Raw genomic sequence first — 60,948 nt, forward strand, 5'->3', positions numbered from 1 at the left:
AGTGGCTGCTTCCTGTTCACAGACTGGAATATTTTCCACTGAGATAATAATACTGATGCAATACAGAGCCAGTTCAGTTCAATTCAGTTTTATTTATACAGCGCCAAATCACAAAAACATTCACCTCAAGGTACTTTATATTGTAAGGTAGACCCTACAATAATACATAAAGAGAAAAACCCAACAATCATATGACCCCCTATGAGCAAGCACTTTGGCCACAGTGGGAAGGAAAAACTCCCTTTTAACAGGAAGAAACCTCCAACAGAACCAGGCTCAGGGAGGGGCGGGGCCATCTGCTGTGATTGGTTGAGGAGGAGAACAGGATAAAGACAAGCTGTGTAAGAGAGACAGAGATTAATAACAAGTATGGTTCAGTGCAGAGAGATCTATTAACACATAGTGAGTGAAGAAGAAACACCCAGTGCACCATGGGAATCCCCCAGCAGTCTACAACCAACACTGAATCCTCCCTTAGCTGTAATAGGTGTAGTTGTGGCTGTCCTCTTTAGCATCTACATGGATGTTAAAATCACCCACAATAATGATTTTGTCTGAGCTCAGAACTAAATCACATATAAAGTCTGAGAAATCAGACAGAAACTCTGTGTAAGGCCCAGGTGGACGATAGATGATAACAAGTAAGACTGGTTTCTGAGTTTTACAGCTGGGGTCGACAAGGCTATGTATCAGGCTTACAAAGAATTAAAAGTCTGTCTGGGTCTTTGGTTGATTGATAACCAAAGACCACTGAGTCCACAGATGTCAAGCTCAGAAGGAGAGAGTTCCAGAGTCTGGGGGCAACTGTGGCAAAAACTCTGGGTCCCAATACAGGATCTTGTGGTACACCATAGCTCTCACGTCTGTGTAAACAAAGTCTTGTAAAAAGGTGAGTGAACTGAGTTTTCTTTTGGATCCTTACCTCGCATGTGTAATGTTCAAACTCTTATTTTGAAATTACCTGAGTACACAGGTACGCCGGCTGTATGTGCGTGTGCTAGCTTAGCAGTTGACAGTTACGTGGATGCGCTGATCCTTATGTACTGAATAAAGTAATCTGTATGACAACTCCGAGGCGATTTCTCCATAAGTATTGAAGCCAAAACAGCATGAACCTCGGGACTCGGGACCTTCACAGAAGGTCCTGAGTCTCTATTTCTGATCGTAGATCATTTTTAAGCAATGAGATGAAGTAATGCTGGGAATTTGTTTGCCTGAAGCTCATCTAATCAGTGTGTCATGAATCTGTCCTCTCACAAACTAACTGCAGATTGTTAAAGTTAACCTAACTTGTGAGTTAAAAGTGTCGCCAATAAACTGCCTTCTTGTGAGTAAATGCTTCGAGCGGCTGGTCTTGAAGAACATCACGAACAGTCTCCCAACAGACCCTTCAGTTCACATACAGAACCAACCGATCTACAGAGGATGCTATCTCCACCATAGTCCACGTTATGCTGCCACACCTGGAGAGGAAAAACACCTATGTCAGAAGTCTTTTCATCAACTTTAGCTCAGCTTTTAACACGATCATTGGTTGAAAAGCTGATGCTATTAGGTGTGGAACCGGCAACCTGCAACTGGGTTTTCAGCTTCTTGACAAAGCGGCAACAGACAGTCAAGGTGGGCAGCCAAACATTAAAGACCGTCTTAGAGAGCACAGGCTCTCCTCAGGGGTGTGTCCTGAGCCCGCTGCTGTTCAGCCTGCTTACACATGACTGTACGGCCACATTCAACACTAACCACATTGTGAAGTTTGCCAACGACACAACTGTGATTGGTCTCATCACTGACAACGACGAGTCTGCCTATAGAATGGACGTGGAGCAGCTTGGAGTGTGGTGCAGATCCCACAATCTCATCATCAACGTGGACAAAATAAAAGAGATGGTGATCGATTTCAGGAAGGCTGGCAGAGATCACCACCAAGACCTCACCATAGATGATGCTGCTGTGAAGAGGGTCAGCAGTGTTACGTTCCTGGGTGTACACCTTGCTGATGACCTGTCCTTCTCCATTAACACCACAGCAGTTATCAAAAAAGCACAAAAGCGTCTCCACTCCCTCAGGAGACTCAGAAAAACAGGACTCTCCACACTTCACCTCACAAATTTCTACAGAGGCACCATTGAAAACATCCCGACACAAAGTTTTACAGCATGGTTTGGCAGCTGCAAGTCCTACAAGAAGTGTCAACTTAATAGGATTGTTAAGACTGCCAGGAGGATTGCTGGTGCCCCTCTCTCATCACTGGAGGAGATCTACAAACAGCACTGCATACGCAGAGCTATCTCCATCATCAGAGACCCCCACCACCCCTCTCATGACCTGTTCTCACTCCTGCCGTCTTACAGGTGGTACAGGAGCATCAGCTGCAGAACCTCCAGGATGCTGGTTCTTTGTGAGACTGATAAATGGACTGTGCCCCCTCTCCACCTACACAGCCATTCACACAGCTACACTGTATAATCAACAAGCGGACTTTGTTGCCCCTATCTAGACACACACACACACACACATACAATACACTCCACACTACCTAATTTAACCATCCCCTTCCGTGACAGGACTGGTGCTATCTACCCGAATGAATGTGACATGAGTTCGTTTTAGAACTTAAATTTTATGCTATTTATTTATCCATAACTATTGTTGCAATTCATTACTGCCTCTTTTACTGCTCTTTTTAAACCTTTTCTGTTTAAACTTATTCTTTTTAAACTGTATTGCTTTTTGCACTGTAGAGGCTGGTGAGAAACAGTATTTTGTTTCAGGTGGGGTAACACTATACAAAAGCCAAAGACTTCTTGAGTCTAAAGTGTGAGAGTAAAAGCACTGTGTCGCTGTGGTGGCAGCTGTAGCAACCTGTTTAAAATAGAAACTGCTGCACGCACAACGTCTGAACACAAACTGATAAGATGCTATGCTTCTTAGAATTCGAGCATCAGGGCTGTCAGAGATGCAGATGCTGATTATGGAAACCGCATAATAACCAACACATGCGAACATGTTTCCGCTTCACTGGCTCTGCAGCCTCAGCTCTGCTCCTCAGGCCTAAAACTTTCTGTATTTATTTGCTCCTATTAGCTCTCCACAGTCTGGACTCTCTGCTCAGTTCAGCTTTTCTTTTTTTTTTTTTAGATTAGATGATGTAGGTTTAATTTAACAGTTACATGTAGTAACTGTTAGTAACACATATGTGAGAATGCTGTTTGTGGACTTCAGCCCTGCCTTCAATACAGTCCAACCCCACAAAATGATTACAAAACTAAGCAGTATAGGACTCAGCAGCTCACTGTGCACCTGGATACCGGACTTCCTGAGAGACAAAACCTCAGGATGGGAGAGCACACCTCCTCCACCCTCTTTCTGAACATAGGCGTCCCACAGGGAACAAGGCGATCTGAGCGCTCCACCCTCTGCATTGATGGAGAGGAGGTAGAAAGCTTTAAGTTTCTCAGAGTCGCAACCTCGGCCGACCTTACCTGGTCCACAAACATTTCCCACCAGGTAGGAAAAGCATAAGAGAGGATGTACTTCCTCAGGAAGCTGCTTCAATTACTCCCAGAGACTGCTAATGAACTTCTACCGCTCCACCATCGAGAGCCTTCTGACCTACTGCTGCTACTCTGGTTCAACTGCTGCACTGTGGAGGAGAAGAGGAAACTGCAGCAGGTGGTGAGGGCAGCAGAGCGGTTATTGGCACCTCACTAGCCCCCCTCAGAGACATTTATACTGGCAGACTTCTGCAGAAAGCCAGCATCATCATCAAGGACCCCTCCAACCTGGACACTCACTTTCCCCCTCCCCTCTGGTAAACACTACAGGTCCATCAGGTCAAAGACAAACAGACTCAACAGAAGCTTCTACCTACAGGCTGTCAAACACGCCCCACCTCCACCCTGACTAAAGGTTAACTGTGCTGCTAACACTCATGGGCACTATACTTATCTACAAACAGTTTTCATTACAGTATTTATTTATAAACAGTACTCATTACAATATAATACAAGTAGCGTTCCTGCCTGTTACTCAGTGTGCAATACCACCAATCACACCTTATACTGCACTGATCCTACTCCTTACACTGTTCCTGTGGATATATTTATATATTTTCTTTCTGTATATAACGTGTGCATTACCTCTTAAACTTCTTTTTATCTTTATTGATCTCATTCTCCTTTCCGAAGAATGTTGAATGTAAAAATCTACAGCTACTAACAGAGACATACCAAACTGTGTTTCATTGTTCTGGTAACAGTGACAATAAAGATCTATCTTATCTTATTTGATATGATTTTTAAGTGTTTTCTAGTGTTAAGGAGTGTGTCAGGGTGCTGGGTCTGAGTTTATAGTCTTTTTGCGATTTCTTTGTGTTTGGAATGTTTTAGTTTTCTGTTAGTTTTAAGTTATTCTTTGCTTTGGCTGTACGTTTAGTTATATTTGCTCCCATGTTGTCTGATCCAGGTGTCTCGTGTCCCCTTCCTGTTTACATGTCTCCCCTGTCTGTCACATATGTCCATGTATGTTTCTTCAGTCCGTCACGTCTCATTCCCTCTCTTTCGTGACCCCTGTGATTAAGTTTCCCTCTCTCTCACCCCCTCTCTCTGTCTCTTGTGTCAAACTCGCACATCCCAGTTTACGTCGCTCCATGTTTCCTGTTTTATGTTGAAGGTCTTGTGTTCCATGTTCAGTGTGTTTAGTTTTGCTTCCCCTGTGGCGTCATGTTCATCTGCATCAGCCCATGTGTTTCCACTTCCCCTGATCAGCTCCTGTCTGTCTGTGAGTTTTCATTCATTCTTTGTCAGGTCATCCGTCATGTTCACGCCATGTTTCAAGTGTGTCACGCTTCCAGGTATTGTGTTGTTGCCAGGTTTCCATGTTTAGGATTTTCATGCTTACCTTCCAGTTTCCCCATTTTAGGTTTATGTTTGGTGTCATTTACCTAGGGCACATTTCCGTTTTTCATGGTTTGTCTGCCAGCGCAGGCCGTGACAAAGGGAACAGAAGGTCCAACAGAAACAGCAAGCATCCTTTAATTACAGATTAAATCAGACGGAGCGAGGGAAAATGAGTAATGGATGCTGGGGATCCAGAACAGGAAATATACACACCAGCAATAACAAGTAACAATGAAAATCAACCAAACTGGTATAAAAACAGAAAAAAGTGGTTAACTTTCCTTTCTTATTTCAACAAGGCAGCTGGATGGCTGGTCAGAACAAATTATAGCATTTATAATAAATGCTATAAATGAATGAATTCATGTTATATGGCACTTTCACATTTTAGATAGCCAGGCTCATCTTGTAACAGTAATTCTGTATCAAAAACATTTTCAACTCTTGAAGTTAAACCCTGTCACAGACTGAGCAAAGACTCATTCTGATTCTCCTACTTGGTGTCTGACCTTCTTTCCTGTTCATCTTTGCTGATTTGGTGAAGGCTTATTAGGATAACCTCATGTTTAAAGAGCTTTCTGAATGTGTGTGTGTTCCTTTTCTTTCCCTTCTGGCTTAGAGGGAACGTTTTCTGCCCAGTGTTGTAGGGTCCTGATTACTCCACGTCTGTGTGGTGGTGGGAGTCACAGAGGTACTGGTCTGTGTGTGTGAGCTTCCTGTCACAAGGCTGGCATGAGAGATGGTCCCAAATGCAGATACCACATAGAGACAATGATCAGATTCACAGGTTTTATTTAGTCACAGGCTGAGTACTGTGATCTTAACAAGAATAACGTGGGAAGCACAGGGATTAGGGAAACGCTGGAGGCAGGTTACTGGTGAGGGGAAAAAACTACACTGGGCTCAGAACATAGATTCACTGGGGCAACTGCTCTGCAGAGAGATTAGTGGACAGGAAAGGGAACTGAACCTAGGATGGTGGAATATGGGCTGAGTTACAGTTACAGGTTCGAGGTGGGTGAGAGCTGGAAGAATAAGCAGCCGACTGGTGAGCAATGGTCAGTGTTTTTTCAACCTGAGGTGGTGGGACTCCTGAACAGGCGGCGGGCAGGGGGGACAGGCCGGTGGGACAATGGATATTCAGATTCCTTTGGTGAGATGGCGAGGCGAGGACACAGTGGTGAAGAACCCAGCACGAGACTGTAAACTGCTGGTGAGTTGAACGATGAGAAAAAGCATAGGTAGCTGACGAACTGGTGAAAGAGAGATGGCCAAACCGGGCATAAATGTAGCCTTGTTGATTACTGCCAATGACAGACAGGGGAGTGGAAGTGGCCAGGGCTCTGTCATGTTGTGCTGCATGGCAGGAGATTGGAACCAAATACAGGACACAGAGGGATGAACGTAAAACGTCATCAGAAGGAAACTTGGCCAAAACAAAACCTCGAACATGGAACAAGAAAACCCAACTGGACTCAAGAAACTAAAAACTGAGAAACACGAACCAGGAAAACACACCAGGAACTATGAACTAGAATTTTGCCAGGAACACGAAGGGAGAAAACGCAGCACGGAGAGGGTACAACACGACATAAAGCAAGGAAAACACAGGGCTTAAATACACACTGGAGTAATCAGGGAATGGGAGACAGGAGGGAAACAAAGCTGGGAATAATTAGGCATAACAAGACAAGGGGACGCAAAACTAGACACACTGACATAACACATGAGACTATCAAAGTAAAACAGGAAATACGACACACACACACATACTTCACACAGGCTAAACACTACGACATAACAGACTCAGTAAAAGAGGCAACACAGAGACAAGGGTCACTAGGCATGAGACATGGGACCAGGACAGGAACAGAGACTGAACACAGGCTAAGAAAAATACAAAGGGAGGAAAAATGAAGATCACTAGGCAACAACAAAACCAGGAATAGCACTTCCTTCCACTTCCTGCATGTAAAGGTTGGCTACAATAGGTAAAATGCAAACTACACAATGGAAGGCCCCAACCAGGTGATGGAGTCAAAGTGAGGACCTGTAAGGCAACCGTCCGAATCACTGCACCGCCATCCTGCATCTTGACAAAACAATGAAACGAGGGGGGGACCCTTCAGGGCGACAATGATCCCCAACACACAGCCAAGGAAACTCGTAGTTCGTTTCCAAGAAAGAAAATAAAGCTGCTAGAGTCAGCCAGTCACCTGAATCCTTATGAAACCCTAAAGGTCAGAGGTCATAGATGGGGTCCACAGAACCTTCAGGGTTTGAAGAAGGGACCAAAATCCCACCTGAGCACTGCATGAGACTCATTTCTCCATACAGGAGGCGTCTTGAAGCTGTCATCACCAACACAGGTTTTTTTACGAAGTATTAAAAACATTAGTAAGTAAGTAAGTAAAGTTTATTTATTAAGCGCTTTTCATAGACAGGTAGTCACAAAGCGCTGCACACAGAGATTAAAATAAACAGTACGATAAATAGCAAAATGCACAATATACACAATATAGAAGTTAAATGTAAATTAAAAATGTAAAAAGCGTTGGTCAACCGAAGGCTTGTTTAAACAGTAAAGTTTTTAACTGCTTTTTAGAGGATTCAACAGAGTCAACCAAACGTAGTTGTAGAGGTAGACTGGTCCACAGCCTTGGTGCCACAGACTGAAAGGCTCCGCCCCCTTTCATCTTCAGTCGCGTTCGGGGAAAAACCAACAAACTCTGAGTCTGTGAGCGGAGACAACGAGCAGCAGAGTATTTTGTGAGAAGCTTGGATAAATAATCTGGGGCCATTTAGTGCTCTATATGTTAAAACAATAATTTTAAAATGAATTCTAAACTCTATTGGGAGCCAATGTAAAGAACATAAAATAGGAGTGATGTGAGCTCGCTTGCTAGAGCGAGTTAGTCTGGCTGCTGCGTTTTGTATAGCTTGGAGGTGAGAGAGAGATGATTTATCCAAGCTGGTAAACAGGGAATTACAATAATCTAAACGTGATGACACAAATGCATGGACAATTTTTTCCAGTTCAGCTGAGGAGACCATATGTCGCAGTTTAGATATTTTCCTTAAATGATAGAAACATGAACGAGACAGAGATTTTACGTGTGAGTCAAGGCCCAAAGATGAGTCAAATATATAAAAAAAAAAAACACCCAGCACGCCCCTGCGGGCGGTTTATCCTTCAAGCTCGGGTCCTCTACCAGAGGCCTGGGAGCTTGAGGGTCCTGCGCAGTATCTTAGCTGTTCCCAGGACTGCGCTCTTCTGGACAGAGATCTCCGATGTTATTCCCGGGACCTGCTGGAGCCACTCGCCTAGCTTGGGAGTCACCGCACCTAGTGCTCCGATTACCACGGGGACCACCGTTACCTTCACCTTCCACATCCTCTCGAGCTCTTCTCTGAGCCCTTGGTATTTCTCCAGCTTCTCGTGTTCCTTCTTCCTGATATTGCTGTCATTCGGAACCGCTACATCGATCACTACGGCCGTCTTCTTCTGTTTGTCTACCACCACTATGTCCGGTTGGTTAGCCACCACCATTTTGTCCGTCTGTATCTGGAAGTCCCACAGGATCTTAGCTCGGTCATTCTCCACCACCCTTGGGGGCATCTCCCATTTTGACCTCGGGACTTCCAGGTTATACTCGGCACAGATGTTCCTGTACATCTTTACACAGCATATATATATATATATATATATATATATATATATATATATATATATAGAGAGAGAGAGAGAGAGAGAGAGAGATCAGGAGGAGCTATGATCATGGTCTCTGTCTTGTTCATGTTTAAAACAAGGTAATTGCTAGAAAGCCAATCAGAAACCTGGGTTAAGAACTGGTCTAGGGTGGACAGCCTATCCAGCTGATGAGGAGAAAAATAAGTAAATGACCCGGGACAACAAGGGGCATCTTCATAAGGGGAGATCTTCTCGAGAGCAGTGATGTTTTGGGGCTGTCGCCGAGCAACACGGACTTTCAACTCCCGCCACAGATTTTCTATGGGGTTGAGGTCTGGAGACTGGCTAGGCCACTCCAGGGCTTTCAAATGCTTCTTACGGAGCCACTCCTTTGTTGCCCGGGCAATGTGTTTTGGATCATTGTCATGTTGGAAGACCCAGCCTCGTTTCATCTTCAAAGTTCTCACTGATGGAAGGAGGTTTTGGCTCAAAATCTCACGATACATGGCCCCACGGGGCGATCATGGCTCAAGAGTTGGGAGTTCGCCTTGTAATCGGAAGGTTGCCGGTTCGAGCCCCGGCTCGGACAGTCTCGGTCGTTGTGTCCTTGGGCAAGACACTTCACCCGTTGCCTACTGGTGGTGGTCAGAGGGCCCGGTGGCGCCAGTGTCTGGCAGCCTCGCCTCTGTCAGTGCGCCCCAGGGTGGCTGTGGCTACAATGTAGCTTGCCATCACCAGTGTGTGAATGTGTGTGTGACTGGGTGGATGACTGGATATGTAAAGCGCTTTGGGGTCCTTAGGGACTAGTAAAAGCGCTATATAAATACAGGCCATTTACAGGCCATTACCATTCATTCTGTCCTTAACACGGATCAGTCGTCCTGTCCCCTTGGCAGAAAAACAGCCCCATAGCATGATGTTTCCACCCCCATGCTTCACAGTAGGTATGGTGTTCTTGGGATGCAACTCAGTATTCTTCTTCCTCCAAACACGACGAGTTGAGTTTATACCAAAAAGTTCTACTTTGGTTTCATCTGACCACATGACATTCTCCCAATCCTCTGCTGTATCATCCATGTGCTCTCTGGCAAACTTCAGACGGGCCTGGACATGCACTGGCTTCAGCAGCGGAACACGTCTGGCACTGCGGGATTTGATTCCCTGCCGTTGTAGTGTGTTACTGATGGTGACCTTTGTTACTTTGGTCCCAGCTCTCTGCAGGTCATTCACCAGGTCCCCCCGTGTGGTTCTGGGATCTTTGCTCACCGTTCTCATGATCATTTTGACCCCACGGGATGAGATCTTGCGTGGAGCCCCAGATCGAGGGAGATTATCAGTGGGTCTTGTATGTCTTCCATTTTCTGATGATTGCTCCCACAGTTGATTTTTTCACACCAAGCTGCTTGCCTATTGTAGAGTCACTCTTCCCAGTCTGGTGCAGGTCTACAATACTTTTCCTGGTGTCCTTCGAAAGCTCTTTGGTCTTGGCCATGGCGGAGTTTGGAGTCTGACTGTTTGAGGCTGTGGACAGGTGTCTTTTATACAGATGATGAGTTCAAACAGGTGCCATTCATACAGGTAACGAGTGGGGGACAGAAAAGCTTCTTACAGAAGACGTTACAGGTCTGTGAGAGCCAGAGATTTTCCTTGTTTGAGGTGACCAAATACTTATTTTCCACCCTAATTTACGAATAAATTCTTTACAAATCCTACCATGTGAATTCATGGATTTTCTTTTTCACATTCTGTCTCTCACAGTTGAAGTGTACCTCTGGTGCAAATTACTGACCTCTGTCATCATTTTAAGTGGGGGAACTTGCACAATCGGTGGCTGACTAAATACTTTTTTGCCCCACTGTATACCCAGACGATTTGACGTTCTTTTTGCAATCTTGATATTTAACTCTGGAATCACCACTGCTACACTAGTTGCTTCAGTCTTAGGATCTTTTGACCCACCTGTATACAACCGTAAAAAGTCACTGTATTTGCTCTCCAATCTGTTATAAATTTTTTGACAAGTATCTGTGGTCAATTTCCTCTCCTTAGTATATGTTAATGATCTGTCTACTTTAATGCATTTCAATGTCCATATGGGTCGTAAAGGCCACAACACTGTCTGACTGAAGTCTTTGTCATACACTTTAAAAGCTCTCGCTCTATCATCCCCAATCCTTTTTTTTTTTTTTTGCCTGTCCCATTTCGTTCTTTAGCCATCAGAATTGTTGTCTGAAGACCAACAACGATACCCAATGGATTTATTTTGCCAAATGGATCATCGTGGCATTGCCGTATTGGTCTATTTGATTGACCTTTGTTTTTATTTTTTATTTTATTTTATTTTCAGTTGTTACAGACGGGACAGACATGAGTGAGGGATATGAAAGGGAGAAAGAAAGAGGAAGGAAAAGAAAAACAGAAGGGGAGAGGGACAGTGAGAAAGGGGGAAAAAAAAAAAAAAATAAAATAAATCTTCTCGATCACCTGTTTAGCGCGAAAGAATAGAAAACAAGCAAAAAAAAAACAAAGTAACATACTAAACAACACCATCGCATTAATCTAGCTAAGTGTAAACAGCAGTAAATACTAAATATTCAATGTTGTTGTGCAGCACGCAGGACAGACATCGCACAATGTGCTTTGAAGTAGCAGCCAAGAAAGGTGTAATTTAAGTCTACGAGCAGTGAACACGCGTGTGCACACCTGTGTGGATCAGCGCGCTTGTATTCAAATGGTTTCCACATGTAATGGTCTGCAAGAGGATGTAGAGAGCCATAGCCCCGTCCCCCAGGACATGAAGCAGGCATGGAGGAGATCCAGGCCCCAGACATCCAGAGGCCCCAGAGTGCGAGAGCCCAAGGAGGACCACCGGAGGGGCATCCGTGCCACCTTCATGGGAAGGGCTGAGGATCCCCAGACGAGGCGTCACCCAGTAGACACCGAGCAGAAGCTAGAGGGGGCTGCACTGGCGTGCCCGCCGGCTCTGCCGGCAGCCAGCTGTGCCAGAGTGAACCAAGCCGCAGGCCCAGAGGCCGGAGGCCTGAGGGCCCCCCACACCCCGGAGGAGGCCTGACCGAGCAACAGGCGCCAGGCCCCGCCAAGTAGCCACCGGGAGTGAGCTGGTACATACCTGAGCACCCAGCCCCGGACACCAAGAACCACCAATGCACCGACCCCTGAGGGCATCAGTCACCGGCAGGGAGTGTGGTGAGGGGAGATAGGCCTCCACACTTTGGAGGGCCTGGGAGTTCCCAGAGAGGTGGAGTCTAAGACCCGACCTGACATATAAACACAGACAAACAGGCACACACAGACACAAACATGCATTCCCACCCTCATGCACACATATACAAACACTCAGCACTCACCCAACGTAAGGATTGACATAAATGGACATGTACACACAATCACACTCCCCAAACATACTCTATACCCCGGGTCCAGGTACCCTCGCCCCCAGAGGGGGAAACAGCACCCAGACCCAAGAGATGTTACCCTTCCCCCCGGGGTGGAGGCAAGCAGACCGTCCCAGGCTACGCAGCAGCAGGGAGGCCAATCGGACAGCCAACATCTCCTCCCAGCCCCCCCGCCCCGATGGCTAGCAGAGAATGGGGGTGTGTGAAGACCCCATACCTCCCTCCTCCCGCTCATGTGTAGTGTTGCTGCGTGTTGTTCTAAAGTGCATTTAAAACAAGGGAGAGCATGGTGCTGCTGCCAGAGAGCATCAGGTGTTAGCACGGCCCCTCCCGAGAACCTTCAATGTCTACATGTATTTAAAATTGAGAGGTGGGCACCGGCGCCAGAGGTAGGTTTACACAGACCGTCCACTGGACGCCGTTAACGTGCCCACCCTCAAGGCCCTATATATATGTGTGTGTTATGAGAGTGTAAGTAATGTGGATGTCTAAGTTGTGAGATAAAATTGAAGCACAGGTGGCCAGAAGGGGACAGAGGGGGGGAATGTCTCCCCTGCACCCTGGTGACACACCCGCACCCCAAGGCCCTACCAGTGTGGGTGAGTGTGGTGGAGCGGGAAGAGGGAGGTAGCCGGGGATGGGGAGGAAAAGGAGGGAGGGGAAGATGCCCCTCCCTAGGGCCAGCTCCCCCGCTGACCCCAGTAGGCACCCCCGTCCTCTGGTACCTACCAAGGCAAGGGAGCTCAGGTCCATCCAGACCGGGGCCTACGGCAGCAGCACTACCAAGCCCCACAGGACCCAGGGCAGCCCACCCTACCCCACCGCAGAGGAAACTGTACCCACCCACTGTATCATCCCCAATCCACCCAAAACTATTTTTTAAAACTTTTCCTCTTTCCCAACAATTCCCTAACACTTTTGATGGATGGTTTTCGTCATGAGCTTTCAAATTTATCCAATAATTAACCATCAGCTGTTGCCTTCTAATATACAGTGGCATTTCTCCTGATTCCACTTGTAGAGCACATATTGGTGTTGTTTTAACTGCCCCTAGGCAAAGTCTCAGTGCTCGAGCTTGGAATACGTCCAGCTTCTTTAAGGAAGTTTTAGCCGCTGATCCATATACCACACACCCATAATCTAATCGTGATTGAATTAACGTGAGATAAATACTTTTAAGTGCATCAAAATTAGCTAAACACCTCAACACATTAAGAACCTTTTTACTTTTCCCCACAACATGCTCTATGTGATTTTTCCAAGTTAATCTCTTGTCAAAAACCACACCCAAAAAACGAAAACAATCCACCCTGTCTAACTCTTTCCCATACAAGTATAACCATTTATTTCCCCCAATTTTCTTATTTGTGAAAAACATTACTTTAGTTTTCTCAACAGAAAATTTAAAACCCCATTCTCCACCCCACTTTTCTACTTTACCTACAGTGGGGCAAAACAGTATTTAGTCAGCCACCGATTGTGCAAGTTCCCCCACTTAAAATGATGACAGAGGTCAGTAATTTGCACCAGAGGTACACTTCAACTGTGAGAGACAGAATGTGAAAAAAAAATCCATGAATCCACATGGTAGGATTTGTAAAGAATTTATTCGTAAATCAGGGTGGAAAATAAGTATTTGGTCAATAACAAAAATACAACTCAGTACTTTGTAACATAACCTTTGTTGGCAATAACAGAGGTCAAACGTTTACTATAGGTCTTTACCAGGTTTGCACACACAGTAGCTGGTATTTTGGCCCATTCCTCCATGCAGATCTTCTCGAGAGCAGTGATGTTTTGGGGCTGTCGCCGAGCAACACGGACTTTCAACTCCCGCCACAGATTTTCTATGGGGTTGAGGTCTGGAGACTGGCTAGGCCACTCCAGGACTTTCAAATGCTTCTTACGGAGCCACTCCTTTGTTGCCCGGGCGGTGTGTTTTGGATCATTGTCATGTTGGAAGACCCAGCCTCGTTTCATCTTCAAAGTTCTCACTGATGGAAGGAGGTTTTGGCTCAAAATCTCACGATACATGGCCCCATTCATTCTGTCCTTAACACGGATCAGTCGTCCTGTCCCCTTGGCAGAAAAACAGCCCCATAGCATGATGTTTCCACCCCCATGCTTCACAGTAGGTATGGTGTTCTTGGGATGCAACTCAGTATTCTTCTTCCTCCAAACACGACGAGTTGAGTTTATACCAAAAAGTTCTACTTTGGTTTCATCTGACCACATGACATTCTCCCAATCCTCTGCTGTATCATCCATGTGCTCTCTGGCAAACTTCAGACGGGCCTGGACATGCACTGGCTTCAGCAGCGGAACACGTCTGACAGTGCGGGATTTGATTCCCTGCCGTTGTAGTGTGTTACTGATGGTGACCTTTGTTACTTTGGTCCCAGCTCTCTGCAGGTCATTCACCAGGTCCCCCCGTGTGGTTCTGGGATCTTTGCTCACCGTTCTCATGATCATTTTGACCCCACGGGATGAGATCTTGCGTGGAGCCCCAGATCGAGGGAGATTATCAGTGGTCTTGTATGTCTTCCATTTTCTGATGATTGCTCCCACAGTTGATTTTTTCACACCAAGCTGCTTGCCTATTGTAGATTCACTCTTCCCAGTCTGGTGCAGGTCTACAATACTTTTCCTGGTGTCCTTCGAAAGCTCTTTGGTCTTGGCCATGGCGGAGTTTGGAGTCTGACTGTTTGAGGCTGTGGACAGGTGTCTTTTATACAGATGATGAGTTCAAACAGGTGCCATTCATACAGGTAACGAGTGGGGGACAGAAAAGCTTCTTACAGAAGACGTTACAGGTCTGTGAGAGCCAAAGATTTTCCTTGTTTGAGGTGACCAAATACTTATTTTCCACCCTAATTTACGAATAAATTCTTTACAAATCCTACCATGTGAATTCATGGATTTTCTTTTTCACATTCTGTCTCTCACAGTTGAAGTGTACCTCTGGTGCAAATTACTGACCTCTGTCATCATTTTAGGTGGGGGAACTTGCACAATCGGTGGCTGACTAAATACTTTTTTGCCCCACTGTATCCCCTCTTGAAGATTCTTGACAAGATGGTCAACATTCATCTCCCTCACCCATAATGCTCCATCGTCAGCAAAAAGTGATTTACCACAACTATCAGACACACCTTTAAAAAGGTCATTGATCATAAGTGAGAAAACCGTTGGGCTAACCACACTTCCCTGAGGAGTTCCATTTTCATTTTCCATTTTCTGTTCCACACGGCTCAGAAACATGTGACCCTATTTTAACTTGAATTGTTCTGTCACATAAAAAGTCCAATACCCAATTAAACATACTTCCTCCTATCCCCGCTTCATGTAACTTAATCAGTAGACCCTCTCTCCAAAGCATATCATATGCCTTTTTTAGATCAAAGAAGACAGCAACTACCACCTCTTTATTAACTTGCGCTTTCCTGATATCATCTTCCAAACATAAGACAGGATCCATCATCCCTCTTCCTCTATGAAAACCACTCTGATAGAGTGCTAATATATTTCTTGACTCTAAAAATTGTACCAATCTCTCATTCACTATCCTTTCCATTGGTTTACACATATTGGAAGTCAGAGCAATGGGCCTATAATTTCCAGGATCACTGTGGTCTTTCCCTGGTTTCTTTATTGGTATAATTAGCGCTTCTTTCTATCGATGTGGGAGATGCCCTACTTTCCAGACCTTATTAAACAATATTAGCAATTTAGTCAACGCTTCATCACTTATATGTTTCAACATAACATAACATAGTCAAAGGAGCTTGTAAAGAAAAGCGTCTGGACTTCTTTAAGTTGCTTGAAGACGTTTCACCTCTCATCCGAGAAGCTTCTTCAGTTCTAAGGTCAAATGGTGGAGAGTCCCAGATATAAACCTAGTGGGAGTAACCCCCCACAGAGGGACAAAAGGACCCCCTGATGATCCTCTAATCCCCTGAGCCAAGGCGTGAAACTGGGTGTGGGTCCCAATCAGCCAGAGTTTCGGGTGAGTTCATTGTGAAACCTGGCCCCACCTTATCATGCGAATTCCTGAGATCAGATGGCCCAGGATCTGAGTGGGCGCTAAAGCGTCTGGGAAGGGAACTCAAAACTGGATTATAGATGGCAGAGAGTTGGTGTCGTAAACCCCCGCCTCTGTTCAAAGATGGTCGCTCACAGTGGACATAGATGCTTCTTTCACTCCTCTTTCAAACCATCTGTCCTCTCTGTCCAAAATGTGAACATTGGCATCCTCGAAAGAGTGTCCTTTATCCTTAAGATGCAGATGGACAGCTGAGTCTTGTCCTGTGGAGGTGGTTCTTCTTCACTCACTATGTATTAACAGACCTCTCTGCATTGAATCATATCTGTTATTAATCTCTGTCTCTCTTTCACAGCATGTCTTTTATCCTGTCTTCCTTCTCTCACCCCAACCGGTCGCAGCAGATGGCCGCCCCTCCCTGAGCCTGGTTCTGCCGGAGGTTTCTTCCTGTTAAAAAGGAGTTTTTCCTTCCCACTGTTGCCAAAGTGCTTGCTCATAAGGGGTCATATGATTGTTGGGTTTTTCTCTGTATCTATGAAGCGCCTTGAGGCGACTTATGTTGTGATTTGGCGCTATATAAATAAAATAAAATTGAATTGAATTATGTTGTGCCATGCACTTGTGAAGTGGCTGTTTGGTCTCCAATGTAGAGGTCTGAGCATTCCTCGCTGCACTGTACAGCATACACCACATTGTTAAGTCTGTGTTTTGGCGTTTTGTCTTTCGGGTGAACCAGTTTTGTGTCTGAGCGTGTTGCTGGGTCTGAAATGCACCGGGATGTCATGCTTGGAGAAAACTCTCCTTAGTTTTTCTGATACACCGGCTACATAGGGGATGACAATGTTGTTGCGTCTGTCTTTCTTATCCTCCCTCGCTGGTGTCTGGTCTTCTTTTCTGTGCCTCTTTGCTGACTTTAAGAACGCCCATTTAGGATAGCCGCACGTTTTGAGTGCTTCCTTTACACACCCGATCAGATTTGCACACTGTTAGACCTCTGCCTCACCACTACATATTTCAAATACAACAAAGACTTTTACAGACAAAAACATGGCTGTGCCATGGGCTCCCCCGTGTCACCTATTGTAGCCAGCCTATACATGGAGGAAGTGGAAAGGAAGGCTCTTGGCTCTCAACACCGAGAATGGCAACCTCAACATCGAAGTTTACTGGAAGCCCACACACACGGACCAGTACCTCCTCTTTGACTCCCATCACCCTCTGGAACACAAACTTGGAGTAATCAGGACCCTACACCACCGGGCAGAACATGTTCCCTCTAAGCCTGAAGGAAAAAAGAAGGAACACACACATGTAAAGGAAGCACTCAAAACGTGCGGCTATCCTAAATGGGCGTTCTGAAAGTCAGCAAAGAGGCACAGAAAAGAAGACCAGACACCAGCGAGGGAGGATAAGAAAGACAGACGCAACAACATTGTCATCCCCTATGTAGCCGGTGTATCAGAAAAACTCAGGAGAGTTTTCTCCAAGCATGACATCCCGGTACATTTCAGACCCAGCAACACGCTCAGACACAAACTGGTTCACCTGAAAGACAAAACGCCAAAACACAGACTTAACAATGTGGTGTATGCTGTACAGTGCAGCGAGGAATGCTCAGACCTCTACATTGGAGAGACCAAACAACCACTTCACAAGCGCATGGCACAACACAGAAGAGCCACCTCCACAGGACAAGACTCAGCAGTCCATCTGCATCTTAAGGATAAAGGTCACTCTTTCGAGGATGCCAATGTTCACATTTTGGACAGAGAGGACAGATGGTTTGAAAGAGGAGTGAAAGAAGCCATCTATGTCCACTGTGAGCGACCATCTTTGAACAGAGGCGGGGGTTTACGACACCAACTCTCTGCCATCTATAATCCAGTTTTGAGATCCCTCCCCAGACGCCTTAATGCCCACTCACATCCTGGGCCATCTGACCTCAGGAATTCGCATGATAAGGTGGGGCCAGCTTTCACAATGAACTCACCCGAAACTCTGGCTGATTGGGACCCACACCCAGTTTCACACCTTGGCTCAGGCGATTAGAGGATCATCAGGGGGTCCTTTGTCCCTCTGTGGGGGTTTACTCCCACTAGGTTTATATCTGAGACTCTCCACCATTTGACCTTAGAACTGAAGAAGCTTCTCGGATGAGAGGTGAAACGTCTTCAAGCAACTTAAAGAAGTCCAGACGCTTTTCTTTACAAGCTCGTTTGACTACGATGACCTGGATGACTGAGAACCTTCACAGACATATAAATGGTAAATGGCCTGTATTTATATAGCGCTTTACTAGTCCCTAAGAACCCCAAAGCGCTTTACATATCCAGTCATCCACCCATTCACACACACATTCACACACTGGTGATGGCAAGCTACATTGTAGCCACAGCCACCCTGGGGCGCACTGACAGAGGCGAGGCTGCTGGACACTGGCGCCACCGGGCCCTCTGACCACCACCAGTAGGCAACGGGTGAAGTGTCTTGCCCATAGACACAACGACCGAGACTGTTCAAGCCGGGGCTCGAACCGGCAACCTTCCGATTACAAGGCGAACGTACAACATAACATATCTCATCCTTCCCTGGAGCACTATTACTGGTCCTGCCCAGAGCTCTTTTCAGTTCTCCAATAGATAAGGGACAACTCATTACATCTGCAGTACTGTCCTTCCTCCCTAAAGCTTCAAGATTTCTTTCTTTAGTCCTCTCTCTTCCTCGTTTACTTTCATCTGACAAATTTCTCCCACTATGTATATCCACAAAAGTACTTGCCAATAAATCTGCTTTTTCCCCATCAGTTACAGCTGCTCGATTATTCTTATCAAGAACTGGATAACTCTCCAAGTCTCTTCTTTCTCCCTGATCATCCCCCACACTTCCCCTTTTTGAGTATTACTACCAATTGTATTACATAAATCTCTCCAGTATGTTCTCTTTGTTCTTCTGATTGTACTCCTGACTTTTGCCTGCGCTTTTTTGTAGTCAATTAAGTGTTGAAAATTATGAGACCATTTAACCAACTTAAATGCTCTAATTTTTTTCTCTAACTACTAACTGACATTCGTCATTCCACCATGGGACTGCTCTCCTCATACCTTTCCCTGTTGTCTTTGGAATAGCCTCATCAGCAGAGCTTAGAATACTTTGACTGATTTCTTGAGTCATACTTTCAACACTCACATTATCTTGAACTTGTAAAAACTTCCCCTCACAAACCCTACTAAGCTTCCCCCATTCCGCCTTCCCAAACACCCACTTCCCTCCTAATGTTTCAGGTACCTGTATTTGACCAACCATTATTTCACTCACAACCAGATAATGATCACTACCAAATGACTTACCAGAGCTAATATCAAACCGTGTCGTCTTCCCAGTATTCAAACATACCAGATTTTCATTGTCAAGAAATTCCTCTAACACTTCCCCATTGTAGTCTGTTTTCTCACTCCCCCATAACAAATAGTGTGCATTAAAATCCCCACACCAGATAATATTTCCTTTCATGTCCATTTCCCCCAGTTTATTCAACTCTAACTTTTTTACAAGGATTATAAAAATTAACAACCATGATCACCTTCCCTCCTATCCAAACCTTAATCACTACATACTCCAAATCCCCTTCCCTCTCACCTATCTTCAATGGAATACCTTCCTTAATCAACGCAAGGCACCCACCACCATTTCCTTCTTCCCTATCATATCTAACAGCAACATATCCATACACTCTAAAATCCAAAAAAGCTTCAACCATGTTTCCTGAATACAAATTATGTCAGGTTTTTCTGTCTGCTCGTATAGAAACTGTTTAAAATCTTGACCATTTGACAAGAGACTCCTGGCATTCCACTGTAAGATTAATATGGTTATAAGAACTAACCACCACATTATCCCTCTTGACTCGCCTGACTGCTTGTTCCACCTCTTATGTCCTCCCACCTGATATTCTTCATGTCTAAACTATGACATGCTGCCTTCACAATAATCTGGATTCTCTCCGTCTTGGACTTCACATCTGAGGTTGCATTTATTACTCCCGCAATGAATGTCACCATCTTCTTCTTCTCTTCTTCTATTTTCCTTTCAACTATTTCCATAACCTTCACCATTACTTTTTTCTCCTCTACCCGGTGTTTCCCAATCTGTCTGTCTTGCTCCACCATTTTACACGCCTCTGCATATGTCACTCTCTGCAGTACTCTTGTTTTTTGAATAACTGTCTGCTGCCTCAACACTTCACATCCCCAAAAAACAACACTGTGCTCCCCTCCACAATTACAGCACTTAGGTTTTACTCCCACACCACACTTCCCATACTCATGATCCTCAGAACATTGAACATCTTCTCTTCCCTTTACACACTTTGGCAATATGTCCAAATTCTTGGCACCTGAAACACCTCATTGGTTTAGGCACAAACTCCCTCACACTGAATCTTATTAATCCAAAGAAGATCTCTTGTGGTACCTCTTTTGTGTCAAATTCCACCACCACAGTTTCTGTTTCTACTCTCTCTGGACCTCTTGTCATTCTCCTTGCTCCTTTAACTTCTCCAGTTCTTAGTTTTAAATTCTCCACCAGTTCTTTCATATTTACATTTAACGGCAGCCCACAATAACTCCTTTAGTTCCACTAGTGCTCCTTTCCCCTACTCTTGCAGTATTCGTCACTTTGACTTTGCACACCTCCACAAGTTTCCTTGCTTTTTCCACCTGTACCTCTGTGTTACAACCCACCAGTAAATTTCCATCTCTGAGTATCTTAGCATACTTGATTTCCCCAACTTGTACCTTAAGTGCTCTTGTTAGCTCAAGTGGATCTAGTTTCTTTACACCCTCTTCCTCACACCTGACAATTACATTCATACTCGAACTCGTTCCCTCTTCATTACCTTCACTATCAGTCCCTCCCGTTCCGTCCCCTTTCCAACCTTTTCCCACTCATTCTCTTCACCCTGACCGCCAATCTCTTCATCTTCACTACCATCCATACTATTCCACTCACTCCTTCTGCCCTCCATCAGTGCCAACCCTGGTCTATGAGAAGAAGTCTGCAGGAGACCGTTACCGGACCTGTACAGGCCTTCGGCCGACTCGCCTACTTACCTCACTCACACACCAAACCACCAACCAAACACACCTTATACAAAAATCCACACTAACTATAACAGCAACGCTGCACAATTCCACTCTCACAAACCGGAGCCTGACTCTAGCTCGTAACCCGTTGCCCTCCAAACTTGTCACTTTTCATTGTTACACATCATTTAATTTATAGACATGGTTTGATGTCTTTGCACGCATGCTTGGATGGGTTGTTACCAACGTCTGGTGAGCATTTCACATCAGTAGCACCTTATACTTTTACCTCATCAGTGGTCTTTTCCCCTAAACCTGTGGAGCCCAAACAGAACGAGACTGTACCTTTGTACCAGCAGAACAGTCATATGCAGTACCAAATGCTGCAGTCTTTCCTCGGGAAACTGAAATATATTTACTTTAAAAATTGGTGACGTATTAAAGATTTATTTTACACACTGTGTTTATTTTAATGAATTCTATTCTATTTGTTATTTTCATGGAAAAGGTGGACCTCTTCTGGCTCCCTCCCTGAGCTTTTCCTGGTTTCTGTGTTGTAGGCTCCTCTAAGCATCATCGCTGTTTCAAGCCTGCAGTTTCAGATGATTCGGATTCATTAACCTACACACAGCGCTAAGAACAAAACTGATTATGTGTATAATTCTGTGTGCACTTTAGTTTGCACAGTCTGAGAGCATTTGGTGTTGGTGAATAAAGGCCTCTGAAAGTGTCAGGAAATATGTGCCTTCCTGTGACTGCAGAGAGGAGGGGCTACACTGCACATAAGAGGTAGCTTTGAAAAGCTTTAGGACTTCCAGATCAGACTCCACTTCACAGCTGACAGAGCAGGAACAGAAAAACAAGGTGAGTGTTGGTCCACATTCTTCGACCTGGTGATATACTTCATGTTCTAACAGTATTTGTATTGAATAGACCTGTTTGTTCAGACTGATAGTAGAGTAAAATATTCAGATAGAACAAATGCCTGACAGATATGTATGGGAGCAGTGGTGACACAGGGGTGAAAGAGTCCTGTGACCACCCACTGTGGCAGCACACGTAACACTTACTGCTGGTCTTTATGCCACAGCTCACGGTGTAAGGCACATATATGCTTGCAAACTTCCATATTTTAAAGCTTGGTGCAAGGGGAAAAAAATCATGAATATAGAAAATTAATTGACAGTAAATTAGTAATATTACTGAAGAAAAGCACCACAATAAGTCTGCAGCTCCTGCAGGACGCCCAGGGAGCCTCCTCTTCCCTTTATTTTGTTCCTTTTTGTGTGGAATGTGATTATATCCTCTTAAAGTGCATAAGTTCAGGGCAGAAGTTTAAAAGGCAATTCCTACAATTGTTGAAATGCCACAATAGTCCAATCAGTTACTGCCAGCATTCCTCCAACGTAAATGTGATAAGAATAAAGGAGGAAATAAAAGGCATTAAAGAAGGACACATGCAGATCTAAGACAGCACAGCTTCTGTCGTGAATGACAGTAACGATGGGGAGAAAGAGACTGACACTTTTAAATGTGATCAATTAGAACAACCAAAACACGTTTTATGTGGTAACATATATTTGAAGTCTTTGCTTCCATTTCTCATCAATTTAACCTCTTTGGAAACCCAAACATGTACAGTGAGGGAGTTTCAGACCCAGGTTTTAGTCAGGGGTGGGACTGAACTCACATGTACGCCTCAATCATTCACTTTACTGCAGTCTCACATTCACTAGCTGGGACCACATCCTCTGTAACGATGGGTGATGAGGGATGAGGAAGTGTGAACTGGTGCTCCGGTTTGGGGAAGGCAAAAATGACCTCATATTGAACACCTGTAAGTTAAAGGAAATGAGATTTCCAAAGTTTCTGGCCTCCCCTCCAGCCTGTGAACGCTTGTGGGGTGGACATAGGGTTGATATCAAAATCTAAATATCTAGGTTTATAACCAGATAACAAACTAGACTGCCAAATCACCTTTTCTTTTTTGTTAAGGGAACTAAGATCCATTGATATCTGCAGTAAAATGCTGCAGATGTTCTATAAGTCTGTGGCAGCAGGTGTGCTGTTCTGTGCTGCAGTCTGCTGGCAAGGAATCATCAGAAACAAGGATGAAAGGAAACAAACTAGTGAGGAAAGTGTTGGGATTCAGAGATTCTTTTATTGCTACCATATAATCTGCCTTATGAAGAATGTATTAATAACATGTTTTACAGTATCATTTATCAGTAATATTTCCTGCAGGGTTTATATTGCATTGAATATGTCTGTCATCACATTGACCTTTCTATTTTTATAGGTTGAGTTCATTTTATACACAATGCATGAATGTGCTTGGTTAGAGTTGATGTTCCATTCTAGAAGGTTTTAAGCTTCACTGGTGAGAGTGTCCAGATGATACATGCTGAGGGGAGATGAGAACATAGCAGGTTAATTGCATGCACGCTTACGATACACATATTAATCTAGTAGCAGGTCTGAGCAAAGGCCTAAGCATCTTCTGCTTCAGTTTGAGACTGGCTGCAAAGTACTCTACTTAGTGATTAATGACGAGGGTCCATTATTAGCTCTTAGAGATGCTGAGACCTGAAGTTATTACCATAAAAGGCAAGTAATGTAGAAAGGAGAAGTTATATGTCAGTGTAAGGTTATATGTACGTGATGTACCCTTGTCTGCACGGGTTGAACTTTTGTCCGTCTGTCACCATGTATTTTTGAACTGTATTGACGTAGGTGTGATATTTTATCCTATAAAACCAGAACCCAATGTATTCTTGTCAGAGCAAAACAATCCGTATGCTGACGGTTGGTTGTTCTCCTGTGATAATAAAACTCATCGTTTGATTGCACTTTTCCGGAGCCTCCGTAGTTTGTTGTCTGGTCTAAAGTTGATCGATCTCGCAGCAAAAGCTGGCTCTGTAATTAAAGCCAGACTGGACAAGCTGGGAGATGTGATGGAAAGATGCAAACTAAAGATGTTAGAAGCTTGAACAACTTTGATCACCCACTTTATAACATCTTTATGGAACAACATTAGTATTGGTAGACTCCTCTCTCTGTTTTAACGTGTGTGGGGGTTACTTTATGAGATTAAAATAAGGCATATTTGTTTCTTCCAGTCTGCTCTGTGATGTAATTTTCTAATGTGGAGTATGTGATTTTTGCTTTTTTTGTTCCTCCAGTACAAATGTCAGATTAAAGAGTTCTGTGATTTAAATCATTTTTCTGTGGCCATGATTGGAGGACTGAGAAGGAACTGTTACACTGAGGGAGGGGTTTCACTTTGATGGCTGCTATGTGATTCATCCAGCATTTGTGGTCATCTCCTTCTGTCTTAGGCAGCGCTGCGCGCTGAGGGTGAATGACCCTGAGGGCCTAGAAGTAAGAAGTTCACTCTGACCTGCAGAACCATTAGCTTTTTCAAAGAATGAAAGCATTAGAGATGGGTTTAATCCAGCCTTGTTTGTGCTCTGATGTCTTAGAGAAGGCACGGATAACTTTGAAGTTTTAGGGTTCTGTTAATACATAAAAACTAAACTGATGCTAATGGTGTGAATCCTGTAGATATTCTTCTTCTGCTTCACACTCAGTGCTTCTAGTTTCTCAAACGGAGCAAGAAAAGTGCAGAGTAACCCATGTACAGGCTAAAGAGCCTGACACATTTCTGCACTTTTATTAGTGTGTATGTCGAGCAGCCAACATGCTTCTAAGGAACCTTATCAGTTGGTGGTTAGGCCAACTCTGTATAACATCCTGTATTCAAACATCCTGTTGTAACCCTTCATTTCACACTTTTCACTGAAGCATTTTTAAGTGCTTGTTGGCTTAATTTTTCTTTTACAAAAGTATATAATTACAAACATAGTCAATTTAAACAATCTTGAATTAGTTTAGGGGTTAGTCATGGCATTACACTAAATTATCCAGGTATCTGGATTTTTTTCTTTGCATGGAGTTTCTTTCCTTCTGTGCCTTGTAGTTAGTCGTTTTTTAACCGCAAACCTTTTTTTTTCTTTTTTTGCAAGACAGCAAGGCAATGATCCAACACACACCGGCAAGTCCACTTATAAATGGCTCCAAAAACAAAAAGAGAAACAAGTGCTGCATTTGCTATATAAGTCATTTATATTTAGCAATTTCTATCATTTTTAAGGATAAAAAAAAAAAAGTCACGCTGTTGACGTAGAAGTCCCAAAAACACAAAAACACGTATCAAATACGACACGCTTTTCTTTAAAGGGTTAATCACAGCTGGAATTAACTGATAAGACCCCGAAATTCTCACACTCACACAGGTTTCGCCTTTAAATCAGCAAAATCAGCTTTCTTAACTCATGATATCAGCGATACCTAGGAACAGCCCTGGTGTGTTTCTGTGTTTTGTTTCTTTTCAAATTGAGTTGTCTATGAATGAATTAAAACACTTGTAATTACCGTGAGCATTGATAAACCAGAAAATTGTTGTTTTTACAGTTCTGACACCTGTTGAATCTTCATATGATAAAAGATGGCGACACATAAAGAAGTCCTTCTGCAGACCTTGGAGGACTTGGGAGGTGATGACTTCAAAAAATTCAAGTGGATACTGTGTCAGAAGGGGGCCATGGAAGGTTTCCCATCAATCCCAACAAGTCGGCTGGAGAACGCAGACAGGCTGGACACAGTCGATCAAATGTTCCAGACCTACTCAACCAATACCGTTAAAGTTACTAAAATGGCTTTGGTGAAGATTGACAAAAATGATCTGCTGAAAAATTTGAAAGACATAACCTCAGAACCCACAGGTAAATCAGGGAAGGATTAATAAGTGGGATATTACAAAGTTATTAAGAAAGAAAGCAATAAAAACATTGATTAGGTCACGTGATTCATATGTCATAACCATCCATAGCATTGATAGACACGCTGGTCCAGCCAAACACCAGAAATTAAATTACTGTCATGTTTATTGATGAGTTAGTCATGACCTTGAATCTATTTGTTCTTGTTTTCTATATGAGTTAATGCACAAGTGCAAGTTTGCAAGTTTGAATCACTGCCTTTTTAAACATGATTGTATTCGTTTTAAAATATATTAATTAAATATATGTTGCTTGATTAGGTTAAACTAATTGGGAGGGTGGTTTAGATGTCATTTAAAACTGTATAAAACCTACTAACAACATATGATTTTAAAATAGAGGATTTCCTAGTCAACAATACCCAGACCTCCCTCTCCCCAGCCATCACCTCCAGCTTAGTGAAGAGATGAAATCTCCACAGCATGTCCTGGGTCTGCTCCAGGCCTCATTCCTGTGGAACATGCCTGAGAGGCAGAGGCCAGTTGTCATGAACCAAAGTTCCATGCGCAAGCTGGACCCAGAAGCAGAACACACACACCAGGGTAGGAGGGAATAAAGAAAGCAAATTTATTATAACTAAAGGTGTCCCGTGAGGGTAGCCGAAAAAACAACGTATGGAACCAGAAGAAACCGAGGGACTGGGGAGGTGAACTGCGCAGGGAATGCCGAGAGCGGGGCTGTGAGAAGCTGCAAAACAAAAGAGAAACAGATTACTGGGGTGCGGAAAAAAGGCAGCATACGAGGGAAGGTGGAGTATGCGTCTTATGGAGGTAGCCGGGCTGAGTGAACCAGAGGGGGGCTCCAAAAGGGTCGAGACGGCGAGGCTGATAGTGCTTCCGAATCTCAGGCGGACAGGTGGACAGGCAGGAAGCTCGCAAAAACGCCAAGTTGTGATCTGAGTACACAGGGTAAAACAGAGTCAGTTCCAATGGACAATTTGTCATAAGGGTTTTTCCCGCAGGTGTACGTTACCGCTGAGAGGCGACTACGGACTGGCGTGGAGCAGCAGGTAGGGCAGGATTAAATAGTCCACCTGGTGATCGCCTGGGATGGGATGCAGGTGTGGGGTTAGCAGCCACGCCCGTGGGCGTGGGCATCCCAACAGCACCCCGGACGCCGGGCCGCGGCCCATGACACCAGTCACCTTTCTGAGAAAGCTTATTTCTCTCTGATGGACTGGTACAATGTCCGCATCAATCACTACTTGTTATTAATCTCTTCAATCTGTCATTGAAGAGAATGGCAACCTCAACATCGAAGTTTACCGGAAGCCCACACACATGGACCAGTACCTCCTCTTTGACTCCCATCACCCTCTGGAACACAAACTTGGAGTAATTAGGACCCTACACCACCGGGCAGAACATGTTCCCTCTAAGCCTGAAGGAAAAAAGAAGGAACACATGCATGTAAAGGAAGCACTCAAAACGACTGCACATGAACACAATGTAACAGTGCTGGTATGTAGGCCATCCCAATACCTTGCACTATTGTACTTACGTTACAGGATGACTCATCACTGACTGGTAAAACATCGGCCAATAGAAATGATTGTGAGCCACCCGTGTCCCTTAGTATTCTCCCGGGCTTCTGATCCCCAGGAAACCCTGTTAAGGAGACAAAACCATCAAAAATGAAGGGTTTAAAACACTTATCAGGTTCACTCGTGGTCATATTAGAGGGGCAGTTTAGCGACTTGACTAGGCCAACCCCTTTAGCTTGTTTTAATTGCTGGGGCACTTGTTTACGTTTAAGAGCCAAACACTCAGAAACTATAAGCTGTACGTTCCCTTGCTTTGGCTTCAAGTTCAAGATGAGCCAAATGTACCTTTAAACGTGCACCAACACTGGAATTACTGGATTCGACAGAGAAGGGCTCAAACCGTGGAAGAGAGGCTGGGGGTTTTCCCCCACCTGGTTTGACCACAATAGGTGTCACTGTCCCCTCCTCAGCACAATCCTCAGGCTGATCAGAGGTTTCAAAGACCGACGCTGCATCCCTAGTGTCCGCGTCCAAAGGGAACACACCTTTCCCAACCAACCCACTGACCACAAGAGACTTTAACTCGCTCTTCTTCATGGTCTTAGCCACAGGGATTTCATAATGCGCGGCAACAGCACATAAATCCTCCTTCCTACATGCATCAAGCTGGTCTAATGAAGGCTTAGCTATAAAATCACCCAGGCTAAACTGTGCCATATTCAAAATTTATCCCGGACGAGCCCCCACTTACTTCAAATACAACGAAGGCTTCTACAGACAAAAACATGGCTGTGCCATGGGCTCCCCTGTGTCACCTATTGTAGCCAACCTTTACATGGAGGAAGTGGAAAGGAAGGCTCTTGGCTCTTTCAAAGGAAGAGTACCCAGCCACTGGTACAGATATGTGGACGACACCTGGGTCAAAATCAAGACACAAGAAGTGGAATCCTTCACTGCGCACATTAACGCTGTGGATAAAAACATCAAGTTCACCAGGGAAGACACAAAGGATAACTGTTTGCCTTTCCTGGACTGTGCTGTGGACATTGAAGAGAATGGCAACCTCAACATCAAAGTTTACCGGAAGCCCACACACACGGACCAGTACCTCCTCTGTGGTCATGAAGTCATTTGAGCGCCTGGTTCTCTCCTACCTCAAGACCCTCATGGCCCCCCTCCTGGACCCCCTGCAGTTTGCATACAGAGCCAACAGGTCTGTAGATGACGCCATCAACATGGCCCTACACTTCATCCTGCAGCATCTGGACTCCCCAGGAACCTACGCCAGGATCCTGTTTGTGGACTTCAGCTCTGCCTTCAACACCATCCTTCCAGACCATCTCCAAGGCAAGCTTTCCCAGATGAATGTGCCCGATCCAATCTGCCGGTGGATCACTGACTTCCTGACGGACAGGAAGCAGCATGTGAGGCTGGGAAAGAATGTCTCGGACTCTCGGACCATCAGCACCGGCTCCCCTCAGGGCTGTGTTCTTTCTCCTCTGCTCTTCTCCCTGTACACCAACTGCTGCACCTCCACCCACCAGTCTGTCAAGCTAATCAAGTTTGCAGATGACACCACCCTTATTGGGCTCATCTCGGACGGGGATGAGTCTGCCTACAGGATGGAGGTTGAACGTCTGGTGTCTTGGTGCAGCCACAACAACCTGGTGCTGAATGCCCAGAAGACAGTGGAGATTATTGTGGACTTCAGGAAGCACACAGCCCCACTCCCCCCCATCATCCTGACTGACACCCCCATCACCTCTGTGGACTCATTCCGCTTCCTGGGTACCACGATCACTCAGGAGCTGAAGTGGGAGCCCACCATCATCTCCGTCATCAAGAAAGCCCAGCAGAGGATGTACTTCCTGAGGCAGCTGAAGAAATTCAACCTGCCAACACGGACGATGATGCAATTCTACACCGCAATCATCGAGTCCATCCTCACCTCCTCCATCACCGTGTGGTACGCTGGAGCCACTATCAGGGACAAACAGAGACTGCAGCGTGTTGTGCGCTCTGCTGAGAAGGTGATTGGCTGTAGACTCCCATCTCTGCAGGACCTGTACACCTCCAGGACACTGCGGCGTGCAGCTTGGATCTCAGCTGACCCTTCTCACCCTGGACACAGTCTGTTTGACCTGCTCCCCTCAGGCAGGAGGCTCCGGTCCATTCGCACCAGAACCTCTCGCCATAAGAACAGTTTCTTCCCCTCTGCTGTTGGACACATGAACAATAAACGTACGACTGTTCCCACCACTAACACATGACCCTACGCTGTGTTCACTGCATCATTCCATGTTTTGGCACTGATCACCACCTGCACTCATGTATATATCTTTCTACGTAGCACTTTTAATTCTTATTCTCATGTATATATCTCATGTATATCTCATGCATATATCTTTCTACGTAGCACTTTTAATTCTTATTCTTACTTTTATTTTTTCATGTCTATTTAAGCGCAATTTATGACAGTATGTTTGCACTGAAGCACCGCAGCAATTTCCTAATGTTGTAAACCTGCTCAACATTTGGCAATAAAACCCATTCTGATTCTGATTCTGATTCTGATTGACGCCCATCACCCTCTGGAACACAAACTTGAAGTAATTAGGACCCTACACCACCGGGCAGAACATGTTTCCTCTAAGCCTGAAGGAAAAAAGAAGGAACACACGCATGTAAAGGAAGCACTCAAAACGTGCGGCTATCCTAAATGGGCGTTTATAAAGTCAGCAAAGAGGCACAGAAAAGAAGATCAGACACCAGCGAGGGAGGATAAGAAAGACAGACGCAACAACATTGTCATCCCCTATGTAGCCGGTGTATCAGAAAAACTCAGGAGAGTTTTCTCCAAGCATGACATCCCGGTGCATTTCAGACCCAGCAACACGCTCAGACAAAAACTGGTTCACCCGAAAGACAAAACTCCAAAACACAGACTTAACAATGTGGTGTATGCTGTACAGTGCAGCGAGGAATGCCCAGACCTCTACATTGGAGAGACCAAACAGCCACTTCACAAGCGTATGGCACAACATGGAAGAGCCACCTCCACAGGACAAGACTCAGCAGTCCATCTGCATCTTAAGGATAAAGGACACTCTTTCGAGGATGCCAATGTTCACATTTTGGACAGAGGACAGATGGTTTGAAAGAGGAGTGAAAGAAGCCATCTATGTCCACTGTGAGCAACCATCTTTGAAGAGAGGCGGTGGTTTACGACACCAACTCTCTGCCATCTATAATCCAGTTTTGAGTTCCCTCCCCAGACGCCTTAACGCCCACTCACATCCTGGGCCATCTGACCTCAGGAATTCGCATGATAAGGTGGAGCCAGGTTTCACAATGAACTCACCCGAAACTCTGGCTGATTGGACCCACACCCAGTTTCACACCCTAGCTCAGGCGATTAGAGGATCATCAGGGGGTCCTTTTGTCCCTCTGTGGGGGGTTACTCCCACTAGGTTTATATCTGGGACTCTCCACCATTTGACCTTAGAACTGAAGAAGCTTCTCGGATGAGAGGTGAAACATCTTCAAGCAACTTAAAGAAGTTCAGACGCTTTTCTTTGCAAGCTCCTTTGACTACGATGACCTGGATGACTGAGAACCTTCACAGACAATCTCTAGCTCTCTTCGCCAGCATGTCTTTATCCTGTCTTCTTTCTCTCACTCCAACCGGTCACAGCACCCCAACCATACCCAGAGATACCTAAACACCTTCATTTTGGGCAGCAACTTGTCCCTGACCTGGAGTGAGTATTCCACCTTTTTCTGGCTAAAGACCAGGCTGGAAACCACCACCTGATCAAGCCAGCAGAACCACATCGTCTGCAAAACATAGAGATAAGATTCTGAGCCCATCAAAGTCAAAGCCTGCTGCCATCTGGCATGTCTAGAAATTCTGTCAATAAAAACTGGCAACACAGTTTAGCCTAACTCTAACACATTTTCACAAAGAACCTCCAACAGGATACTTCGAGGGACGTCATTGAATGCCTTCTCCAGGTCCACAATACACATGTAGATTGGCTGGGAAAACTCCCAGACACCCTCAAATGTCATTGAGAGGATAAAGAGCTGGTCCAGTGTTCCATGACCAGAAAAAACCCCATATTGTTTCTCCCATATCTGAGGCACTAATGGATGAACTCCTCTTTCCAATCCCATGACATAGACCTTGCCACAGAGTCTGACAAGTGTGATTCCCTTGTAGCTGGAGCACACCCTCTGCTGAAGTCCCACAGGCTAACCAAGCCCAGCAGGACTTCTTCAGCTTGATAGCTGTCTTCACCTTCAGTGTCCACCATCTATTTTGGGGATTACCACACGACAGGCACCAACTACCTTGCAACTGCAGTGTCTTGCAAAACTCCAGGTGTTGATCAGTTGACAACTCAGCTCCTACTCTTCACCTGAATGTCCAGAACATGTGGCCACAGATTCGATGATATGGTTACCAAATCAATCATAAGATAAGATAAGATAAGATAACCTTTATTAGTCCCACATATGGGAAATTTTGTCAAGGGTCATATACCTGTGACCTGTGACCTAGCTAAAACTAACAGTTTTGGCAGTATATCACTCTGGTGTGTCATTCAGGCTTTCTGGCATATCTAGAAGGTAGAGAGGGACAGAGACAGCTCTTTGTCAAGAGGCTAGCAGACATACCACTCTAGGTAGTGAATAAACACTTGATGAATTGTACCAGCATGCCCGACACAACTTTCCTGTTGATAATCTTGGCCATCATAATAAATTGAAATGAAAAGAAAAAGCAGAGTGAAAAAGGCAAGTTAAGTGATACGACACTTGATTCTTGATCATGGATTTTCTGTACAGTATCTACTCATTTGATTTGAGATATTAGGTAGACAGGCATGCTCTTTAGAGGTTTTTAAAACTAAGCTGAAGATATATTTGTTCACCCTATCTTACATGTCTTGATTCTATGCCTTCTAGTTTTTAAATTCTTACTGTTTTTAACTTGTATTGTGTTTTTTACTTGTATTGATATGTATCGCTTTTATTTATTTATCTTTTTAGTTTCAAATAGCTGTACAGCACTTTGTTTGAAAGCGCTGTATAAATAAAGTTAGTATTATTATTTAATATTTTTTTCTTCTTTCAGAGATTCAGAGATTATGTCAGCACAAGTTCAAGTCAAATCTGAAGAAGAGGTTACAGTGTGTGTTTGAGGGGATTGCTAAAGCAGGAAACAAAACAATTCTGAATCAGATCTACACAGAGCTCTACATCATAGAGGGAGGGACTGCAGAGGTCAGTAATAAACATGAAGTCACTCAGATTGAAACAGCATCCAGGAAACTAGACAGACCAGAAGCAACAATTAGACAGGAAGCCATCTTTAGAGCCTCACCTGGAAGAGATGAACCAATCAGAACAGTGCTGACAATGGGAGTGGCTGGCATTGGGAAAACAGTCTTAGCACACAAGTTCACTCTGGACTGGGCTGAAGGAAAAACAAACCAGGACATCCAGTTCATGTTTCCATTCACTTTCAGAGAGTTGAATGTGCTGAAAGAGGAAAAGTTCAGCTTGGTGGAACTTGTTCATCACTTCTTTACTGAAACCAAAGAAGCAGGAATCTGCAGCTTTGAAGACTTCAAGGTTGTGTTCATCTTTGATGGTCTGGATGAGTGTCGACTTCCTCTGGACTTCAACAAAACTAAAATCCTGACTGATGTTACTGAGTCCACCTCAGTGAATGTGCTACTGACCAACCTCATCAGGGGGAAATTGCTTCCCTCTGCTCACCTATGGATAACCACAAGACCTGCAGCAGCCAATCAGATCCCTTCTGACTGTGTTTGTATGGTGACAGAGATCAGAGGGTTTACTGACCCACAAAAGGAGGAGTACTTCAGGAAGAGATTCAGAGATAGGGAGCAGGCTGGCAGGATCATCTCCCACATTGAGACATCACAAAGCCTCCACACAATGTGCCACATCCCAGTCTTCTGCTGGATCACTGCTGCAGTTCTGGAGAATTTCCTGAAAACCAGTGAGGGTAGAGATTTACCCAAGACTTTAACTGATATGTACAGCCACTTCCTGGTGCTACAAGCCAAAGGGAAGAAGGGCAAGTCTAATGGCGGAGCTGACAGAGATTCATGGTGGAGTCCCGAAATCAAGAAGATGATTGAGTATCTGGGAAAACTTGCCTTTGATCAGCTTCAGAAAGGAAACCTGATCTTCTATGAATCAGACCTGACAGAGTGTGGCATCGATATCAGTGATGCTTCAGTGTACTCAGGAATGTTCTCACACATATTTAAAGAGGAGAGAGGACTGTACCAGGACAAGGTGTTCTTCTTCACCCATCTGAGTGTTCAGGAGTTTCTGGCTGCTCTTTATGTCCATCTGACCTTCATCAACTCTGGAGTCAACCTGCTTAAAGAAAAAACATATCAGTTGTCTAAAGTTTTCAGAAACAAACATACAGTTAAACAGTTTTACAAGAGTGCTGTGAAGAAGGCCTTACAGAGTCCAAATGGACACCTGGACTTGTTCCTCCGTTTCCTCCTGGGTCTTTCAATGCTGAACAATGAGAGTCCCTCACAAGGCCTGCTGACACAGATAGGAAGTATCTCACAGAATAATCAGGAAATAGTCCAGTACATCAAGAAGAAGATCAATGAGAACCTGTCTGCAGAGAAATGCATCAATCTGTTCCACTGTCTGAACGAACTCAGTGATTGTTCTCTAGTGGAGGAGATCCAACAGTCCCTGAGATCAGGAAGTCTCTCCACAAATAAACTGTCTCCTGCTCAGTGGTCAGCTCTGGTCTTCATCTTACTGTCATCAGAAAAAGATCTGAATGAGTTTGACCTGAAAAAATACTCTGACTCAAATTCAGAGGAGGCTCTTCTGAGGCTGCTTCCAGTTGCCAAAGCCTCCAAGAAAGTGCTGTAGGTGGAGTTATTAATAATTTATTTAAGTTTAAGTTAAGTTCCTAAAAAGTAAGAATTATTTCTAAGTCTGTGTATATTATTGCTTTTCTTTCTTAGGCTGAGGGGTTGTAACCTCTCAGAGAGAAGCTGTGAAGCTCTAGCCACAATCCTCAGCTCCCCATCCAGTAATGTAAAAGAGCTTGACCTGAGTGAAACCAGTTTGCCAGATTCAGGGATGAAGCTACTTTCCTCTGGACTGATGAGTACACACTGTACTTTAGGCAGTCTCAGGTAAGATCTTAAACACTGCAGATTTGTGTAATTTCTTTCATGTCATCTTTCTTGCTCAATGTCAAGGACACCATCATGACATCATAAATTTTAGTGTATAGTCCATATATATGTGTCCATACATGGATGTATCATGACAAACATTTGCAACAGATATTTTTTTTACTGCTCATCAGATGAATTTTTAAAATGAATAATTTATATCTAACAAATCATGTAATATTAAGCACACTCACAAAATGTGCACACAATTTAGACATCAGAAATCAGTACTTTTGATTTACCCAACACAGGGAGGGTTCATGTTAATGTCAGTGGAACTAAGTGTACTATTTTTCATTCAGTTTAAGGAGTTGCAATTTGTCAGAAATCAGCTGTAATTCTCTGGGCTCAGCTCTGAAGTCCAACTCCTCATATCTGAAAGAGCTGGAGCTGAGTTCCAATGACCTACGGGATTCAAGAGTGGAGAAACTCTGTGGTTTTCTGGAGAGTCAGAAATGCAGACTGGAGACTCTGAGGTCAGACACCTTGTTTTAGCTGAGCACTGAGATGAATATAATGTAACAATGCTTTACCTGATAGATGTCATCAGCAGTGTTGGTCAAGTTACTTGAAAAAAGTAATCAGTAACTAATTACTGATTACTTCCCCAAAAAGTAATCCCATTACTTTACTGATTACTTATTTTCAAAAATAATTAATTACTTAGTTACTTAGTTACTTTTTAAAAACACGATTTACAACCTGAAGAGGTGATAAAGCGATAGATCTTTCAGCCCAATTCTATTTTTTCTGCATAATCCATCATACAAAATGTAATCAAATGGAAAAGTCCCTTTTTAAAACTTGTTTTATCAGTTTTAATCTTTTAACTTTATGCATCAAGCAAAAATTAAATTATATGCAACAGAATTCACATTCTGAACTGGAATACATGTCTACAAATGGCTTTTATTAGAACTTCTACTGAATGTGGGGATGTGAAAATTATATTTTAGCATGATCATGTGTCCAAGTTCTCACCAAGTAAATTGCATGCCAGCAAACACCTACTCTGAGGAAACTCACTCTTTCAATTAGATGCAAGTAAAACACAGCAGAAAATAAATAAAATCAAAGACTAGCGGTCCTTTTGCTCTATTTTCACCTGTAAAGCAGGAGTGGGGTAGGCGGAGGTTTACCCTGGTGCAGGTGTGCCGCAGCGGTCAGTGGAAGAATCCACGAATTTCTCTGTGAATTTCCCATTACGTCGTAGCGCACTTGGTGCTTGCTTGGACGTTTAGGGTTTTTTTTTCACTGTAAAAATAAGTTTTCTTCCAACGCACAACAGACACTAATGTTTTTGTCACTTTTTATGGAATCAAACTCAAAGTAAGGTCCGTACTTCCACGCTTTAAACGCTGCATGCTCATGCTCTCTCCCGCACTCGATATATTATCCATTGTTGATCTGCACACAGCTGTTGTCACGAACGTCGCACTCGCTTACGTCACTGTCATGAGACATTCTCGCAAAAAATCACGGTTTTAGTAACGCAGTAACGCAGCGTTCCTACCGGAAAGTAACGGTAATCTAATTACCGTTTTTTCAATAGTAATCCCTTACTTTACTTGTTACTTGAAAAAAGTAATCGGATTACAGTACTCTTGCTGAAGCATTTTGGACTAACTGAAGGCTTTTCAGGGAGTTTCTAGGACATCCTGATAATAATGAATTACAGTACTCGAGCTTAGAAGTGAAAACTCCAAAATACTCCAACACAATATGCTGTGAAATACATTGACTTAATGTGAGTAGTGAGTAGAGTTTCTCAAATACAAGTAAAGTCATCATATTTCCTTTGTTCGAAAACAGCTAGACTTCAGCATTTTTATTTTTTACAGATCGATTATGGAGCACTAAATGATTTCAAACATTAAACGTTGTTTAATAAACTAACATCTTTATTTATATACAGTTTATGGAACTGCTGCTTGTCAGAGATCAGCTGTGCTCTTCTGGGCTCAGCTCTGAAGTCTAATCCTGCACATCTGAGGGAGCTGGACCTGAGTAAAAACAATCTGCATGATCAAGGAGTGAATCAACTGTGTGGTTTTCTGGAGAGTCCACATTGTAGACTGGAGACTCTGAGGTCAGACACTGTGTATTACCTGTGCTGAGATGAATATGTTTTGTGTGTGTGTGTGTAGACGTTCAATTTACAGGAGAAAAAAATTTTTACAATCTTTTTTGGAAATCAAAAAACTTTGTTAATAGTTTAAGAAGCTGTTATACAATTTGGGTTTTGCAGTATTTTAGTTATTAAATTTATGCGATGCTTCTGTTTTCTAGTCGATATGCAGAAAACAACCCTAGAGACCAACTTTAAAAGAAATGCATAAGTCACCAGTGTGGTATTTACCAAGGAGATGCCCTGTCCCCACTGTTGTCATGCATACAGGGAGTGCAGAATTATTAGGCAAATGAGTATTTTGTTCACATCATCCTCTTCATGCATGTTGTCTTACTCCAAGCTGTATAGGCTCGAACGCCTACTACCAATTAAGCATATTAGGTGATGTGCATCTCTTTAATGAGAAGGGGTGTGGTCTAATGACATCAACACCCTATATCAGGTGTGCATAATTATTAGGCAACGTCCTTTCCTTTGGCAAAATGGGTCAAAAGAAGGACTTGACAGGCTCAGAAAAGTCAAAAATAGTGAGATATCTTGCAGAGGGATGCAGCAGTCTCAAAATTGCAAAGCTTCTGAAGCGTGATCATCAAACAAGCAAGCGTTTCATTCAAAATAGTCAACAGGGTCGCAAGAAGTTTGTGGAAAAACCAAGGCACAAAATAACTGCCCATGAACTGAGAAAAGTCAAGCGTGCAGCTGCCAAGATGCCACTTGCCACCAGTTTGGCCATATTTCAGAGCTGCAACATCACTGGAGTGCCCAAAAGCACAAGGTGTGCAATACTCAGAGACATGGCCAAGGTAAGAAAGGCTGAAAGATGACCACCACTGAACAAGACACACAAGCTGAAACGTCAAGACTGGGCCAAGAAATATCTCAAGACTGGTTTTTCTAAGGTTTTATGGACTGATGAAATGAGAGTGAGTCTTGATGGGCCAGATGGATGGGCCCGTGGCTGGATTGGTAAAGGGCAGAGAGCTCCAGTCCGACTCAGACGCCAGCAAGGTGGAGGTGGAGTACTGGTTTGGGCTGGTATCATCAAAGATGAGCTTGTGGGGCCTTTTCGGGTTGAGGATGGAGTCAAGCTCAACTCCCAGTCCTACTGCCAGTTTCTGGAAGACACCTTCTTCAAGCAGTGGTACAGGAAGAAGTCTGCATCCTTCAAGAAAAACATTATTTTCATGCAGGACAATGCTCCATCACACGTGTCCAAGTACTCCACAGCGTGGCTGGCAAGAAAGGGTATAAAAGAAGAAAAACTAATGACATGGCCACCTTGTTCACCTGATCTGAACCCCATTGAGAACCTGTGGTCCATCATCAAATGTGAGATTTACAAGGAGGGAAAACAGTACACCTCTCTGAACAGTGTCTGGGAGGCTGTGGTTGCTGCTGCACGCAATGTTGATGGTGAACAGATCAAAACACTGACAGAATCCATGGATGGCAGGCTTTTGAGTGTCCTTGCAAAGAAAGGTGGCTATATTGGTCGCTGATTTGTTTTTGTTTTGTTTTTGAATGTCAGAAATGTATATTTGTGAATGTGGAGATGTTATATTGGTTTCACTGATAAAAATAAATACCGTATTTTCACGACCATAAGGCACACTTAAAAGTCTTAGATTTTCTTCAAAAAGTACGGCGCGCCCTATAGCGCAGTGCGCCCTGTGTGTTGTAAGGAGGACGTAGTAGAGAACACCATGAGAACGCTAAAGGGTGAAGTGTGGGCATTGATCGTATATACCGGACAATCGCACATACCTGTATAAAAGGACAGGTATGTGCATTATGTGGAACATCGTTGTTTTAACAACCCTGAAAATGGCAAAGACACACGCTTATGAAGCACAGTTTAAACTGAAGGCCATCAGCTATGCGGAGGAACATGGAAATCGAGCAGCCGCGAGAGAATTTAAGATTAACGAATCGATGGTTCGCAAATGGAGGAAGCCAGAAAACAAGCTCCGGCAGGTCAAGAAAACGCAGCTGAGTTTCCGCGGACATAAGGCGAGGTGGCCCGAGTTGGAGGAAAGACTCGAGCGGTGGATCATCGAGCAAAGAACGAGTGGGAGAAGCGTTTCGACGGTCACCATTCGGCTAAAAGCAGTTTCTGTCATGGTTGGCTGTGTGGCAGGCAGGCAAGCAGGAGTGGTGGATCCAAAATGCAGGACTCAGACACAGAAGTACAACTTAAAGCGCAGCTTTATTGCTGGGAAAACCTCTTACTAAACTAAACTCACCAAAAGACAAACAAAAACACTGGTGGACTAAAGCACTGTAGCAGAAACACTGAACTGGAACTGGAGCTGGAGACAAAACACTGGCAACACGGAGGCAAAACACACAGCTTGATGAGGGTACGACGCAACACTGACTCAGAGAAACACAGGGTCTAAATACACTGGGAAGTAACGAGGAGAATGAGACACAGAAGGAGAGCACAGCTGGGGGAAATTAGAACTGACGAGACAAGCAAAGCAGGACACATTCACATAAGTCACGGACCTTCAAAGTAAAACAGGAAGGATCACACAGAGACGCAAACTTGACACCGTGGAGACAGCAACTAAGAAACACAGAGACATAAACCATAAGGCAGAAGACTCTAAGAACCGATAGACATGGAGGGGAACTCAAACATGCAGACACAGACTTACAGAACAGAGGGGACACAGAGAAACAAGAAGGGCAAGGGATCGAAACTAGAAACCATAGAATAACTCACACCAAGTAGAATAATACAAAAATCACAAAGAACTAAAACGCTGGGTCAGGAGACCCAGGACCCTGACAAAACTAGAACCCATAGAATAACTCACACCAAGTACAATAATACAAAAATCACAAAGAACTAAAACGCTGGGTCAGGAGACCCAGGACCCTGACAGTTTCACTAGCTGAAGAGATGAACATTGAACATTTCCAAGGAGGTCCGTCTTGGTGCTTTCGTTTTATGAAACGGTGCCATTTTTCCATCCGGACCAGGACTACGGTAGCGCAGCAACTTCCAGCGGATTATAAGGAAAAGCTGGCCATCTTCCGCTCCTACTGCAGCAAACACATCGGCGACAAAAACATCCAGCCCAGCCACATCACAAACATGGACGAGGTCCCGCTCACTTTTGACATCCCGGTGAGTCACACTGTGGAGAAGGGGACCAGCACGGTAGCGATACGCACAACGGGGTATGAAAAGTCTTCTTTCACTGTTGTGCTTGGCTGCCATGCTAATGGACAGAAACTGCCGCCTATGGTGATTTTTAAGCGAAAGACTTTGCCTAAAGAGAAGTTTCCAGCAGGAATCATCATTAAGGCAAATGAAAAGGGCTGGATGGATGAGGAAATGATGAAAGAGTGGCTGAGGGAGGTGTATGTAAGGAGACCAGGTGGTTTTTTCCACGCATCACCATCGCTCTTAATCTGTGACTCTATGCGTGCCCATCTCACAGCCGATGTGAAAAAACTAGTGAAACAAATGAACTGTGAGCTTGCTGTCATTCCGGGAGGCCTGACAAAGGAACTCCAACCGCTGGGCATCGGTGTGAACCGCCCGTTCAAAGTAAGGCTGCGAGCGGCGTGGGAGCGATGGATGACCGATGGAGACCACAGTTTCACCAAGAGTGGAAGGCAGCGCCGGGCGAGTTACGCCACAATTTGCCAATGGATTGTAGATGCTTGGGCTAACATGTCTGCTGGCACTGTTGTTCGAGCTTTCGCAAAAGCTGGCATCATTTCCGAGGAGCCGCACGGCACGGAAAGTGACTCTGACAGTGAAGAAAGTGAACCTGGCATGTTTGATGGAGATTTAGCGCAGCTGTTCAATTCAGACACAGAGGATGAGGACTTCGATGGGTTTGATTGATGATAAAAATGTGAGTACCAAACTTTGTTTTGCTCCTGCTTTATTTTTAAATACGCACACTTGTATGCTTGTGTGTTGTTGATGATGACGATTACTGGTAATAAAAATGTGAGTACCAAACTCAGTTTTGCTCCTGCTTTATTTTTAAATATGCACACTTGTATGCTTGTGTGTTGTTGATGATGACGATTACCGGTAATAGAAATGTGAGTAAGGTACCAAACTCAGGTTTGCTCCCGCTTTATTTTTAAATACGCATACGGTACTTGTATGCGCCCTATAATCCAGTGCGCCTTATGTGTGTGTTAAATACAGTAATGGCACACATAACTGAGACTGCGCCTTTTAGTACAGTGCGTCTTATGGTCGTGAAAATACGGTAATTGAAATGGGTATATATTTGTTTTTTGTTAAGTTGCCTAATAATTATGCACAGTAATAGTCACCTGCACACACAGATATCCCCCTAAAATAGCTAAAACTAAAAACAAACTAAAAACTACTTCCAAAAACATTCAGCTTTGATATTAATGAGTTTTTTGGGTTCATTGAGAACATGGTTGTTGTTTAATAATAAAACTATTCCTCAAAAATACAACTTGCCTAATAATTCTGCACTCCCTGTAGATGTGAACCCCAGATCATTAGTCAGATCATTAACAATAGTGGATACTAACGTCAGAATGGATCAAAAATTCGCCACCTCCTCTACATGGATGGATCTGTAGCAATGATATTGGAATGTCATTTGGACTGGAGAAGTTTAGTCGGATGGTAACCAAGAGAAGAAAGGTAGTCAAAATGGAAGGGACTGCACTACTAGAAGGCAACATAGCAGACACTGAGGACATCTACTTGTACCTTGGAATCCCAAAGGCAAATAGGATCCATGAAGGGGTTGCAAGGAAAACCACGACCACCAAATACCTGCAGAGAGTAAAGCAAATGCTGAGGGGTCAGGAAGATTAACATTCAACACCTACATCCTGCTAGTCATCAGAGAGGATAATAAGCTGGCCAAAGGAGAAGATAGAAGCTACTGGCATCAAGACAAGCGCCTTACCATGCATCGAGACCTAAGGAGCTTGAAAGGGAGTGACTAGGCTCCTTTAAGTTTCGCAAAGACGTTTCACCTCACGTCCCATATGCTTCTCTTGTAAAACAAAATGGTGGAGTCCCATGTATCTATTTAAACCTCAGTGGGAGCTGTCCCTTAAGTGGTTCATAGACCCTCTCATGCCCCTCATCACATAAGTCAAGGTATAAAAAACAGCATGGGTTATTAGCACTAAAGGTTTTGGGTGAAACCACTGTGAGAGGTTGTCTCCCTATCATATTACCTATTGAGGTCACGTGACACAAGATGTGAGTGGGAATTGAGGCACCTGGGAAGGGATCTGTCGAGGAGCGTGTCAGGCTACATTTCACTGTGTGTTATACTTGTATAACTATGCATGTGACAAATAAAGAACCTTGAACCTTGAACCTTGATCTCAAAACTGCATTGTATGTGGCAGACAGTTTTAAGCCACTCCCTCTGTTCAATGAGTTTTAGACACAGTGCACATAAATCCTGTTTCACTGCTCTTACAAACTCTTTGTCTTCTCTGTCCAAAATGTGAACATTAGCATCCTCAAAAGAGTGACCTTTATCCTTTAGGTTCAAATGTTAAGCTTAGTCTTTTCCTGTCGATGTTGCCCTTCTGTTGTGCTATGTGTTTATGGAGGGGCTGTTTGGTTTCTCCAGTGAAGAGGTCTGAGCACTCCTCACTGCACAGCATACACTACGTTGTTTAGTTTGTGTTTGGGAGTTTTGTCCTTTTGATAAACCAGTTTTTGTCTGAGTGTGTGGCTGGGTCTGAGGTCCACTGGGATATAGTTATTGGAGAAAATTTGTCTGATAAACCTGCTACATAAGAGGTGACAGTGCTGTTCCATTTGTTAGTGTTTCTCTTTAGTTGGTGTCTGACCAGGACAAGGGTCAGTTGTTAAGAGTCAACACCAAAAGGATAATGGTCACTTTTTACTGGATGCCAATTGTTACGGTCATGGGTTGCTAGAAGGTTCTCCCTGTTTGAGAATGCTGTGTTTTTCTTTTCTTCTTTCTCTTTCTCTCCCTCTCTCTCCCCTCTCCCTTTTCCTGTCTTTGAAGTTCCAGGTGCCGCGGCTGAGTAGCGTTATGGCTTGTTAGCCATAGGAGGCTCTGAGCGCCGTGTGTGTATAGCGCTTCTGTTTTCTTTCTACGTTTGGAATACTGTGATAGTGAGAGAGAGCAGTGTAGGCTGGTAGGGGTTCTCCGCCATTTTTGTTTGACCAAAGTTTTCTCCTGTTTTGTGGACAGCCAGAGACGTCAGGTATTGTATTTTTTTTTCTTGAGGGAAGTTATACCACGTGTTTTGTTTATAGGAAGGGGGAGTGTTTTTGTTTGTTATTTTGGCCTCAGAGAGCCTGATGCTTTTAGTTTTTCAGCTCAGCTGTTTCAAGTTTATTCATTTTTTGCTTGCCCCTCCAGGATTTGTGCATACAAATGCATACACTATTATATATTGTACATATATTTATTAGTTTCAGGTTGGCCATTCTTGTATTTTGCTCGTTTGTGTTGTTGTGTTTGCACATCTCTGTTGCTTGTGGGGCTCGCACACAAGAATTTCACTCGCATGTGCTGTGCCAGTGTGCCTGCACATGTGATGTGACAATAAAAGTGATTTGATTTGATTTGATTTTGATTTGATTTGATGTGGGTAAGAATGAAACAGAATTAGAGGCATATTTTAATGCATTTGAACATATTGCCATAGCCTTGCACTGGCCTAAAGAGGTTTGGCCTCTGCTGAGGCAGTGTAAACTGGTGGGTAAGGCGCAGGGGGTGTGTGCGGCTCTCACCGTTAAGGACAGTTTAGTGTATGATAGGGTACTGAGTGCCATTCTCAAAGCATATGAATTAGTGCCTGAAGCTTACAGAAAGCATTTCCGGTCCCTCCGTAGGCCCCCCACGCAAACCTTTCTTGAGTTTGCAAGGAAAAAGGAATATTGTTTGATAGGTGGAGTCAGGAGAGTGGTGTTGTAGATTTTACGGCATGATCCTGGGTCCTTTTGACCCAGCGTTTTGTGTTTTCTATTATTGTAATTTTGGTTCTGTTCTTCCTCGGTTAGTGTTCTTTTCTTTCTGCCCGTGTATATCTGTGTCTGGTCTGCATTTCTGAGTTTGTGTCATTACGTGTATGTGTTTCCTGTTTTACTTTGAAAGTCTCTGTCTTATGTCAGTGTGTTCTGTTTACGTTTCCCCTACCTCGTCAGCTGTTATGTCCCCCAGGCGTGTTTCCCTCCTGTTTCCCATCCCTGATTACTGGTATGTGTACTTATAGTGTGTGTTCACCCGTCCTAAACTAATTGGTCTGTGTTGTTTCCCTCGGTCTCCCTGTGTCTCTCTGTGTATTTCCCCGGACCTCCCTGCATCTTCGTTTCTGGTTTGTTTTGTTAGTTTTGCCCAGTTTAGGTTTTCCAGTTTCATGTCCACCCGCACCCGGCAGGGGGGGGAAATGATCCTTGGGGAGTCAGTTTTGGGACCAATCCTGGCCGAGAACAGGAGGGTGACTGCTGGTGGGTCGGTCCCTAAGTGTGCCCTGTGAATGCCAAAGTGGCGGCGGTAGTAAACTACCCTGTTCCTACCACCTGGCGGGAACTTAGGCGGTTCCTGGGCCTCGTGGGCTACTATCGGTGTTTCTGCTGGAACTTCTCAACCGTGGTGGCCCCTCTAACCCGCCTCTGTAGCCCAAAGGAACCTTTTTAGTGGACCACTGAGTGCCAACACATCTTTGATGGTGCTAAGTCCCTCCTGTGCAGTGCTGGCCGCCCCAGATTTCATTAGAGCATTCAGCCTGGAGGTGGACGCCAGTGCCATGGGGGCTCCAGAAGGGAACTGATGACATCAATAATCCAATCTCCTACTTCTAGAGATGGGCTCTACTAGTTCAGGAATACAACTTGGACATCAGACATAAAAAAGGGGTAGACAATATATTAGCGGATGCACTGTCCAGTGCACATCAGTTAACCACACAGAGCACTGGTTTTACTAGAGGTGGATTTTTAGGGCGTTACGGTCGGAGATTCTCCCTGTTGGAGAATGCTGTTTTTTCCTCCTCTCTCGCTCTCTCTCTCTCTCTCTCTCTCTCTCTCTCTCTCTCTCTCTCTCTCTCTCTCTCTCTCTTCCTGCCCTGTTTTTCAGGTTCTAGGTCCCATGGCTGAGAGTCCTTACGGCTTGTTAGCCATGGGATAAAAAAGGCGGGCATTCTGCAAGCTTCAGCCATTTGAAGTTTCACTTTACTGGACTTCTGTAAACTGAATCTGAATTTTCAGCTCCAAGAAAACTATAAAACACTGAAGAATTTCAAGCACATAACTAATTAACTTAAATCTTTCATTTATTATTCAGACTGGAGAATTGCAGGTTATCGGAGATCAGCTGTCTGGGCTTAGCACTGAAGTCCAATCCCTCCAACATGAGAGAGCTGTACCTGAGTCAGAACAACCTGCAGTATTCAGGAGTGAAACAGCTGTGTGGCTTTCTGGAGGGTCGAAACTGTAGACTGGAAACACTGGGGTAAGATGCCCTGTTTATGTTGTGCAGAAATGAAAGTATATAACATAAGTTTGAGTAAGAGAAAGGGTTTTCTACCCCAGCATAGACTTTCCCAGGGAGGCTGAGATGTGTGATCCCCCTATATTTGGAGCATTCCTTCCATGGTATGACAATATCCTCAGTTGAAGTCATCAGTGCTCCACCTGCACTATACACAGTGCAGGTGGAGCACCAGATTCTATCTGAGGCAATCTGAAAGTTTTTTTCCATGGCCTCCACGAACTCCTCCTTGACCCAAGTTTTTGTTACTGTGACTGCCCAAGCTGCGTTCTGCTTGGCCTGTTGGTACCTATTGGCTCCCTCCAAAGTCCCACAGGCTAACCAATCCAAATAGGACTGCTTCTTGAGCCTTATGGCTCCCTTCACCTCTGGTGCCCCCCATCTGATTTAGGGGTTACCACTATGACAGGCACCAACCTCCGTGTGGAGGTTGTAGCAGTTTCAGCAATGGAGCTGAACATGATTTATTGATGATCTATATACCCAGTTTCCCTTGGAATTCTGTTGAATCTCTGTCAGAGGGGGAGTTAATGATCTCGTGGATGGGGGCCTCTGCCAGGTGTTCCCAGTGCACCTTCACTATACATTTACTCCAAGCTGTCCAGCATCCTCCTCCGCTACCTTATCCAACTCATCACAAGCTGTTGATCAGTTGACAGCTCAGCGCCTCTCTTCACCAAAGTATCCAGAACATATGGCAGCAGATCTGATGATATGATAACAAAATTGATAACTAACCTGTGGCCTAGGGTATCCATGTGCACTGGACCCTGGTCCAGTGCTTAACCTCTTAAGCCCCAAGCCCACCTGATCTCCTGCCTTTTGCCCACGTATCAGGGGGCGTTGGGGCTTAAGAGGTTAACGCAGGTTTCTGATTGGCTTTCAAGCAACTACCTCGTTCTAAACACGAACAAGACTGAGACCATGATCATAGCTCCTCCTGAGCTACATTCTAAAATTAATCAGGTTCTTGCCTCTTTCAGTTCTTCTGTCAAGTCAAATATTCAGAATCTTGGAGTAATATTTGACTCTTCTCTGGGCCTTGACTTTCATGTAATATCTTTGTCTTGTTCCTGTTTCTTTCACTTAAGAAACATCTCTAAACTGTGACATATGGTCTCTTTAGATGAACTGGAAAAATCTCATCCATGCATTTGTGTCATCACGTTTACTGTAATTCCCTGTTTACCAGCTTGGATAAATCACATTTCTCTCTCCTCCAGGCAATACAAAATGCAGCAGCCAGTCTACCAACTCGTTCTAGGAAGCGTGCTAACATTACTCCCATCTTATATTCTTTACATTGGCTTCCAATAGTGTTTAGAATTTGTTTTAAAATTCTTGTTTTATCATACAGAGCATTACATGGCCAGGCCCCAGATTATTTATCCAAGCTTCATATAAAATACACTGCTGCTCATCGTCTCCGCTCATAGACTCAGAGTCTGTTGGTTGTTCCCCGTACACGACTGAAGACGAAAGGGGGCAGAGCCTTTCAGTCTGTTGCACCAAGGCTGTGGAACAGTCTACCACCACAATTACATATGGTTGACTGTGGATTCTTTTAAAAATCAGTTAAAAACTTTACTGTTCAAACAAGCATTTTGTTGATCTACGTATTTTATATTCTTCACATTATTTAACTTACATTTAACCTTTTACATTGTGTATAAGATCGATTGATTGTACTGTTTATTTTAAACTTTCTGCACAGCGCTTTGTGACTGCCTGTCTGTGAGAAGGGCTTAATAAATAAACTTAACTTACTTTCTTATGGACACCATTATGTTCAAACATGGTGTTTGTCATGGACAAACTGTGGTTTGTGCAGAAGTCCAGTAACAGAACACTGCTTGGGTTCAGATCTGTCAGGCCGTTCCTCCCAGTCACACCCCTCCAGGTCTCACTGTCATTGCCTACATGAGCATTGAAGTGTCCCAGAAAGGCAACAGAGTCCCAAGGTTAAGTAGCCTTAAGCACCCCACCCAGGGACTCCAAGAAGGTTGGGCACTCTGAACTGTGGTTTGACACATAAGCGCAGACAGCATTCAGGACCCATTCCCTGACCCTAAGGTGCAGGGAAAAAAAAACTCTCATCCACTGGAAAAAACCAAAGGGGAAACTAGAATAGCCACCCCCAGCCCGATGCCTCTCACCAAGATCTACTCCAGACTGAGTCTAGCCAGGTGTCTGGTTTTGGAGCCCAAGCTGTGCATTGAGGTGAGCACAACTATATCTAGTTGGTACCTCTCAACCTCACGCAGTAGCTCAGGCTCCCTCCCCAGCAGAGAAGTGACATTCCATGTCTCAGTCACTAGTCTCACCAGGACCAATGGGAGACCCTATCAGGAGGGCAAAACCCTTGACAACACAGACAACTTACCCACTGGGATCCCTGGGACACACAAATCCATGCACCACAATGAGGTAGCGATTCACAAAAGGGTGTATATATACAGTGGGATGCAAAAGTTTGGACAACCTTGTTAATAGTCATTATTTCCGTGTATAAATTGTTGGTTGTTACAATAAAAAATGTCAGTTAAATATATCATATAGGAGACACACAGTGATATTTGAGAAGTGAAATGAAGTTTATTGGATTTACAGAAAGTGTGTAATAATTGTTTAAACAAAATCAGGCAGGTGCATAAATTTGGGCACTGTTGTCATTTTATTGATTTCAAAACTTTTAGAACTAATTATCGGAACTCAAATTGGCTCGGTAAGCTCAGTGACCCCTGACCTACATACACAGGTGACTCCATTAATGAGAAAAAGTATTTAAGGTGGTCAATTGTAAGTTTCCCTCCTCTTTTAATATTCTCTGAAGAGTAGCAACATGAGGGTCTCAAAACAACTGTCAAATGACCTGAAGACAGAGATTGTTCACCATCATGGTTTAGGGGAAGGATACAGAAAGCTGTCTCAGAGATTTAAACTGTCTGTATCCACAGTTAGGAACATACTGAGAAAATGGAAGACCACAGACTCAGTTCAAGTTACGGCTCAAAGTGGCAGACCAAGAAAAATCTTGGATAGACAGAAGCGACGAATGGTGAGACCAGTCAGAGTCAACCCACAGACCAGCACCAAAGACCTACAACATCATGTTACAGCAGATGGAGTCACTGTGCATCGTTCAACCATTCGGCGCACTTTACACAAGGAGATGCTGTATGTGAGAGTGATGCAAAGGAAGCCTTTTCTCCACCCACAGCACAAACAGAGCCGCTTGAGGTATGCTAAAGCAAATTTGGACAAGCCAGCTTCATTCTGGAATAAGGTGCTGTGGACTGATGTAACTAAATTGAGTTATTTGGGCATAACAAGGGGCGTTATGCATGGAGGAAAAAGAACACAGCATTCCAAGAAAAACACCCGCTACCTACAGAAAAATATGGTGGTGGTTCCATCATGCTGTGGGGCTGTGTGGCCAGTGCAGGGACTGGGAATCTTGTAAAAGTTGAGGGACACATGGATTCCACTCAGCATCAGCAGTTTCTGGAGGCCAATGCATCTTTCAACAAGACAATGACCCGAAACACTGCTCTAAATCCACTAAGGCATTCATGCAGAGGAACAGGTACAACGTTCTGGAATGGCCATCTCAGTCCCCAGACCTGAATATTATTGAAAATCTGTGGTGTGAGTTAAAGAGAGCTGTCCATGCTCGGAAGCCATCAAACCTGAATGAACTAGAGATATTTTGTAAAGAGGAATGGTCCAAAATACCTTCAACCACAATCCAGACTCTCATTGGAACCCACAGGAAGCGTTTAGAGGCTGTAATTTCTGTAAAGGTGGATCTACTAAATATTGATTTCATTTCTTTTTTTGTGGTGCCCAAATTTATGCACCTGCCTGATTTTGTTTAAACAATTATTGCACGTTTTCTGTAAATCCAATAAACTTCATTTCACTTCTCAAATATCACTGTGTGTGTCTCCTATATGATATATTTAACTGACATTTTTTATTGTAACAACCAGTGATTTATACAGGAAAATAATGACCATTACAAGGTTGCCCAAACTTTTGCATGTTTAAATCCATGCATAGTTGAAATTTCAACGCCTTTATTTTTATATACACATACTTACATATATATCTCATAGGAACATCATCTTAATATTTCCATATTTAGTGAAACAGAAGTATACAGTCATTAATTTGTTTCACTCATTGTTCTGTTTATATTTTGGTATTTGTTATACTTCATTTAGAATTTTAATTTTCAGCTTCTGTGTTCAACTTCTACATTCTGGATCTTTTTCATCTCTAAACAGATAATACTTCCTATGCTTTATTCAGATTGAGGAGCTGCAGTTTGTCAGAGATCAGCTGCCTGTTTGCAGCTCTGAAGTCTAACCCTTCCCATCTTAAACATCTGGACCTGAGAGGGAACAAGCTGCAGGATTCGGGAATGAAACAGTTGTGTGGTTTTCTGGAGAGTCGGCAATGTAGACTGGAGACTCTGAGGTCAGAAACTGTGTTTTTGTTGTGCTGGCACTAAACTGACAGAAGACTGATATGATACTAAACCATAGTATTTTGACCGTTTCAGTCCAAAAGCTAAACATTTAAAACCCTAATATAAGAGAAGTCTTCGAAGTGATAATTTACTCTGACTTACCTTCTTTTTTTGTCAGGAAGAATTCAGACCAGGGCATTTTTTTTATTGGTTAATCTCTGAAGTATTTCTGATAGTATTATGGCCATTGTAGGTAAAGCCAATAAAAAGAAAAAGAGAAAACCATTATAGGGACAGGAGATATTATAAAGTGGTACATTATTTACAAAAACAGGCAGAAAACAAGATCAGGGAAAACGAAAGATGTGTGGTCAGGAATGAAAAAGATCACAGAACAAGAACTATTAAACCGTGGGAAACCTAAATAGAGCCAATGTGTTTAACACCTTAAGTCTAGGACCCATCCAAACTCACCTCAGCTCAGGTACAGATATATGAAGGAAATACAAAAATACAATTAAGTACAATCAATGAAAAAAGTAAGATAATACACTATATACAATGGTAGCATACACAGTATGTGATGGATATAGTTGGAAATATGGAAGACAAACTATATAGCTTGGAAGGTCATGGAAGGTCCATTTTTACAGCACATCTTCAATCTTAGTTTGAGCCAGGAGAAGATACCATTACTCTGGAAAACATCCTGTTTTGTCTCAATATTGATGAACTCTGCCCCATCTGCCCTCTATTGCACACTTGTTACCTTAACATCTTACGTCATTACTTTTTTTTTTTTTTTTAAAACTCGGCTTGGCCAGTCTTAGGCTCCAGAGGGCTACCTCTCTTGACCGATGGCAGTTTACTTTCTCAACTTTTAAGTTGAGGAGTTACCAAATTGTGTTTTGTTGAAAATCATGTACTATGATTATGTATTTCATCTGGATACTGCAACTGAGCAGAAAAAAAAATATGGTGTCTTTAAAAGTATTGCTTTCTTAAAAAATACGAGTAAGCCATAGTATAATTTAGCTTATTTGAAAGCAAAGAAAGTTATAGATATTTCTATAGTTTGAACACCTTAACACTAATCTGGCTGCCTTGTTCTTGACTAACTGAAGTCTGATCAGATCTGTCTTATTAGCTGCTGACCAAATGATTGAACAGTACTCTAGATGAGATAATACTAGTGCATTAATGACACCTTTCATAATTGAAAAAGTAATATAAAAGGAGCATTTCCTAGCCATAGCTATGCACTGTCCCATTTTCTTAATAACACAGTCAATGTGCTGAGACCATGAAAGGTGGTGGTTTATAGTAACACCAAGTAATTTAATCTGGGTCACCTGTTCTAGTACCATTGGGGTGATTGTGGCTCAAGAGTTGGGGGTTCGCCTTGTAATCGGAAGGTTGCCGGTTCGAGCCCCGGCTTGGGCAGTCTCAGTCGTTGTGTCCTTGGGCAAGACACTTCACCTGTTGCCTACTGGTGGTGGTCAGAGGGCCCGGTGGCGCCAGTGTCCGGCAGCCTGGCCTCTGTCAGTGCGCCCCAGGGTGGCTGTGGCTACAATGTGGCTTGCCATCACCAGTGTGTGAATGTGTGTGTGTGAATGGGTGGATGACTGGATATGTAAAGCGCTTTGGGGTCCTTAGGGACTAGTAAAGCGCTATATAAATACAGGCCATTTACCATTCCAGCTATGGAAAGATTTAGTTGTGGGTTAGTTGTGACTAAGCGTACTCTACTTCCTATTAACATAGATTTTAGATGTTTAAAATCATGTTAATTTTACTTAGCCAGTAAAACACGTTCAGCAAATCTTGTTGCAATACGTTGGTCAATTCAGAGTTGCCACTGGCTAAATAAAACATGGTGGAATCATCAGCATACATTACAAGATGAGATTTATCCAAGACATACGGCAGATCATTTGTGAAAACTGAATAGAGAAGTGGACGCCAAGCCAAGAAGAAAAAGACATGGTGAGATATTTTTGGAGGCCCAAGCCTGAGTTGAACACCATTTCTAACCTTGGAGAAATGGTAAATATGGTGGAGGGCTTCATATACCTGGGTGTTCACCTTATTAATAGACTGGACTGGAAGTGTGTCATTGACTCATTGAGGAAAGACTATTGTAGTCTCTACTTCTGGAGGAAGCGTAATTTAAAAAAAAATTATAAAAAACATTTACAAATAATTTTTAATGTAGTGCAATCTGTTGCTAGTGAAATTTCCTTTGCAGCTATCTGTTGAGATAACAGCTTCAGAGTCATACCACCAGAAAGGTGGTATGACGTGCAATATACTGCTAACAATATTCAGCCCATCCAAATAATTGAATTCAGGTGTTCCAATCACCTCCAGTTCCCCAGGTGTACAAAATCAAACACCTAGACATGAAGACTGCTTTTGTAAACATTTGTTACAGAATGGGTTGCTTATAGCAAAGTGAAAGTGCTAAAAATTGATTCTGTTTATCTGGACATAGGATTTTCAGTGGAAGAAGCATTTCGTCACTCATCCAAGTGACTTCTTCAGTCTCAGCTGACTGCAGGTTTCCAACCTTACAGGGGGTGCAGAATTATTAGGCAAGTTGTATTTTTGAGGAATAATTTTATTATTGAACAACAACCATGTTCTCAATGAACCCAAAAAACTCATTAATATCAAAGCTGAATGTTTTTGGAAGTAGTTTTTAGTTTGTTTTTAGTTTTAGCTATTTTAGGGGGATATCTGTGTGTGCAGGTGACTATTACTGTGCATAATTATTAGGCAACTTAACAAAAAACAAATATATACCCATTTCAATTATTTATTTTTACCAGTGTAACCAATATAACATCTCCACATTCACAAATATACATTTCTGACATTCAAAAACAAAACAAAAACAAATCAGCGACCAATATAGCCACCTTTCTTTGCAAGGACACTCAAAAGCCTGCCATCCATGGATTCTGTCAGTGTTTTGATCTGTTCACCATCAACATTGCGTGCAGCAGCAACCACAGCCTCCCAGACACTGTTCAGAGAGGTGTACTGTTTTCCCTCCTTGTAAATCTCACATTTGATGATGGACCACAGGTTCTCAATGGGGTTCAGATCAGGTGAACAAGGTGGCCATGTCATTAGTTTTTCTTCTTTTATACCCTTTCTTGCCAGCCACGCTGTGGAGTACTTGGACACGTGTGATGGAGCATTGTCCTGCATGAAAATAATGTTTTTCTTGAAGGATGCAGACTTCTTCCTGTACCACTGCTTGAAGAAGGTGTCTTCCAGAAACTGGCAGTAGGACTGGGAGTTGAGCTTGACTCCATCCTCAACCCGAAAAGGCCCCACAAGCTCATCTTTGATGATACCAGCCCAAACCAGTACTCCACCTCCACCTTGCTGGCGTCTGAGTCGGACTGGAGCTCTCTGCCCTTTACCAATCCAGCCACGGGCCCATCCATCTGGCCCATCAAGACTCACTCTCATTTCATCAGTCCATAAAACCTTAGAAAAACCAGTCTTGAGATATTTCTTGGCCCAGTCTTGACGTTTCAGCTTGTGTGTCTTGTTCAGTGGTGGTCGTCTTTCAGCCTTTCTTACCTTGGCCATGTCTCTGAGTATTGCACACCTTGTGCTTTTGGGCACTCTAGTGATGTTGCAGCTCTGAAATATGGCCAAACTGGTGGCAAGTGGCATCTTGGCAGCTGCACGCTTGACTTTTCTCAGTTCATGGGCAGTTATTTTGTGCCTTGGTTTTTCCACAAACTTCTTGCGACCCTGTTGACTATTTTGAATGAAACGCTTGATTGTTCGATGATCACGCTTCAGAAGCTTTGCAATTTTGAGACTGCTGCATCCCTCTGCAAGATAACTCACTATTCTTGACTTTTCTGAGCCTCTCAAGTCCTTCATTTTGCCAAAGGAAAGGACGTTGCCTAATAATTATGCACACCTGATATAGGGTGTTGATGTCATTAGACCACACCCCTTCTCATTACAGAGATGCACATCACCTAATATGCTTAATTGGTAGTAGGCTTTCGAGCCTATACAGCTTGGAGTAAGACAACATGCATGAAGAGGATGTGGACAAAATTGTCACGGTTTGCGGGGCAAGCCGTGTGGAGTTGAAATAGGACCCAAAATGCGGCAGCTCTGGTGCAGATGAGTGTTTATTTGACAACCGAAAATACAAACAGCAACGGTGTGGGTACCATGAAACAGGAAAACCTAAACTGGGTAGAACTAATAACACAAACCAGAAACGAGGATGCAGGGAGGTCCGGGGAAATACATACGGGAAGACGCAGGGAGACCAAGGGGAAACAACACAGACGAACCAGCAACTACCATGACAGAAGACACAACTTAAATACACTCAGAGAACACAGGGAGATTACACACAGGTGGGGAACACAGGTGACACTGATAAACATAACGAGACAGGGCAGGAGTGAACACAACATGACGCATACTGACGAGAGACTGTCAAAGTAAAACAGGAAGTACACAGAGGTTCAGACAGGAGGAGAGAGAGCACGGGGAGAACACAGACATAACAGGCTGGGGGAAACATGGACTAAACACAAAGAGAGACGAGAGCTCATAAATACACAGAGGGGCACAAAGGGGGTAAGAGTCACAAAGGGAAAACACTTAGGGAACACCACAACAGGACACCTCAGAAAACATGGCCTAAATAAGGAGTGAAAATACAAGGAACCAAGAATACTGGGCCAACATGGCCCAGGACCATGACAAAAATACTCATTTGCCTAATAAGATAAGATAAGATAAGATAACCTTTATTAGTCCCACACGTGGGAAATTTGTTTTTTCTTTTTTTTTTTTTTTTTTTTTTTTTTTAATAATTCTGCACTCCCTGTATAAACAGTACATTTGCATAATGACAAACTAGAACCACTGAATGAACAATGAGCTGTGAGGTCAGTTTCATGATGATTAGCATTTAAATTGTCATGTCCATGGATCACTAGCCATGAGTACCATTCCAGGAAAGTTGAGAATTGCTGAAGTTACAGCATTGTAAGATGGTGAAATGGTCACTAAAAAGGCTATGCCCAGATGAACAGAATCAATTCTTTGGGATTTCCTTACGTAGATGATTGAGCATGCATCAAGACAAAGTGGAAGTGATTGAACATGGCAGCAAATGAAGTCAGAGTGGGGTTAGTGGTTTTTCAGGAGTTGAGATTGTTCCCCTTGTTTCAGTGAAAGGAACTCTTAATGCTTCAGCATAACAAGACATTGAATTCAATTCAATTCAATTCAATTCAATTTTATTTATATAGCACCAAATAACAACAAAAGTCGCCTCAAGGCACTTCATAAATACAGAGAAAAACCCAACAATCATATGACCCCCTATGAGCAAGCACATTGGCGACAGTGCGAAGGAAAAACTCCCTTTTAACAGGAAGAAACATCCGGCAGAACCAAGCTCGGGGAGGGGTGGCCATCTGCTGCGACCAGTTGGGGAGAGAGAAGGAAGACAGGATAAAGACATGCTGTGGAAGAGAGACAGAGGTTAATAACAGATATGATTCAATGCAGAGAGGTCTATTAATATATAGTGAGTGAGAAAGGTGACTGGAAAGGAAAAACTCAATGCATCATGGGAATCCCCCAGCAGCCTACGTGTATTGCAGCATAAATAAGGGAGGATTCAGGGTCACCTGGTCCAGCCCTAACTATATGCTTTAGCAAAAAGGAAAGTTTGAAGCCTAATCTTAAAAGTAGAGATAGTGTCTGTCTCCTGAATCCAAACTGGAAGCTGGTTCCACAGAAGAGGGGCCTGAAAACTGAAGGCTCTGCCTCCCATTCTACTTTTAAATACTCTAGGAACAACAAGTAGGCCTGCAGAGCGAGAGTGAAGTGCTCTAATAGGGTGATATGGTACTACAAGGTCATTAAGATAAGATGGGGCCTGATTATTTAAGGCCTTGTATGTGAGGAGCATGAATTTGAATTCAATTCTGGATTTAACAGGAAGCCAATGAAGGGAAGCCAATACAGGAGAAATCTGCTCTCTCTTTCTAGTCCCTGTCAGGACTCTTGTTGAAGCATTTTGGATTAGCTGAAGGCTTTTCAGTGAGTTTTTTGGACATCCTGATAATAATGAATTACAGTCGTCCAGCCTGGAAGTAATAAATGCATGAACTAGTTTTTCAGCGTCACTCTGAGACAGGATATTTCTAATTTTAGAGATGTTGCACAAATGGAAGAAAGCAGTCTTACATATTTGTTTAATATGTGCATTGAAGGACATATCCTGGTCAAAAATGACTCCAAGGTACCTCACAGTGTTACTGGAGGCCAAGGTAATGCCATCCAGAGTAAGAATCTGGTTAGATACCATATTTCTAAGATTTTCAGGGCCGAGTACAATAACCTCAGTTTTATCTGAATTAAGAAGCAATGACAATGTTATGCTCCCAAATTTTTGGGAAAAGTTTGGTGATGGCCCTTTCTGCTCCAACATGACTGCTCACCAGTGCAGAAACGAAGACACATAAAGATATGGATAAGTGAGTTTGGTGTGGAACAATTTGACTGGCCTGTACAGAGTGCTGACCGCCTGAGTTCTTGAAACAGCTTTATTACTACAGTCACAGGCAACTAAAATACAAAGAACTGAAGTAAACATACACTGAGAAATATTAGCAATGAAACTACACTGGACACTAACAGGACACACAGCTGGCGAAATAAGGGAGATCACGACAATGCACAGCTAGAGATACAGACAATATAAACAGGAGAGGAAACAGGGGAAGCAAAAATGATCATGATGCATGCAGGACAAGTGGCTATCAGAATAAAACAGAAAACAGATGATATACACAAGGAAAGGGGAAACAGACACTGATTTTGACTAAACATGGAACCAGAGAGAGACAACAAGGCCAGAAAAAGTATAATTAAACTCAGTACTACAAAACAATAAAACAGAAACTTAACACAAGACACTGACAAAATAAGGCTGAAAGTACAGATTGCAGAGACACAACCTCGACACACAAAAAGAAAGTGAAAAACAGAGACAAAACTGACAACACAAGAAGGGACATGGGGGAAGCATAATAACAGAAACCTAAACCTAGATAACAAACTAACCTGGGGATACACAGAGGGATTACAAAGAATGAAAATGAAATGAATGGAAATGCTTTTGGATGTCCTATATTAGTCCTATATTAAATGTCTTTGTCATTCTGCAATATAATTTCCTTAATTCAGATTGATGGGCTGCTGTTTGTCAGAGATTAGCTGTACTCCTTTGGGCTCAGCTCTGAAGTCCAACCCCTCCTATCTGAGAGAACTGGACCTGAGTCACAACAACGACCTGCAGGATTCAGGAGTGAAGCAGCTCTGTGGTTTTCTGGAGAGTCGGCACTGTAGACTGGAGATTCTGAGGTCAGACAAGTCATTTTTTAAACTTATGATATAAAGACTGTGGTGACACAAAGCTCATGTTATAATAATTCTCTTAGATTATATATTAGAGGTGCAAGGTCGGATGACAGAATGCAAAAATAGCTAAAGAAATAATGGTTTCTGGCTGCTTGAAAGATGTGCAAAAACCAAACATCAGTGTATATAAAAAAAAAAATCTAAATATGAGGAATCACAGAAAAACAGCAAAGGTCAAACCTAAACAGTGCATGGAAGATACAGAGGCCATAACAAAACAACAAAAGGAAAGAAATGAAAAACAATAGAAAACAAACAAACAAAAGACTGTATGTACACAAAGAAGGCTGAATAAACAAAATGAAATAGATAGGGAATGTGGCATGGAGAAACACCTCTTGACAGCGCCAAATCACAACTACTGTCACCTCAAGGCGCTTTATATTGTAAGCTAGACCCTACAATAATAGATACAGAGAAAAACCTAATAATCATATGACGTCCTGTGAGCAAGCACTTTGGCAACAGTCGGAAGGAAAAACTCCCTTTTAACAGGAAGAAACCTCCGGCAGAATCAGGCTCAGGGACGGGAGGGGCCATCTGCTGTGACCGGTTGGGGAGAGAGAAGGAAGACAGGTTAAAGACATGCTGTGAAAGAGAGACAGAGATTAATAACAGATATGATTCAGTGCAGAGAGGTCTATTAACACATAGTGATTGAAGAAGAGACACCCAGTGAATCATGGGAATCCCCCAGCAGCCTACACCTATTGCAGAGAGGTGACATTGATTTCACTAGAACCAGTTTTGGATTAGATTAAAAACCCCAGGGACTTCACCCCTGACCATTGCCTACTTCATTCTGCAGAGGATCCCCATAGCTCCTCTTGTGATTGGTGGGTCCAAAAGAGGGTGGATCCATGTTGCTCTTTCAGATTGAGCCCAGGGAGGTCCCATGGGCCAAAGCTGGGCCAATTAAAAAAAAATAAAAAAAATAAAAGATATTCATTTAAGTTATTTAAGGTAAAAAACATGTATCTCATAGGAAAATAGCAATAGCCTCAAAAGACATAGAGATACACCTTTCAACACTTTTCAAAGCATTTCTTAAAGAATTTTGGCATGTGCTGTTTGGATTTTTCTTTTTCTGAATTTATATATAGTCTCTAAACTTTCTTGTGTGCGGAAGAGATATGAAACACTGAGTAATTTAATTTAGAAACTTTGTCTAATGAATTTATGTTCTTTCTTCAGACTGGATAGCTGCAGTTTGTCCGAAATCAGTTGTGCAGCTCTGGCCTCAGCTCTGAAATCCAACCCCTCACATCTAAAAGAGCTAGACTTAACTGACAATAAACTGAAAGATGCAGACATGAGGCAGCTGTGTGATCTGGTGGAGAAACCAAATTGTGGACTGAAGACTCTGAGGTCAGTGGATGGTTTAAGTGTGCCCATGTTGCTTTACATTTATTACTAAATGTATGTATTTTCTTTTAATATTTTCTGTAAACCTATAGCCTATGAGGCTGATTTTTCCCATGTAATTGTGAGATATTTGTATAGCTTTGTAGATAGCTGGATCAAGTCACATATTTGTAAGTAATGTTTAATTCCTGCCACCTTAAAGGCTTGTAGCGCATAACCTATTGATACAGATAGCTTAATCATATTTAAGATTGAAACATTAATTAACTGTAGAACTTATTTGAGCAGTCTTGTAGCATTACGTCGATGATGGTTTGGGGAAAGTGACTATTGAAGCCAGAATGATCAATCTGAATAAAAGAGTCTAAAGTGGAGGTCGAGCTGTCATACCTTCAGTCAAGCGAAGGCTAGTTTGACTTTGTCTGCTGATGTCTAAATATCCCCCCTCCACTGAAAAAAATTAAGTCGTTTCCCATGTTCACAAATGTCTATGTATATTTGCAGGTGGAAGCTCTGATAAACTTGTGTATGCTGACAGAGAGTGACCTGTGTCCTGATGATATGGAGAGGCTGAAGAAGCAGTAGCTTGTGTGTACAGATCCTGTGAATGGGAAAGATCACAGATTTTTGAAGATAGAAGACCTCAACAAGCACAAAGAATTAGATGGAAAGGTCATGTAAAATGTTAAAAAAAATAATCTGTTGCACTAATTACCATGAAATCCAACTTTTAACTGTAATGTAATAGGATGATGGTGTGATTCAACTTGTGTTATCGTAATGAAAACAAAAAATAAGGATGAAAAGATAAATGAAGGTTGACATTGGTTATAAGCTGATTAAACCTTTGATCTATAACTGTACAATAGGGAAGTGAAAGCGCTGCGGATATCTTATGTGGAGATGGTCAGTGGAGAGGTGCCATCAACATTATTTGTATTTACATGTTCAATTTTATTCTGTTCTTTCTCACAATAAACTTCTGTCTACACCAAAAAGCTGCTGGTGTCCCAGAATTTTAATTTTAACTAACACAGCTTTAGGTCCCTTTAATTGGACCCACAGGCAGATTTGGTTTGCTGCAGGACACTCAGCTATCTTCACGTTTAACAAAATGACACATCTGACAGATTAGCAGAGTATAACAGAGTGGAACGGGAAGCACACTGATCAATGGTAAATTGTTTTCACAGTCACAGTGATGGAAATATGTTGGTCACTGATGCCCCTTCTTCCTTTGGGCCATTCAGACTGCTAACAAACTCACCTCTCCTCACCAATCTGTGCCATGGTCTGAGTGACCCTCATCACTCAGGACACTGACACACTCACACCAAGTCCTTTGCACTACCTCCAAGCACTTTGCTCTCCAGTGTGTGCCTTTGTCTTGTTTTGTATGTGCTCCTGAAGTCTTACTATTTATATTTTATTCCTGCAAAGTTGGTGTGGATGTTTCGCTCTTAATTTTATTGCAACATAGGCGCTCTTTGCAGTGAGCTAATTTTATTTTGAAATTCGTTTTAATTTGAAAAACAGTTTCGGGAAGTGACAGGAAGTCAGCCATGTTTTTAGTTCCTAGCGGATCACATGTGGGGATATTTGACCCAGCGACATCTGCCTTTTGTTTGTGCCATCGACACCACCGTCTGTAAGTTTTAATTTGTATTGAATTGTAGGATTGTATTTTATGTATATTTTGTGGAAACAATTGCTGTAGATGAAAACTTTAGTAGTTGTGTGCTAACGCTAATGGATGTGTATTGGAATCTAATTTTGTCGTGCTAATGATGCTAAGTTAATTTTAGCTATGTTATTTGTATTTCAGTTTCACTCCATGAGGAAATACTTACTAATTAAAAGGAGTTGGACGCTACATCCTGACTTCGCGCGTTATTTCAAGTGGAGTTAGGCTACTGCTGAATTGTGTAGCGTACACACACAAGGAGAGCAGGACAGTAAAAAGACGGTTAGCAGTTGGCAAAACAACTCTATGACAGCAAGCTATGTCAACAAACATGGACGAAGAACACCCCGAAGGTGCAAGACCTAAGGGATTAAAACTAAACAAAAGAATCAAATATTTGATATGATACGACATAGAACAACAAGAGCCATTGCTGCCCTCCAGGTGGACTGAAAGGAACACAATTGGAATGAGGTTTTTGCAAATGAAGATTCAAATAGTGCATATGATGCATTCTTATCAACAGTAATTTCACTATATGAAAAACATTGTCCTTTAATGAAGATCACTAGAAAGCATCACAGA

The 60,948-nt window shown here is 43.2% G+C and overlaps 1 protein-coding gene across 1 annotated transcript; it reads left to right on the forward strand.

Moving 5' to 3' along the window:
- The first annotated feature begins 21,947 nt into the window (after positions 1 to 21,947).
- On the forward strand, positions 21,948 to 59,677 carry LOC101475819 (NACHT, LRR and PYD domains-containing protein 3). Its single transcript, XM_024803725.2, has 11 exons — positions 21,948 to 21,992; positions 25,602 to 25,912; positions 32,593 to 34,393; positions 34,493 to 34,666; positions 35,011 to 35,184; positions 36,624 to 36,797; positions 45,143 to 45,310; positions 49,664 to 49,831; positions 57,081 to 57,257; positions 58,509 to 58,682; positions 59,184 to 59,677. The coding sequence occupies exons 2-11, from the start codon at positions 25,636 to 25,638 to the stop codon at positions 59,194 to 59,196; spliced, it is 3,300 nt and encodes a 1,099-aa protein (XP_024659493.2). The 5' UTR covers positions 21,948 to 21,992; positions 25,602 to 25,635; the 3' UTR covers positions 59,197 to 59,677.
- The last annotated feature ends 1,271 nt before the right edge of the window (positions 59,678 to 60,948 follow it).

Source organism: Maylandia zebra, linkage group LG9 (genome assembly GCF_041146795.1).
Source record: "Maylandia zebra isolate NMK-2024a linkage group LG9, Mzebra_GT3a, whole genome shotgun sequence".
NCBI lineage: Eukaryota > Metazoa > Chordata > Actinopteri > Cichliformes > Cichlidae > Maylandia > Maylandia zebra.

Excerpts from the sequence above, each read along its gene's own strand:
- LOC101475819 (XM_024803725.2), top strand. The coding sequence starts at position 25,636 with ATGGCGACACATAAAGAAGTCCTTCTGCAGACCTTGGAGGACTTGGGA. Across the intron at positions 25,913-32,592 it reads CATAACCTCAGAACCCACAG|AGATTCAGAGATTATGTCAG; the intron begins GTAAATCAGGGA and ends TTCTTCTTTCAG. Across the intron at positions 34,667-35,010 it reads TGTACTTTAGGCAGTCTCAG|TTTAAGGAGTTGCAATTTGT; the intron begins GTAAGATCTTAA and ends TTTTTCATTCAG.